Raw genomic sequence first — 56,209 nt, forward strand, 5'->3', positions numbered from 1 at the left:
ATGTGAGGCAAGGGAGGAGATTGCAGAGCCTCTGACACAAATTTTCAAATCCTCTCTGGCCACAGGAGAGGTACCAGAGGATTGGAGGACAGCGAATGTGGTACCATTATTCAAGAAGGGTAGCAAGGATAAACCAGGTAATTACAGGCCGGTGAGTCTAACATCAGTGGTCGGGAAACTATTGGAAAAAACTCAGAGACAGGATTAATCTCCACTTGGAGAGACAGGGATTAAATAGGGATAGTCAGCATGGCTTTGTCAGGGGGAAATAGCGTCTAACAAATTTGATTGAATTTTGAGAGGCAGTGACGCAACGTGTAGAACAAAGAACAATACAGCACAGGAACAGGCCATTCGGCCCTTCATGCCTGCGCCGATCTTGATGCCTGTCTAAACGTGTAGATGAGGGTAAAGCAGTTGATGTAATCTACATGGACGTCAGTAAGGCTTTTGATAACCAATCTCCCATGCAGGATCTTAAGGTGGTGAGAGCCCATGGGATCCAGGGCAATTTGGATCCAAAAATGGCTTCGGGGCAGGAGGCAGAGGGTAATGGTCGAGGGTTGTTTTTGCGAGTGGAAGCCTGTGACCAGTGGTGTACCACAGGGATCGGGGCTGGGAACCCTGCTGTCTGTAGTATACATTAATGATTTAGACGTGAATATAGGAGGAATGATCAGTAAGTTCGCAGTTGACACGAAAATTGGTGGTGTCGTAAATAGTGAAGAGGAAAGCCTTAGATTACAGGACGACATAGATGGGCTGGTAAGATGGGCAGAGCTGTGACAAATGGAATTTAATCCTGAGAAGTGTGAGGTGATGCATCTACAAGGCATGGGAATATACAATGGAAGTACAGAGGGACCTTGGTGTACTTGTCCATAGATTACTGAAAGCAGCAGCACAGGTGGATAAGGTGGTTAGGAAAGCATATGGGATACTTGCCTTTATTAGACAAGGCATAGACTACAAGAGCAGGGAGGTTATGAAGAAGCTGTATAAAATGCTAGTTAGGCCACAGCTGGAGTACTGTGTACAGTTCTGGGCACCACACAATAGGAAGGATGTGATTTCACTGGAGAGGGTGCAGAGGAGATTTTCCAGGATGTTGCCTGGGCTGGAGCATTTCAGCTATGAAGAGAGACTGAAAAGGCTAGGGTTGTTTTCCTTAGAGCAGAGAAGGCTGAGGCGAGATAAGATTGAGATATACAAAATTATGAGGTGCATTGATAGGTTAGATAGGAAGAAACTTCTTCCCTTAGCGGAGGATTCAATAAACAGAGGGCATAGATTTAAGGTAAGGTGCAGCAGGTTTAGAGGGGATTTGAGGAAAAAAAATTTCACCCAGAGGGTGGTTGGAATCTGGAACACACTGCCTGAAGAGGTGGTAGAGGCAGGAACCCACAACCTTTAAGAAGTATTTAGATGAGCACTTGAAACGCTATAGCAAACAAGGGTACGGGCCAAGTACTGGAAAATGGGATTAGAATAGTTAGGTGCTTGATGGCTGGGACAGACACGATGGGCCAAAGGGCCTGTTTCCATGCTGTATAACTCTGACTCTATAACAGGCTCATTGGTCTGACTGGTCTACTCCATAAATGTGATCCTATATTTATTTCAAGTTTGCATCGTTCTTGCGTGTAAAAAAAAAGGCATCAGACCAGTTTCGAATTACAAACAACTTTATTATAATTTTGATAAAGTACTGGTTTGGCTTTCAATAGTGAAACACAAAGGTTGCTACTTCTCAAAAAGGCATTATAGAAACCTTATTCCTGCCCCAAACTGGACACCATCACATATCCTGCACAGGGAAAAAACAAAATCATTACAACAGAAATTTTGGTCGAGTTACATTCAACATTCAAGAAGTATAGAAAATAAAAGGTCCTATGCAACATTAATTTCCTTTCAGATATTGATAAATCCTGTTGTGTATTTCCAGTATTTTCTATTTTTAATTTCCGATATCCAGCACTCATGTTTTATCTTGTTTCTATATCTAGCACTGTACATTACTACAAAACAGGTGGGAATCAATACAGCAGGTTGTCCCTTTCCAACTACAATACCATTACTGCTGAGTTCAGTGAAATGCCTTCTCAGAAGAAAAAAAAACACCAACTTCACTATTTTATATAAAGGTGGACTGCACAGCAATGTAATGTTAACCAAGGGGAAGCTTCATGTTTCTTCTCACTGTGTAAATGCATCAGAAGATACAAAATAAATTTTTAAAGCAATTTTCATAATATTTGGAAAATGTTTTTTCCTCAGTTTCTGTACAGCACCAGTGGTAAAACAAATTCTATGATGGAGATGACCACGTCCCTAACCACTCGTCTTCAAATCCCCCTTTAAAATGTGTTCTAAAACACAAACTTGGATAGGTAAATTTACTTTTATATATTGAATCCTATACAAACACCTAAGGGAGATAAGAGGAGAGTTATGATTATCCCAGAAACTCAACCACATACCTAGCAAATACATTTATACCAAAGGATTTAGTTCAATGTATACATATCCTAAATGTGCAGATATCAATAAATTTACGTGCTAATAATTACTGTGCTGTCTATTTTCCTTTCAAGTATAGATATCAGCTAATAAATTTTGCTCACAGCTCAAATGCAAATACCCAACATACTACTTTTAAATAATCCATTATTAATTGCAAGCTAGATTTTAAAAAAGCTTTGACCCACGGAACCAAAAATGTGAGGAACAGTACTTACCGATCCCCACTCTGCACACCCATGGGAATACAATAGTTGAGTTCCAGCCTGGCGATGTTTCCCAGTCGCAGGACAATCCCTGCCCCATAGGACCATCGAATACATTCTGCCAGTTTCTGGAGGTGTGCATTGGGACCCTCACCTGCAAAATTGATCCAAAGTGTTTATGGATGCACGAAACAAACAACAGCGTTTTTAATGAAGCTCCTTTTTCAAAACAACACTTTACAACATAGAAAGTGATTTTTCAATAACTTGGTACTGTTAAATGTAATTTATATGTAGGTTCAGCCTAAAGGAAGTATTAGGCCCTTGGAAGCCATTGAAGTCACAGCTGGAAATGTTGTTTTGGGGAGTGGGGGGAGCGATAAACCTGGATCACGAGCAACATGAATCAAAACAAAATACAGTATTCAGACCTAAACCCTGGAAGCAGATTTTTTAAATACAAAATCAGAATTACAGCTAATGTGTAATCTTTACCAGAAAGGGCAGGGGTCTACATCACAGTATAATGAATGTTGTAACTGCAACTTATATTTGTGATACTTGGGAGATTCCTTCCACCAGGAAACAAAGAAAAGACAAAACATTTGTCTTGTTGCTTTATGTGGCGAGCTAGAAGGAACAGGATGAACCAATTACATGGCAGCTCAGTTAATCCCGGTTATATAAATCTCCTGAACAGCTTTAAAAGGAGCAGTCACCCATGGAACATATTTATCTGCCATACCATAGTTGAGGTTACAAAGGTTGCCAGCATTCAAAAAGAAGTGTGTTCTGAAAAGGTCTCCAAATCCTCCTTGGCCTGGACGGAAAGGCAGAGGTGTGTAGAAGTGCAGCCCTCCAGCCCAGTATGCTTCACCACCAAGGTAGTCCCCTTGCACAGTGGAGAGAGAGAGGGAGAAGCAAACTTCATTACATGATGTACATTTTATACAATTCCAAACTAATGCAGCTTCTGAATTTTAAAAGCTGTTGTCACAGATATTTACATAAAACTGGAATACACTTCTTTTTGGTAAAAGCACAAGCACAATTACCAAGAATGATTAATTTTTTGCTCATGTGACAATGAAACTTTTTATTCTCTCTAACCCTTCTGGTCTCATCAGTGCTCTATCACTTAACACCTGCATTGAGACTATTTTCCCTAAAATCTTCCAACACATTTTCAACATATTACATCACTGGTAACTATTTCATTCTCAGGTCATTGTTCATATTTTACATGTTTTTTAAAATCACCATCAGCTCTTTTTATTCCCTAAATAGACTCAAAACTACTTGCTTTTATTTTGAATTCCAATAAGAACAATCACCATCTGGTCTCTGTTTCCTCAGGATAACTTTTCCAACTACAACAAAGTAGAGAGGTAATCTCTGAAACTCTTTCCAACTAATAAACTATGAAGTAAAACGATAAACTATCATTTTACTTCAGAAAATGTTTATTCTCTTTCACTTTGCTGGTGGTGGATTTGAGATGAATCAGTGACTACACCGCTAATACTATTTTTGCAGGGTATCATATAATGAATAATAAAAAGGAACACAAATTCTGTTTTAAATATCAAGTTTTTGGAATAGCATTAAGAATAATTTCATAACTGAAAATTGAAAGGTAATTTTCAAAAGACCTTTGATAAGATACCACAAGGTAGGCTCATGACAAAAGCTAGGGCATGTCAAGTCAGGGGACAAATAGCTGAATGAACAGCAAATTGGATTAAAAAAGAGAAAGCAGACAGCAGAGGTAAAGGGTAACTATTCAGATTGGAGGAAGGTAGAAAGCAGTGTTTCATATGGATTAATGCTGGGACCTCGGTTATTCATAATTTACATTAATGATTTGGACTTAGAAATAAGTAGCTAGCAAAATCTACAGATGATACCAAACTGGCAGGTGTAGCCAGTACTGAGGAAGAATGTGACATGATACAAGACAACATTAGAAAACTTGTAGACTGGGCAGTTAACTGGCAAATGAGCTTTAACATGAATTAATATAAGGTGATGCAGTTTGGTAGGAAAAAGAGAAACATCACCTACATCATAAAATAAGCTGAATGAAGTAGAAGAACAAAGGGATCTAGAGATACAAGTGAACAATCATTAAAAGCAGCATCACAGATCAGCAAAGCAATTAAAAATGCTAACAAAGAACTGGGATTTATTTCTAGGGGTATAGAGTTCAAAAGTAGTGACGTTTTGTTCAGCTTGTAAAGGATCCTAATCAGGTAGCACTTTGAGTACAGTGCACACTTCTCTGATCTCCATACTATTAAAAAAAAGAGCATTGAAGCACTGGAGAAAGTGCAAAATACATTTACAACGATGCACCAGAACTGAGAGATTACAGCTATCAGTAAAGATTAAACAGGTTGGGTCAATTTTTGTTTAGAAAAGAGACTACTTAAAGGAGAACTTAGAGTCCTTAAAAATTATGAATGGGTTAGACATGGTAGATGTGGAGAGACTGTTTCCAATTGTAGAAGAATCCAAAACTCGGGGCCAGAAAAGAAGATCGTTACTAATAAATCCAAAAGGGAAATAAGGAGACTTTGTTTTTTTTACTCAGAGTGGTTAGAATATGGAACTCACTACCATCGGAAGTGATTGAGGCAAATAGCATAGATGTTTTCACAAGGAAACTATATGAGTACATAAAAGAAAAGGAATATAAAGATAGGCTGAGATGAGGTAAATGGAATGGGAGGAGACTAGTAAGGAGTTTAAATATCAGCAGAGACTAGTTGAGAAAAATGAGCTGCCAACCACATATCTGTGCCATCAGTAAAACTGCCTATTTCCACCTCTGTATCACCTGACTCCACCATTGCCTCAGCTCATCTGTGGCTGAAACCCTCATTCATGCATTTAATACCTCTAGACTTAACTATTCCAATGCACTCCTGGCCAGACTCCCACATTCTACCCTCTGTAAACTTGAGGTCATCCAAAACTCTGCTGTTCATGTCCTTACTCGCACAAAGTCCGTTTCACACATCAACCCTGTGTTTGCCAATTGATAGCAGCCTCTGGTTAAGCAGCGCCTCAATTTTAAATTTCTCATCCTTGTTTCCAAATCCTCACCTGTCACTATCTCTGTATTCTTCGCCAGCTCCAAAACCCTCAAAGATATAGGCATTCCGCTAATTCTTGTCTCCTGAGCATCCCTGATTTTAAATTCTCCACCACAGGTGGGCATGCCTTCAGATGCCTTGGCTCGAAGCTCCAAATTCCCTCCCTAAACTTCTCTGCCTCTCTACTTCACTTACCTCCTTTTAGACGCTCCTTAAAACCTACCTCTTTGACCAGGTTTTTGGCATTCTGCCTCAACATCACCTTATGTGGCTTGGAATCAAATTTTGCTTTATAACATTATTACATTATTGGCATGGATAGAAGATTGGCTAGCTAACAGGAAACAGAGTAGGCGTAAATGGGTCATTTTCTGGTTGGCAAGATGTAACAAGCGGTGTGCCATAAGGATCTGTGCTGGGGCCTCAACTTTTTACAATTTATATAAATGACTTGGAATGAAGGGACCAAAGGTATGGTTGCTAAATTTGCTGATAATAGGTAGGGAAGTAAGTTGTGAAGAGGACATAAGGAGGCTACAAAGGGATATAGATAGGTTAAGTGAGTCGGCAAAGATCTGGCAAATGGAGTATAGTGTGGGAAAATGTGAAATTGTCCATTTTGGCAGGAAGAATAAAAAAACGCATATTATCTAAATGGCGAGAGATTGCAGAGCTGAGTTGCAGAGGAATCTGGGTATCCTAGTGCATGAATCGCACAGCGAGTAATTAGGAAAGCTAACAGAATGTTACCGTTTGTTGCAAGGGGAATTGAATACAAAAGTAGGGAGGTTATGCTTCAGTTATACAGGGCTTTGGTGAGACCACATCTGGAGTACTGTGTACAGTACTGGTTTCCTTATTTAAGGAAGGATGTAAATACGTTGGAAGCAGTTCAGAGAAGGTTCACTAGACAAATACCTGGAATGGGCAGGGTGTCTTATGAGGAAAAATTGGACAAGTTAGGCTTGTACCCACTGGAGTTTAGAAGAGTATGAGGCGACTTGATTAAAACATATAAGATCCTGAGGGGTCTTGACAAGATGGATGTGGAAAAGATGTTTCCCCTTGTGGGAGAATCCAGAACTAGGGGTCACTGTTTAAAAATTAGGGGTCGCCCATTTAAGACAGAGAGGAGGAGAAATGTTTTCTCAGAGGGTAGTGAGTCTTTGGAATTCTTCCTTAAAAGGCGATGGAAGCAGAGTCTTTGAATATTTTTAAGGTGGAGGTGGATAGACTCTCGATAAGCAAGGGGGTGAAAGGTTATCGGGGGTAGGCAGGAATGTGGAGTTGAGGTTACAATCAGATCAGCCATGATCTTGTTGAATGGCAGAGCAAGCTTAAGCGGCCGAGTGGCCTACTCCTGCTCCTAATTGTATGTATGTACATTATAGCTGCTATATAAATACAAGACCAAAGTACGGAAAGTCCTCATCAGGGTATTCCTCTTTGCTGACGATGCTGCATTAACATCTCACACTGAAGAGTGTCTGCAGAATCTCATCGACAGGTTTGCGGCTGCCTGCAACGAATTTGGCCTAACCATCAGCCTCAAGAAAACGAACATCGTGGAACAGGACGTCAGTAATGCTCTATCCATCAATATCGGCGGCCACGCTCTGGAAGTGGTTCAGGAGTTCACCTACCGAGGCTCAACTATCACCAGTAGCCTGTCTCTCGATGCAGAAATCAATAAGCGCATGGGAAAGGCTGCCACTATATCCAGACTGGCCAAGAGAGTGTGGGAAAATGGCGCACTGACACGGAACACAAAAGCCAGTGTGTATCAAGCCTGACTCCTCAGTACCTTGCTCTACGGCAGCGAGGCCTGGACAACGTATGTCAGCCAAGAGCAACGTCTCAATTCATATTATTAGAATATTGCATGCAATTCTGGTCGCCACACTACCAGGACTTGGAGGCTTTGAAGAGGGTACAGAAGAGGTTTACCAGGATGTTGCCTGGTCTGGAGGGCATTAGCTATGAGGAGAGGTTGGATAAACTCGGATTGTTTTCACTGGAACGACGGAGGTGGAGGGGCGACATGATAGAGGTTTACAAAGTTATAAGCGGCATGGACAGAGTGGATAGTCAGAAGCTTTTTCCCAGGGTGGAAGAGTCAGTTACTAGGGGACATAGGTTTAAGGTGAGAGGGGCAAAGTTTAGAGGGGATGTGCGAGGCAAGTTCTTTACACAGAGGGTGGTGAGTGCATGGAACTTGTTGCCGGGGGAGGTGGTGGAAGCAGGTACCATAGAGACGTTTAAGAGGCATCTTGACAAATACATGAATAGGATGGGAATAGAGGGATACGGACCCCGGAAGTGCAGAAGGTTTTAGTTTAGGCAGGCATCAAGATCGGCACAGGCTTGGAGGGCCGAATAGCCTGTTCCTGTGCTGTACTGTTCTTTGGTCATTCCATCTTCGCTGACTTCGGAGAATCTTTGGTATCAGGTGGCAGGACCGTATCTCCAACACAGAAGTCCTCTAGGCGGCCAACATCCACAGCTTATACACCCTACTGAGTCAGCGGCGCTTGAGATTGCTTGGCCATGTGAGCCGCATGGAAGATGACAGGATCCCCAAGGACACATGGTACAGCGAGCTCGCCACTGGTATCAGACCCACCGGCCATCCATGTCTCCACTTTAAAGACGTCTGCAAACGCGACATGAAGTACTGTGACATTGATCACAAGTCGTGGGAGTCAGTTGCCAGCGATCGCCAGAGCTGGCCGGCAGCCATAAAGGCGGGGCTAAAGTGTGGCAAGTCGAAGAGACTTAGCAGTTGGCGGGAAAAAAGACAGAAGTGCAAGGGGAGAGCCAACTGTGAAACAGCCCTGATAACCAATTTTATCTGCAGCACCTGTGGAAGAGTCTGTCACTCTAGTATTGGCCTTTATAGCCACTCCAGGCGCTGCTCCACAAACCACTGACCACCGGCAGGCACTTACCCATTGTCTCCGGAGACAAGGAGGCCAAAGAAGATAAATACAAGCTATTGTTGTTGATGAATGGCCTGTTTCTGTGTTGTGTATTCTATGTAATTCTATGTTGGCTTTCCCCAAATTTTTAATCTCCTTTCTTGAAGCCAGTGGCATATTTTACAAGCATCTCCACTGAAAACCCTCCAGTGCTTCACTGAAGTGGCTATTCTACACAGGTATCCTGTACTTAACTGCAGGAGCATCACAGCTGAACCAGAGACTGACCAACAATGAGCAAAGAATCAGCACCTTGGATGACATTTCTCCCTCTCTCTCAAGGTAAGGATGCTGAAGCCAATTGTAGCTACTTCAGTTGAGATTAATTCATTCAACGCAGACCAGGGATTGAAGCAGCAGACTTTCCTGGTCTGTGTGGCTCAGTACGACACTAGGTGGCTCACCATCCTACTGAGCTATCAACTGAATAAAAGTTAATGCATGATTTTGTCTTCAAACTGCAATAAGGTGGAGGATTAAGACAACAAAAAAAGACATCTTAGAACGGCTAGTGTTAACAGATATTACAGTAACCTTGAACCAAACATGCAGGCACACATATACACACGCATCATACCTTCACTCTGTGGTCCAATACTATACATGCTGAAGCCACGAACAGTTGTTGGCCCCCCAAGGTAAAATCTGAATATAAAAATCAATTTGGAAATATCAATAGGTCTATTAAACTATCTCATCACAATCCATCCATTTCACTGTCTACATAATTAAAGGAAACATGTGGCAACAGACTACATCAGTCCAACATTTTTTTTATATAAAATCAGATTGAGATTTAACTTTTCCCTCCCTCATTCATTTGCAGTGACAGGAAAGCAATTCTTTCAAGTTATCTGCCAATGCAGTTCTTTTATTGACCACCTGGAGATTCATGGCAGCAGCTTGTGGCAGAAAGAAGAGTTTCCATATTTCGCTTCAAGAAGCTAACTAATCTTTATCCAGTACCCTAGAAGAAAGCCTGACTGAGGTTGGGAATTTCATGAAGAATTGTACTCCTCTGTGGTGCAGTGCATCAGCACAATGTCTTACTGCTGAACAGTTGATTTCAACAATTAAACAGAACCATCTTCTGGTTATTCTACCATTAAAGAGGCACCTTTTGCCCCACAGGTTTTCATTAGCCAATGAGCCAGAATATAAAGTTTTCGCTTGCAAGTAGTCATCACAGCTTGTGAAAGGTGATAACCACTGTTGGTAAGCCAAGTTATGATTCATGCATATTAGTACCACAAAAGGAGGACGAGCAGGAAGAAAATGAGTTGAATCCACTCTTGCTGAATCCAACTCTTCCAAATGAGGCCTTAAAATCTGAAATTTCTTAAGCGGAAGTGGGTCAGCAATGAAAACTACAATTCAGCGCATTCCAAATCCAAACGTTCCACAAAGACAACTGCAGAAACTAAAGAAAACAGTTTGCGCTAATAGTCTTCCTTCACGTTGCCAGATTAATTCCCCTCACCCAGTTTTCTTGATTGGCACATTTTGCCATTTTAGACATTACAGAAGCACAGTGAAATTTTGCTTTTGGCATGATCAAGATGAGGACTGTCTATACAGAAGAATGGAATTAGTTTTGACATCAAGCAACCAAGTACTCCCAGATGTGAATAGCAACAAAATTGAATGACGTGCATGACTTCCTTCTACTATGCCCAAAAAGGTATTTTAGTCCGAACGTCTGTAAAGTACCCATTGTTCGACATTAGAACAGTATCTGATAATCAGGGCACAACTGCACCCAATTACTTGGCTGAAACAAACACTCACCTGTCAGCAATAGAGGATGGCTTATCCCCAATTGGTACTAGAAGGCCACCCCACAGAGAAGCTGAGAGAACCTACCAGCAAAAAAAATACAGCACAACATAACCATAAAGAATTGTCTATATTGTAATATGCAAATAATAAATGTAACAAATAATTATGTTTGACACTCCCTCTTTCATTACAATAGTAATAAAGAAACAACTTTTGTTTTCAAGGGATAGGACAGGCGAGAGGAATTTTGTTTTTTAAATTACATATTATTGTCATTTTGAATTATTTTAAAATCCAGTAGAAGTTATTCATATGTGGTTACTAAACTCTGGCAAACTTAAGTCCTTAGGTTACGGTTTGGAATTAAATTATTCCCAAATGTTTTTCCTGGACATCTATTACTGAATAAATGTTTGGGAATTTGAAGCAACAATCTATTTTTTTGAAGTACAATTTTAACCAACTATGAGCACACTGATGCTGCTGACCACCATATTCCACATCTGTGAATACTGCACCAAGAACTCAAGGATTAAGAGAAGTCAAGTGTCTAAATTGCCAGTATTGAAATGAATCTCTTTCGGAAATAATTGCTGTTCTTTAAACATTCACACTCCCTGCTATTATTCAATCTCCTCACACAACAATGCCACAAATCATCGTTGCCTGCCCTTCAGCAGTGCAAACTTATTCAACACACACCTGATTTATTCAAGATTGCATTGCACAGGTTATACTCACTCCTACTACATGAAATCCTGACCTAGGGTCAACAGTTCTAGGCAAATGGGTAATGTTTTACCAGAACAAGACTACACAGATCATTAAAGTAATGAGCTCTTACGCTATCCCACAAGAGGCTGCTGTTGAACTGCAGCTCAACGTCCTCCTTCAAAAAGCTCACGTCACCTCCAGTGTAACCTGCCAGCTCCTGTTCAAACAAATGATACACAATGAAAAGAAAGTTTCTTATGGCTAAGCATAATAATTATTCTGGCTTGCAGTTCATTTATAGGGAAAAGGCACTGCTAATATCTTCATAAAGATAATAAATGGCTGTCTTCTTTAAAATCAATGACTTCATTCTGTAAATGTTACGCTCCAAGGACTTCTAAGCACCAGAGCTAAAAAAGGATATTGTTTTTCAGGAACGCACTTCAAGTGAAACAGATTTGTGACAAATCTAATTAGTTTTCCTTGTTTAAACAGTCTGTATCTGATAGATAATGCAATGCAACGAAAATTTGCTCGTTATTTCAGAGTCAAAATTCAGAAAATCTGTGAAAAAATTCTGAAAACACAGCATTAAACCAGTCACTCAGATTTGAAAAAAAATGTTTTTCACTGACAGCTGCAAACAATGTGGAATTAAAAATATATGAGAGAAATAGCTGTTTTGCTTTCTAGCTTTATGTATTGATCAGATAAATGGAAATCAAATTATGAGTCGATGATTGTTATTGAAATGCAAAATTAATTGCTGAAAAATTAATCAATTGTTTATAAAGAAGGTTGATTATAACTTTTCCTTTTTTTACTTAAACTTTTTTTTAAACTAAGAAACCAACATGACTGATTTAATATAAATTAGGTCAATGAAGAACTCTGCATCCCAGGCAATCCAGGTATCCCAACTAAAGGAGGCTACATGCTACTGACCAGCTCTAAAAGGTAGGGTGAGAGAGACAAATTGTTGGAAGTTTTTCCTAAAAGCTACATTACATACAAACTACAGATACATTCACAATTTTCAGTAGCCCTGGAAATGACTCATTTTAAATTGACAAAAGTTCGAACTGAGTTTTTTTTTCTTTATACATTCATTCTTTAGTTCACTTGAATTGCCAGCACGCTTGCTTTACCTGGTTTATTTTAAATAAAGCGCCACATTTGGGGAGGATTGCTGAATTCCGTGTGTCAACTGTCATTGTATGCTATGAAGAAAAAAAAATACAAATCAGTCTTCCCAGTAATAAAAGTACATGAATATCCAATAAAATAATATATTTCCATGAGCTTATATTACGAAAAAGCTCTGTGAACTGTATTCCGTAGGAATCAAATTAGTGAGAACTGCACCTGTATGGATTGGTCATTTAATTCATTACTGTTTGTGTGATAGTGTTTGGACAGAAAGATGTTGCATTTTATCCACGAGTCACTGCAGTTCAGAAGCAATTCTGTGTGAAGTGCTTTGAGATGTTTTGATGACAGAAGGCACCATATAGCTTTTCAAAATTAAGTCAAAAACAATGGTTGATATGATCATTGTTAGTGTCTGAAGTAAAGTTCATACCATCACGATGAGCCAATTCTGAAAAGATTGTACTATAAATAAATGGCTTAGGTGGATTTTTTTGAAAAATCTTCAGAGGCACTAGCAGCAGTCTACTTAAAGTTCTTTTTTTATTCGTTCATGGGATGTGGGCATCGCTGGCTAGGCCAGCATCCCTAATTGCCCTTGAGGTGGTGGTGAGCTGCCTTCTTGTACCGCTGCAGTCCTTCGGGTGTAGGTACACCAACAGTGCTGTTAGGAAATGAGTTCCAGAATCTTGACCCAGTGACAGTGAAGAAACAGCGATATAGTTCCAAGTCATGATGATGTGTGGCTTGGAGGGGAACTTGCAGGTAGCAGTGTTCCCATGCATCTGCTGCACTTGTCCTTCTAGGTGGTAGAGGTTGCAGGTGAAGGAGTCTTGGCGAGTGCTGCAGTGCATCTTGTAGATGGTACACACTGCTGCTACTGTGCGTTGATGGTGGGGAGTGAATGCTGAAGGTGGTGGATGGGATGCCAATCAAGCAGGCTGCTTTGACCTGGATGGTGTCAAGCTTCTTGAGCGCTGTTGGAGCTGCACACATCCAGGCAAGTGTACAGTATTCCGTCACCCTCCTGACTTGTGCTTTGTAGATGACGGACAGGTATTGGGGAAACAGGAGATGAGTTACTTGCCACAGAATTCCCAGCCTCTGACCTGCTCTTGCAGCCACAGTATTTATGTGGTTGCTCCAGTTCAGTATGTGGTCAACGGTAACCCCCAGGATGTTGATAGTGGGGATTCAGCGATGGTAATGCCATTTAACATCTTGTTTGAGATGGTCATTGCCTGGCACTTGTGTGGTGCGAATGTTACTTGTCACTTATCAGCCAAAGCCTGGATCTTGTCCAGGTCTTGCTGCATATGGACACTGGTTGCTTCAGTATCTGAGGAGTCACGAATGGTGCTGAACATCAATGAACATCCCCACTTCTGACCTTATGATGGAGGGAAGGTCATTGATGAAGCAGTTGAAGATGGTTCAGCCCAGGACACTACCCAGAGGAACTCCTGCAGTGATGTCCTGGGACTGAGATAATTGACCTCCAACTACCACAACCATCTTCCTTCGTGCTAGCTATGATTCCAACTGGTGGAGAGTTTTCCCCTTGATTTCCATTGACTCCAGTTTTGCTAGGACTCCTTGATGCCATACGCGGTCAAATGCCTTGATGCCTTTTGGTTGCAGCAGCTTTTTCAGAAGCGGAGAGTGCAGAGCAAACTATCAGCTGGGAGGTCAGTTTCAGTTTAAAGTTAAAGTTAATTCCCTTTTGTTTCGGAGGACCAGGGGACTGCTGGGTAAGTCAAAACCTATATATTTGGGCAGTGGCTGAACCCGAGACACTACACATGTAGTGTCTCCCACCCACCCTCCTCCTCCTCTAACCAAAAAAAAAAAAAGGACTCTGGTGTGTTGATAAGGTAAGCTTTTTATTTTATTTCTTCTGTATCGTGTGATTGGTAAAAAATTACTTTCTTCTTTTACTTTTTTGACTTAGCTATTAATTGGTTATTTGAAAAAGACCACAGCAGAGAAGTATCAAAGTATTTAGCTCATAAATTTATATAAATTAATAAAGTAATTAACTAAGTAGAGATGGCTGGGCAGGTGATGTGCGGTAGCTGTATGATGTGGGAGCTGACTGATCCCATTGTGAACGACAGGGACCACATCTGCAGCAAGTGTTGGTTGCTGGAAGAACTCCGGCTCAGAGTTGATGATGTGGAGTCTGAGCTTCAAACACTGCGGCACATCCAGGAGGGGGAGAGTCACCTGGACATTTTGTTTCAGGAGGCAGTCACACCTGGTAGATTAAGTAATTCAAATTCAGTTAGTGATCAGGGACAACAGGGTGTGATTGCAAGTGAGGCAGGTAGGGGGATCCTGAGTACAGGAGTGGAGGAGCCTCAGCCTTGGACCTTATCCAACAGGTACGAGATACTTGCTCCCTGTGTGGATGAGGAAAAGGGCTGCGGGGAAGATGAGCCAACTGACCATGGCACAGAAGGCTATTCAAGAGGGGGGAGCAAAAAGACAAGTGGTAGTTATAGGGGATTCTATAATTAGGGGGATAGATAGTATCCTTTGCAAGCCGGATCAGGAGTCCCGCATGGTGTGTTGCTTGCCCGGTGCAGGACATCTCTGACCGGCTTGAAAGGATATTGGAGCAGGAGGGGGAGGATCCAGTTGTTGTGGTCCACGTTGGGACTAACAACATAGGCAAGGCTAGGATGGAGGACCTGTTTGGGGATTATAAAGCACTAGGAACGAAATTAAGGAACAGGTCCTCGAGGGTCATAATCTCCGGATTACTGCCCGAGCCACGTGCAAATTGGCTTAGGGATAAGAATATTAGGGAAGTAAACACGTGGCTAAGGGAGTGGTGTGGGAAAGAGGGGTTCCATTTCATGGGGCATTGGCATCAGTTTTGGAACCGGGGGGACCTATACCGATAGGGCGGTCTCCACCTGAACCAATCTGGAACCAGTGTTCTCGCGAAACGGATAAATAGGGTGGTCTCTAGGACTTTAAACTAGTGACTCGGGGGGGAAGGGAAAGGGAAAACGACAGGGAGTATGATGGTAAATAAAATGGTAAGCAGCAGGTTAACATGTGTGCAGGAGGGTTTAAGTTCAAGGCAGACTATGAAAGAATCAGAAAGGAAGGATAACTCAGGAGTTATTAGAGGTGTTGGAAATCATGAGGGCAAGAAAGCTAGCATAAAGGCACTTTACCTGAATGCTCGTAGCATTCGTAATAAGGTTGATGAGTTAACAGCACAAATCATCGCGAATGAATATGATTTGGTAGCCATTACGGAGACATGGTTACAGGTTGGTCATGACTGGGAGTTAAATATCCAGGGGTACCAGACTATTCGGAAGGACAGACAAGAAGGTAAGGAAGGGAGGTGGTGTAGCTCTGATATTCAAGGACAACATCAGGGCGGTGCTGAGAGATGATATAGGTTCTATGGAGAATGAGGTTAAATCCATTTGGGTGGAAATTAGAAACTCTAAGAAGAAAAAGTCATTGATAGGTGTAGTCTATAGGCCACCAAATAATATCACATTGGGGCGGGCAATAAACAAAGAAATAACTAATGCCTGTAAAAATGGTACGGCAATTATCATGGGGGATTTTAATCTACATATAGATTGGTCGAACCAGCTCAGTCAGGGTAGCCTTGAGGAGGAGTTCGTTGAGTGTATCCGTGATAGTTTTCTTGAACAGTATGTAATGGAACCGATGAGGGAGCAAGCTATCCTAGATCTAGTCCTGTGTAATGAGACAGGAATAATTAATGACCTCATAGTTAGGGATCCTCTTGGAAGGAGTGATCACAGTATGGTTGAATTTAGAATACAGATGGAGAGTGTGAAGATAAAATCCAATACCAGGGTCCTGTGCTTGAACAAGGGGGACTACAATAGAATGAGGAAGGACTTGGCTAGAGTAGACTGGAAACAAAGATTTTATGGTGGGACAGTTGACGAGCAGTGGAGGACTTTCAAAGCAATTTTTCTAAGTGCTCAGCAAAAGTATATTCCAGTGAAAAGGAAGGACTGGAAGAAAAGGGGTAATCTGCCATGGGTGTCTAAGGAAATAAGGGAGACTATCAAATTGAAAGAGAAGGCATACAAAGTGGCCAAAAACAGCATGAAACTAGAAGATTGGGAAAACTTTAAAGGTCAACAGAGAGCCACAAAAAGGGCTATAAAGGAAAGTAAGATAGAACATGAGAAAAAACTAGCACAAAATATAAAGACAGATAGCAAAAGTTTCTATAAATATATAAAACAAAAAAGAGTGGCTAAAGTAAACGTTGGTCCTTTAGAGGATAAGAAGCGGAATTTAGTTATGGGATATGATGAAATGGCCGAGGCATTGAACAGGTATTTTGTATCGGTCTTCACAGTGGAGGACATTAATAACATGCCAGTAATTGACAAAGAGACGAACGTAGGTGAGGACCTGGAAACAATCAATATTACGGAAGAGGTAGTGTTGGGCAAGCTAATGGAGCTAAGGATTGATAAGTCTCCTGGCCCTGATGGAATGCATCCCAGGGTACTAAAAGAGATGGCGGGAGAAATAGCAGCTGCACTGGCGGTAATTTTCCAAAATTCACTGGACTCTGGGGTAGTCCCAGCAGATTGGAAAACAGCAGATGTGATGCCACTGTTTAAAAAGGGAGGTAGACAAAGGATGGGGAATTATAGACCAGTTAGCTTAACCTCTGTAGTGGGGAAGATGCTTGAGTCTATGATCAAGGAAGAAATAGCAGGGCATCTCGATAGAAATTGTCCCGTTGGGCAGACGCAGCATGGGTTCATGAAGGGCAGGTCATGCTTGACAAATCTTTTGGAATTCTATGATGACATTACGAGCAAGGTGGACAATGGGGACCCAGTGGATGTGGTGTACCTAGATTTCCAAAAAGCCTTCGACAAGGTGCCGCACAAGAGGCTGCTGTATAAAATAAGGATGCATGACGTTAGGGGTAAAGTATTAGCATGGATAGAGGATTGGTTGACTGAAAGGAAGCAGAGAGTGGGGATAAATGAGTGCTATTCTGGTTGGCAATCAGTCACTAGTGGTGTGCCTCAGGGATCGGTGTTGGGACCGCAATTATTTACAATTTATATAGATGATTTGGAGTTAGGGACCACTTGTAGGGTGTCAAAGTTTGCAGATGACACCAAGATGAGTGGCAGAGCAAAGTGTGCAGATGACTGTGAAACTTTGCAGAGGAACATAGATACATTGAGTGAGTGGGCAAAGGTCTAGCAGATGGAATACAATGTTAATAAATGTGAAGTCATTCATTTCGGTAGGAGTAACAGTAAAAAGGATTATTACTTGAATGGTAAAAAGTTGCAGCATGCTGCTATGCAGAGGGACCTGGGTGTCCTTGTGCATGAATCGCAGAAGGTTGGTCTGCAGGGACAGCAAGTAATTAGGAAGGCAAATGAAATTTTGTCCTTCATTGCTAAAGGGATCGAGTTTAAAAGCAGAGAGGTTATGTTGCAGCTGTGTAAGGTACTGGTGAGACCGCACCTGGAGTACTGTGTGCAGTTTTGGTCTCCTTACTTGAGAAAGGATATACTGGCACTGGAGAGGGTGCAGAGGAGGTTCACGAGGTTGATTCCGGAGTTGAGGGGGTTGGCTTATGAGGAGAGACTGAGTAGATTGGGATTATATTCATTGGAATTCAGAAGAATGAGGGGGGGGATCTTATAGAAACATAAAATCATGAAGGGAATAGATAAGATACAAGTGGAGAGTATGTTTCCACTGGCAGGTGAAGCTAGGACAAGAGGGCATAGCCTCAAGATTAGAGGGAGCAGATTTAGGACTGAATTAAGAAGGAACTTCTTCACCCAGAGGGTTGTTAATCTATGGAATTCCTTGCCCAGTGAAGTAGTTGACGCTTCTTCAGTAAACGTTTTTAAAGCTAAGGTAGATATCTTTTTGAATAATAAAGGAATTAAGGGATACAGTGAGAACGCGGGTAAGTGGATCTGAGTCCACGAAAAGATCAGCCATGATCTTATTGAATGGCGGAGCAGGCTCGAGGGGCCGGACGGCCTACTCCTGCTCCTACTTCTTATGATTATGTCAAGGGCAGTCACTCTCACCTCACTAAAAGTACTGAATTGGGGGAAGGCCGATTTCAATATGATAAAACAGGATCTGGCCAAAGTGGACTGGGAGCAGCTACTTGTAGGGAGGTCTACATCAGACCAGTGGGAGTCAGTCATTCAAAAAGGAAATAGTGAGAGTTCAGTGACAACATGCCCCAGTAAAGGTGAAGGGTGGGACCAACAAGCCAAGGGAACCCTGTATGTCAAGGAATATAGAGGATTGGATAAGGGAAAAAAAAGGAGGCTTATAGCAGATTCAGACCACTGTACACAGTGGAGATCCTAGAGGAGTATAGAAGGTGTAGGGGGGTACTTAAAAAAGTAATTAGGAGAGCAGAGGGGACATGCAAAAACACTGGCAGGCAAGGTAAAGGAAAATCCCAAGGCATTTTATAAGTATATTAAAGGCAAGAGGATAACCAACAAAAGAGTAGGGCCCATTAGGGACCAAAGTGGCAATCTGTGTGCGGAGCCGAAGGATATAGGTGAGGTTTTAAATGATTACTTTTCATCTGTGTTCTCTATGAGAAGGACGAAGTAGGGGTAGAGATCAGGGAGGGGGATTGTGATATACTTGAACAAATTAGCATTGAAAGGGAGGAAGTATTAGCTGTTTTAGTGGGCTTAAAAGTGGATAAATCCCCAGGCCCAGATGAAATGTATCCCAGGCTCTTTTGTGAGGCAAGGGAGGAGATTGCAGGGCCTCAGACACAAATTTTCAAATCCTCTCTGGCCACAGGAGAGGCACCAGAGGATTGGAGGACAGCGAATGTGGTGCCATTATTCAAGAAGGGTAGCAGGGATAAACCAAGTAATTACAGGCCGGTGAGTCTAACATCAGTGGTTGGGAAACTATTGGAAAAAATTCTGACGGACAGGATTAATCTCCACTTGGAGAGGCGGGGATAGTCAGCACGGCTTTATCAAGGGGAGATCGTGTCTAACAAACTTAATTGAATTTTTCGAGGAGGTGGCTAGGTGTGTAGATGAGGGTAATGCAGTTGATGTACTCTACATGGATTTCAGTAAGGCTTTTGATAAGATCCTGCATGGGAGATTGAACATAGAACAGTACAGCACAGTACAGGCCCTTCGGCCCACGATGTTGTGCCGAACCTTTAACCTACTCTAAGATCAAACTAACTACATACCCTTCATTCTACTATCATCCATGTACCTATCCAAGAGTTGCTTAAATGCCCCTAATGTATCTGCTTCTACCACCACCACTGGCAGCGCATTCCACACACCCACCACTCTGTGTAAAGAACCTACCTCTGACATCTCCCCGAAACCTTCCTCCAATCACCTTAAAATTATGCCCCCTGGTGAAAGCCCTTTCCACCCTGGGAAAAAGTCTCTGGCTATCCACTCTATCTATGCCTCTCATCATCTTGTACCCCTCTATCAAGTCACCTCTCATCCTTCTTTGCTCCAATGAGAAAAGCCCAAGCTCCCTCAATCTTTCTTCGTAGGACATGCCCTCCAGTCCAGGCAGCATCTTGGCAAATCTCCTCTGCACCCTCTCTAAAGCTTCCACATCCTTCCTATAATAAAGGCGACCAGAACTGAACACGATATTCCAAGTGTGGTCGAACCAGGGCCTTATAGAGCTGCAGCATAACCTCGCAGCTCTTAAACTCAATCCCCTGTTAATGAAAGCCAACACACCATACGCCTTAACAACCCTATCAACTTGGGTGGAAACTTTGAGCGATCTATGGACATGGACCCCAAGATCCCTCTGTTCCTTCACACTACCAAGAATCCTGTCTTTAAGCCTGTATTCCGCATTCAAATTCAACCTTCCAAAATGAATCACTTCACACTTTTCCAGGTTGAACTCCATCTGCCACTTCTCAGCCCAGCTCTGCATCCTGTCAATGTCCCGTTGCAACCTACAACAGCCTTCCACACTATCCACAACTCCAGCAACCTTCGTGTCATCGGCAAACTTGCTAACCCAACCTTCCACTTCCTCATCCAAGTCATTTATAAAAATCAAAGAGCAGAGGTCCCAGAACAGATCCTTGTGGAACACCACTGGTCACCGAGCTCCATGCTGAATACTTTCCATCTACTACCACCCTCTGGTTAAGAAGGTAAGAGCCCATGGGATCCAGGGCAATTTGGCAAATTGAATCCAAAATTGGCTTAGCGGCAGGAGGCAGAGGGTGATGGTCAAGGGTTGTTTTTGCGAGTGGAAGCCTGTGACCAGTGGTGTACCACAGGGATCGGGGCTGGGATCCTTGCTGTCTGCAGTATCCATTAATGATTTAAACGTGATATAGGAGATATGATCAGTAAGTTCGCAGTTGACACGAAAATTGGTGGTGTCGTAAATAGTGAGGAATAAAGCCTTAGATTACAGGACGATATAGATGGGCTGGTAAGATAGGCGGAGCCATGGCAAATGGAATTTCATCCTGAGAAGTGTGAGGTGATGCATTTTGGGAGGACTAACAAGGCAAGGGAATATACAATGGATGATAGGACCCTAGGAAGTACAGATGGCCAGAGGGATCTTGGTGTACTTGTCCATAGATCACTCAAGGCAGCAGCACAGGTAGATAAAGCAGTTAGGAAGGCATATGGGATACTTGCCTTTATTAGACTAAGCATAGACTACAAGAGCAGGGAGGTTATGAAGAAGCTGTATAAAACGCTAGTTATGCCACAGCTGGAGTACTGTGTACAGTTCAGGGCACCACACAACAGGAAGGATGTGATTGCACTGGAGAGGGTGCAGAGGAGATTCACCAGGATGTTGCCTAGGCTGGAACATTTCAGCTATGAAGAGAGACTGTAAAGGCTAGGGTTGTTTTCCTTAGAGCAGAGAAGGCTGAGGGGAGATAAGATTGAGATATACAAAATTATGAGGTGCATTGATAGGTTAGATAGGAAGAAACTTTTTCCCTTAGTGGAGTGGTCAATAACCAGGGGGCATAGATTCAAGGTAAGGTGCAGCAGGTTTAGAGGGAATTTGAGGAAAAATGTTTTCACCCAGAGGGTGGTTGGAATCTGGAACACACTGCCTGAAGGGGCGGTAGAGGCAGGAACCCTTACACATTTAAGAAGTATTTAGATGAGCACTTGAAACACCATAGCATAAAAGGCTATGGGCCAAGTGCTGGAAAATGGGATTAGAATTGATAGATGCTTAATGGCCAGCACAGATGCAATGGGCCTGTTTCTGTGCTGTATAACTCTATGACTATGACCTCTTGAGTTCAGCTCTTTTGTCCATCTTTGGACCAAGGCTGTAACGAGGTCAGGAGCCGAGTGGCCCTGGCGGAACCCAAACTGAGCATCCCTAAGCAGGTTATTGCTGAGCAAGTGCTGCTTGATAGCACTGTCAACGACCCCTTCCATCACTTTGCTGATGATCAAGAGTTGACTGAAAGGATGGTAACTGGCCGGGCTGGATTTGGCCTGCTTTTTGTGGACAGACACACCTGGTCAATTTTCCACATTGCTGGCTAAATGTCAGTGTTGCAGCTGTACTGGAACAGCTTGGCTAAGGCCATGGCTTGTTCTGGAGTTTCTGTAGAAATGAATCCTGAATAATTCACATTCAGTTTTCAATGAGTTACTCAAATTGAGATTCAGATTATTCCTTTTATGTCTGAGGATGTAAACCTTAATCAGAGTCTAAAATGGCAATTAAAGCACACCAGCTGGATTCCATGGTCTAATTTTCTGCACTGCATTCTGTGCAGGTATAAGTTTCATCACTGGCTTCAACTCTGTTAATCCATATTACTCAAGTATGCTGAAGGTAATTTCTTTTAAATATTCTTGGAGATTTTTCTGAGATAGAGGTCCTAACTTTGCAAGATGTTTCTTTCCCATATTTTATCCACGACTAACCGGAAAAAAAACCCATCATATCTCTTCCCAGTTATTTCTCAAAGCAAAAAGATGGAAACACAAAAATATTGCACTTGCCAAACAGACAACACAAACAAATGTCTGCACAACTTAGTGTTATCAGTGGGCCAAGTGAACCTGACTCAGATTGGACCTGCCACAATCAGAATTACAGTAGGAAAATAATCCCTAAAGGAGGTCTTGATTCATTTATTAATTGCCAAGAAATGCTTTGCTGTACTGGAAAAAGTCATCATGGCTAGGTATAGATTATAAACATGAATGCAAAACACTTTGTAATATAATGGGGCAGAAACACAAACATTAGAAAATGGGAACTCATCTGGCAGCCAGTTTAAAATTCAAACATCTTAAATCTGTGAATGGGCAGATTAAATTGTGCAACAGCCTCTGACCACTGTAGCGAAAAATTGGCAGAATAATATTCATAGTAATTGAAGGTTTACCGAAATTGAAGATTTGAGAGAGTGACCACTTTCTTCCCGAACAGAAAAAGATGCTGTGCGAGACAGAGAGCCCAGCTCCCTCCAAACTCCCTCCCATTTCAGAGCGTGATTGGTTTTCCATATCGGAAACTATAAGCAGAAGACAGATCTTAACATTAGTATCTCAAGAGTACTATAGAAATCTGTTCTAAAGCAGAACAATTATTCTACATTGCACTGGTTCTCAAAATTCTCTCAGCACACGTAGGTTGCCTACATTATGTTCTAAACAACCTTCTGAATCAAACATGTTTAAGATTTGAGTTAGCTGCGATTTAGTTTGGACCTAGCATACAAGAAAATGGAGAAACAGCCGATAAGTCTCAGTCTCCTGGTACAGTATACAGAAATTGGACTCAGTACTTCATTTCACAACAGTTCAGAAAAATAATCCTGTTATGGTAAATAAATAGCACCAGCTTCCTGTCAAGTATGGGAACACAGGTTGCCCTTCACTCCACTTCAAAGCACAGACTTGCAGTTATGATCAAATTTGCAGTAAATAGTCTCAATAGTTCCCACATCAGGATCTTCATAATATTTAAATATAATACTGTGGTATCTCTAATCTCAGAAAAACTGCAGCTGATTCAATCTCTTCACCACTTTCTTTAATATCACTAAACATGCTTGCACATAACCACACTGATGCACATAAAAGTCTATCTACTGACTACTAGCAATAATACATTGTGCTTACTTACAAATAAACAAAAGGACATGACTCTTCTGAAGTTAACCATTACTAAGATTATCAATTAAAACAGTTAAATAAAGAAGTGCTTCTTCCTTACATTATATTCAGTTGAGACCCCTCTATCAGTCTCACGAAGCGAACTCCAGGGAAACTGTCCAGTTACCTTATACAAGTTAACGGAAAAACTGAAGAGAAAGATATATGCATATTTCAATTGATGACCGAATGTTTCACTATGTGCTTTGTTTGAACAGACAACTGAAGTTTCGTTAACATCTTCAAGTATTCCTTTACTTTCCACTAAGCAACAGCCATAAAACTGATATTTTTTCCAACGTGAATTATAGTTTCACCCCAGAGGGAAAGTAGGAAAGGTACTTTATTCATATTAAATGTTTGAGAACATTAACCAACAGCAAACCCACTATAGCCTTGAGCACCATTCCCACCTTGCACAAAGCACTGTTACCATGAATTTAGTTACTTAACAGGTCTAAACAGATGTGTGCCTATGTGTTTTATACATGATCTTTTAACACCACCAAATAAGTAACACTGCAGGCCTACTTATATTAAAAGCAAATTGGACAAGATAAATTGGACAAGATAACTAAAGATTATAATGACAAGTACAAACAATTACTCCTTTCCAAGCCAATGGTTGCTGTGTTCGTCTACATAGAAATAGTCACTGCATTATATATTTTTTCTTTCATTAAAATAAAAGCACCAAATTTCAAACAGATGTACAATCAGAACACAAAAGGCTAATGTCTTATATTTAGGGAAGTAAATTATAAATTGACTAGATTTGCCTTTCTTCACCATAATTAAAATGGGAGTATTTTTCAAACTATTTTCTTCAGATATATCAGCTGATATAAAAGATATATATAAAAAGTCTTGCGTTAGCATTCAGCATCGTACAAACATCACACTGAGGCAAAGCAATATTAAAAAGAAAAAGATACTCATTGAAACAGAGCCAAAAATTTCCAGAACAGTTGCAGCTATCTTCTGACTGATCTCAACAACTTATCAGCAGCTACATTTATCAGACGTTGTCTATTTAGCACCATGAGCTTCAAGGCACAGCCCAATTTAGCAGCTAAACATCACAATCAAGGCTGCACAAGAGCAACAGGAAGGAGACCCACTGAACTTACAAATATTTTAAGCCTGAACAGCATTTTCTTTCCTTTACACTTGCAATGCCCAAGGGATGCAACTTGTGTGCGTGTGAAAGACAAAACAAAACCCTAAAAAATGTACATGGTTTCTTTGGCCAATTTACTAACAAAGATACAAAGAAGAACCATGAAAATAAAAACTTATACAATGCCTAGATATTTATTCTTTAGAGCTAAACTGACTTTAAACAATCAGATGACAGAGACACACAATGAACTGATTACTGCAGGTATTTTGTTTGATTTTCTTCCTATTCAGGAAAAGGAAGCGCTCTGATTATTCGGTGAGTACCTCAACCATGCAAGCCAAGATGATAAAAGCAAAATACTGCAGATGCTGGAACTCAAACAAAAACAAGAAATGCTGGTAATACTCAGGTCTGGCAACATCTGTGGAGAGAGAAGCAGAGTTAACGTTTCAGGTCAGTTCTGAAGAAGGGTCACTGACCTGAAGCGTTAACTCTGCTTCTCTCCCCACAGATGCTGCCAGATATGCTGAGTATTTCCAGCATTTCCAGTTTTTATTTAAGCCAAGATGATCCCAGCTTCCATCTCCAGTCCGTGCTGAGTTAGTTTCATAAACCAGCAGAAGGTGCATAGGCACCGGCTTTAAAGGGCCGGGAGGCGTGGGTGGGGGGAGTTGCGGGGATGAAAAGAAAAATTGGCTAGGGTCCTTGTTCCTCATCCAGCAACTTCTGTTGGAACCATACCTGTACCCACATTTGATGAACACAACATTAGGCTTGGTTGTAATATGGTGCCTATCCCACACTGCCTGGTCAAATAATCAGCTGGCATTCACCATCAAGGCTCACACGATTGGCACTCATTGAAAGGGACCACATTAAGGAGCCCAAGCTTTTAGAAATGGTGGGGGGAGGGAGAGAAAGAGAATATTGACAAGCAGCAAGAAAAAAAAAGGGAAAATGAGAAAGCAAATAATGGCCCAAAAATTCCCCTGGTCAACAAATGGCACCGGGTATTAGTTAGACTTGCCCATGCCCATTTAATGTACATGATATTTTGTACAAAGAGACTCCTGACAATGCAGAGCATGCACACAGCGATCGTGGGCATCATCGGTGCGTGCGAACATTTGACAGCTTGCCAGTATGAAAGTACGCATGTGCATGCTGACGTCACCATGCAATGACGACCTCACCTCTCAACAGCCGCGATCGCATGCTCCATTCCCCCGAACCGTACCCCCCTCCATCCCCGCTTCAATCACTGCTTTCAATTTCCTGCTCTATCCCACCTCGCTGCTGCATTCCTTCAGCCACTTGCTCATGTCGCTTCCACCCTCGGCCGCTTGCTTCCCGTGTTGCCGCTCCTCCCCCCCTCCCCCCACCCCAGCCACTCGTTCCCGCCCTCGCCGCTTCCCAGCCTCCCGTCCGCTCGCTGCAGACCTCGGCGCTTCCTCCCCTTGGCCACTCGCTCCCGCTCTCGCCCTTCCACCCCCTCGCTCCCGGCTTCGTCTCTTCTCCCTTCAGCCGATCACTCCCCATCGCGCCACCCAAAGAAGCAGCTGGTGGCGGCCGGGGGGGGTGGAAAACGGGTTGCTGAAACAGTAAGATGGGGAGTGAGCAGCTAAGGGGTGACGGGGCAACGTGGGAGCCAATGGCCAAAAGGAAAGAGGTGAGGCCTGGAGCAAGCGGCCGAGGGGGGGGAGAAGCAGTGAAGCAGGGAGCAAGTGGCAAGCAGACGGGCGCGGTGAAGAAAAGCACGATCAGAGCCACTGTGGGGATTTGGGTTTAAGGCTGCGTTTATTATTTGTGATAAATTAAGCAGCGCCATCTTTATTACTGGCAGCTGCCTGAGATATCACAGACAGTGGCATTTCAGTGGATGAGGTTGCATTTGCGCATGTGCCAATACTGCGCCACCTAGTGGTTGCTTTATCAGCAAACGCAGCCTATTTTGTACTGAAAGTTGCTTGAAGTGCAAGATGGAAAGAGTGCAGCACCCTCTACAGGGCATCTGGGATCTGAGTGAACAGGACATACAACTGTGCATCTCCTTAACCAACCCAAATGAAGGATTGTGAAATCTACAGCGCGTGGTCTATACAAGGAAATATAATTTAAAATGGTGCAGAAGAAATCGAAAGGGAAAGATTGGATTAAAAGAGGGAAGAGACAGATACATAAAAAAAAATTAAATCTCCAACCTGAAGCATGAGACTCCACACTTGTAATAGTTAATGTCCAGTGCCAGAGAGACTGACTGGCAGTAATGAACACTTATCACAACATTAACAAGATACTTGGACTTGATCTAACTTTCTGTGCGAGTTACTTCATATATACAGTATAAGTACATGAATTTCACGCTGCTCAATACATTTGAATGAGGAACCAGACCACGAGATGATATTTTTGCAAAGCTAATGGCGCAGCTGTGCATCTCTGACAGCAACCTCTTGATTACCTGTTCGATTGCGCATCTGCTGTAGCATTTGCACTTAAATAAGGGTGAGCACCATTAGCTTCACCGATGTTCTGGCAGCAATATTTGGGCCAATGTTTGCATAGCCATGACTGTTACATTATATAGTTCCCCAATTCTTCCCAAAAATAAATGAGGTTGGGGTTGGGGAGTGGATGGAGCTTGCGTTTTCTGTGTAATGCTGACGGGAAACCTAACTATTTCTGGAAAAATACAGAAGAAAATATGCATCACCATTGGAAAGTTGGTAAATTATTGCACCTAGCTGAGTATAACATGCGTGAATTAAAAAGGCCTGAAACCTTACTTTATCAAAGACAAACCTTTTTGGAAACAGTTGACATGGCACAAACATTTTTGTGAAAGCAGCAAGACTGTAATTTTCTGCTTCTTTTCTTAAACATGGAGGAAAGGGATGAGTAACCACTTACTTTCTGTCAAAGTTGCCAGGCCTCGGTTTAAAGTACGAGAGGCCATAGGAGGTCTCCTTTGTTCCATAGGAGAACTGGAAAGTTATCTTTTCTGCTCGACCAAATAGATTGGGTAGCTTCAGACCCAGAACCTATAAACAAGAAAAAAAAACTGTTGTGAATAATTGCAGGTGCATTTGTCACAATTAATGCAACTATAAAAGGAGATCATCTTACCATACTTCCTTCATTGTTCCCAACCATAGTGTTGTAACTCCCAGTTAATCGTCTCATTTCCTTTACTTCAAAGATCACGTCCAATCCATCGACCAATGCCTCATCACCTTATTGTTAATACCAACAAAATGCATCAAGAAAACAAAAACAAGCCAACTCACAGGTTAGTGCAAAGATGCACAGAACCTTGGAATAGTTGAACAAGTTGAAGCAAGTCATTTTTAAAACACTGAACGTCTGAGCTCCAACAACCATTTTAAGAGTTATTAATACGCATTCCATTTAGCTTCAAGGAGAAGGAAGAAACACATTTCTCACAAATAATGCCAATACTCAGTACATATCAGTGGTGGTGAGGCTGGAAAAAAAGTCACTTATTTGCCCATTTGGTAAAACTAACCATAGCCGGTTACAGGAATTATTGGACCCAGCACAGAGGGCTAGGGAGTCTGAAGAATGGAATAAATGATACAGATGAAAAACTGGGTTGAGATGCCACCAGACAAATTATCATTCTGATCAGCCATGCTTTTGAGAAAAATCAGCTAAGGCTGAATGAATTAGAGAGGGGGTTGGTGAGGGAAGTAAATAAAATAATTAAGGAGGCAACCACTTTCAAGCCTGGGGTCTCAGGAATTGTGTTCGGTTGCACTGTGCTATGGTGATAACAATGTTGGATCATCACGACATGAATGAATATCAGACTAAGAACATTTTGAAAAGTTACCCTGGGCAGTATCAATGAGGACCTCCACATTTCTGAAAATTCCCAGACGGAGCAACCGTTCACGGGCTTCATGAGACTTCTTCATCACCTATTGTTTTTTCAGTAAAGATAGAAAAAAAAATTGCGTATCAACATTCTTGAAGTGACTAAAATAAAAGCCAAATACTGCGGATGCTGGAAATCTGAAACAAAAACAAGAAATGCTGGAACCACTCAGCAGGTCTGGCAGCATCTGTGGAAAGAGAAGCAGAGTTAACGTTTCGGGTCAGTGACCCTTCTTCGGAACAGTTCCGAAGAAGGGTCACTGACCCGAAACGTTAACTCTGCTTCTCTTTCCACAGATGCTGCCAGACCTGCTGAGTGATTCCAGCATTTCTTGTTTTTGTTCTTGAAGTGACTGGTCAGTCCTTTAATGAAGTTCAACTCCATAGTGCTACCTGCTAGACCTAGCCTTGCTAAGTTGTGCTTGTATTTGGAAATCACTGAATGGATTAATTTAAAAGGGAAGAAGGTTCAACTGTATTAAAAATTATTCTTTCTTTGGCCTCCTTATCTCGAGAGACAATGGGTAAAGAGAATGGCATGCATTGTACAGCTGAGACATGTAAAGACCTAAGAAAGGCAGTCTTTCCCAAGCAAAAATATTGAAACAATAAAAAGAATTATAATTTAAGGTCAATCCACAACCTACATCCAATAGGAATGGGGGAGTTTGCCAGAGGGGCAAACAAGCAGCTGCAGAGATCCGTTTCACCCATCATTTTAAGTTTAAATTGCTAGTACAGATCCTGGGCAGATTCTACTCCACTTGACCTTGAACATGAAAATCTTTGGCTAACCTATTAGGAGTGATGAAACTGTACTTTCGTATGTGTGCATGAATTACCTACACTCCTGATTCAGAACATACACAGTGACAGGGTCTGAAAAATTCCACTCAGTTATTTTTCTCAGTAAGGAAAGAAAACAATCAGCATACTTTAGGGCTAGCACTCCTAACTATCAAAATGCTACGATATTCAACCAGTGTCCCTTCAAGCATTCTTCTACTTGGCACATATCTTACGGCCATGCAGCACACTGATAATGTCTCCACTACAATTGCACTACTCCAGGTATATCAAGCCATATACTAAATAAAACTATTATTCATATCCAACTACAATCCCTGTTCAAGTGGTTCTGTTCTGGTCAGGTATCAGCTGTGGCTCCGTTGTAGCACACTCACCTGTGAGTCAGAAGGTCACTAGGTCAACCCCAACTCAACAGACACGATTGTATAATCTCGGCTGACACTTCAGTGCAGTACTGAGGGAGGGCGGCACTGTCCCAGGTGTCAGCTTTCAGATGATACATTAAGCCGAAACCCTGCCTGTTGTGTCAAGTGGACACTTCTTGAAGAGCAGGGGAGTCCTTTGAGCTTTCTGACCAATATTTATCATGTAACCAACATCACCAAAAACTGTTTCATTGCTCATTAATTTAACTGCTGTTCCTGGGATCTTACGGTACATAGATTGGCTGCTGTGCATCCAACAGTGACAACACTTCAAAAGTAGTTGACGTGTCGCACTTTGGGACATGCTAAGGTGGCAGAAGGTGCTACATAAACACAAATTCATCTCTTTTTCTTTTATGCTTAATAAATGGATTATAAAATTTTTGAAACCTTGTTCTGACCCAGATGATCTGCTGAAAACTACTTGGTATAGATGAAAATTTACCAAAATATCTAGAGTGCATGTCCCTAAACTTTCACTGATTTATGACAAGATCTTAGAAGCAAGCATCAAGTTGTAGTAGCACTAACCACAGCTGTTTTGTTCTTTTCCTGCCTGAAAATGCATCAAAAACAAAAAAAAAATGTTTAACTTGCCTTGCTGCTCATTTACTTCATTAATGTCTACTGCAGTTAGAAGGGTCAGAAAGGCAATTAAGACTCAAGGGTCTCGCCCTTTAATATCCTGTCCCTGTGGTGGTGGTGAAGGGGTACTTGTCTCTAACCATTATTTTGCACTTGCATCCAACCAGATGAGATCAATGAGATCATGATATCACTATATGAGGAAATCAAGAGGGAGCCACTCTGCAGTACAAGTCAGCATAACACGCAACACAGTACTGTAGGATTTGATTAAATAAGGAGTTGATTGCCATTAATAACAACTTCTGCCAATGAGAATGCAGCCAATCTGCAAGTGGACTGGCTATTATTAGATTGACAAAGACAGTTGCTGCTCTTCATCCGAATTAATGATATGTACGACAGTATTGAGGAAAACTGTCACGAGATACAAAAGATGAGAAAGTACTAGGGCCTTGGATAAGAAAAACAGATTACAAGCAGATCCTTAGAATGCAATGGGGAAATGGGCACGTGTCTGGCCGATGTCATTGAAAAAACATAAATGCAGTTTTATGCATGTTTCCACTAGGCAGGGTTGAGAACTTAAAAAGGTGTTGAAGCAGGAGAAAAGCCTAGGTTTTACAGTACATGAATCTCAACATTCAAAACCAATGTCACGAGGCAATAGCAAAAGCAAATAGAGATGAGGATGTATTGCTGACTTGATGGGATAGAGTGGGGAAGCAGGGGGTTTCTCAGGCTTTTTCTCTATGAATTAGCACAGGGATTTTTTTCAGTTGAACGACAAACCATGTTCTCAGAGCTTGACTAGCATGGTTATGGAGTAGGGCCTTGAAAAGTCCAGAGCCTAATACTTCGTACAAATTCACTCTTGTAATTTTTATATTAACACTTACTTCAATGAGGTTTTTAGCTTTGAATACATCGGCTATTTCATATACTAAGAGATCATCTTTCGTTCTGCTGATTCCATCAATGTGCACATGCTGAACAATCACCTAAAATAGGAAAAAGAGAATATAGCATGACCAATATTTCAACCTTGAAATTCTTCTAAATTTAAAATAAAAAAGTGTATTATTAAACTTACAAAAGCTATTTTCCTTTCCTTCATTTTGGGTTTAATTCTTTCCAGTAGAAGCCCCAAAATGACCTATACAACAACCATAAACTATTTTATGGGGCTAGGAGAGAAAAAAAAATAAGGACTGAGAATTCTTAATCAAGGAGTCTAATCAAATGCCCTTGACCAATTTCAGGAATTCAACAATGCACTGAAGGAGTCAAAGTGCAAACAATGAAGTTCCTTCCTTTTGAGGTTTAACATACATTGAATATAGTATTTATACATGTACCCATAAAAATATCCAATACGGGAACAAATTAAATTATGCTAGCAGATAACCCAACTGGACAGTTTGGATCCGTTCTGTACAATACAGTTGAACATTGTCTACTCCTGCTCCCAAGCCCTATCAGCCCTTCAAGGCTGCTCCGCCATTCGATAAGTTCATAGCTGATCGGGTTGTGGTCTCAACTCCACTTCCCTGTATAAACCCCATAACCGTTGACTCCCTTGTCTATCAAAAATCTATCTAACTCAGCCTTAAATAAATTCACTGACCCAGCCTCCACTGCTTTCTGGGGAACAGAATTCCACAGATCAATGACCCTTTGAGAAAAAAACATTTCTCACCGCTGTCTTTAAAGGGAAACCTCTTATTCTTAAACTGTGTCCACTAGTTCTAGTCTCCCCAACAAGAGGAAACATCCTCATGGTATCCACTCTATCAAGTCCCCTCAGGATCTCATATGTTTCAATAAGATCACCTCTCATTCTTCTAAACTCCAACGGGTATAGGCCCAACCTGTTTAAACTTTCTTCATAAGATAAGCCCTTCATCCCTGGAATTAGTTGTGAACCTTCTCTGAACTGCTTCTAACGCAATTATATCTTTTTTCAAATAAGGTGACCAAAACTGTACGAAGTACTCCACATGTGGTCTCACCAAGGTCCTGTACAGCTGCAGTAAAGGTTCCCTACTTTTATACTTGATTTCCCTTGCAATAAACGCCAACATTCCATTTACCTTCCTAAACGCATGCTGTACCTGCATACTAACCTTTTGTGATTCATGTACCAGGACACCCAGATCCTTTTGTACTGAGTTCTGCAATCTCTCTCCATTTATATAGTATACAGCTTTTCTATTCTTCCTGCCAAAATGGACAAGTTCACATTTTCCCACATTATACTCCATCTGCCAAATTTTGCCCACTCACAACCTATCTATATCCCTTTATAGACTCTCTACCTCCTCTTGCCAACTTACTTTCCTACCTATCTTGCTGTCATCAGCAAATTTAGCAACCATACATTCAGTCCCTTCATCCAAGTTATTGATATTCATTGTAAATAGTTGAGGCCCTAGCACTGATCCCTGTAGCACGCCACTAGTTACAGCTTGCCCAAAACTCACTGGATTCCAGTAGGGTACCAGCGGATTGGAAAACCGCTAATGTGACACCCCTATTCAAGAAAGGAGGGAGACAGAAAGCAGGAAACTATAGACCAGTTAGCTTAACATCAGTTGTTGGGAAAATGCCTGAGTTGATTATTAAGGAAGAAATAGCAGGACATTTAAAAAACATAATGCAATCAGACAGAGTCAACATGATTTTATGAAAGGGAAATTATGTTTGACAATTTGGTTAGAGTTCTTTGAGGATATAACAAGCAGAGTGGATAAAGGTAAACCAGTAGATGTAGTGTATTTGGATTTTCAGAAGGCGTTCGATGAGGTGCCACATAAAAGGTTATTGCACAAAATAGGAGCTCAGGGTATTGGGGGTAATGCGTTGGCATGGATTGAGGATTGGCTAACACACAGAAGGCAGAGTGTCGGGATCAATGGTCTTTTTCAGGTTAGAAAGCCGTAACTAGTGGGGTGCCACAAGGATCGGTCCTAGGGCCTCACCTGTTTACTATCTACATGAATGACTTAGAGGAAGGGACAGAGTGTAGTGTATCTAAATTTGCTGACGATACAAAAATAGGTGGGAAGACATGTTGTGATGAGGACACAAAGAATCTGCAAAGGATATAGATAGGTTAAGTGAGTGGGCAAAAATTTGGCAGATGGTGTTCAATGTGGGAAAGTGGAGGTAATCCACTTTGGTAGGAAGAATAAAAAGGCAGATTATTTAGATGGAGAAAGACTATAAAATACTGCAGTACAGAGGGATCTGGGTATTCTTGTGCATGAAACACAAAAGGTTAGCATGCAGGTGCAGCAAGTAATTAGGAAGGCAAATGGAATTTTGTCCTTTATTGCCAGGGGGGTTAGAGTTTAAAAATAGGGAAGTCTTGTTACAACTGTACAGGGCGTAGGTGAGGCCACACCTGGAGTACTGCGTACAGTTTTGGTCCCTGTATTTAAAGAAGGATATACTAGCATTGGAGGCAGTTCAGTAAAGGTTCACAAGGTTGATTCCTGGGATGAAGGGGCTGTCTTATCAAGAACGGCTAAACAGGTTAGGCCTTTATTCATTGGAGTTTAGAAGAATGAGAGGTGATCTTATAGAAACATAAAAGATTTTAAAGGGGGCTCGACAGGGTAGATGTTGAGATGATGTTTCCACTAGTGGGGGAATCTCGAACTAGGGGACATAATTACAGAATAAGGGGGCACACATTTAAAACTGAGATGCAAAGGAATTTCTTCTCTCAGAGGGTGGTGAATCTCTGGAATTCTCTACCTCAGAGAGTTGTGGAGGCTAGGTCACTAATTACATTCAAGGAGGAGGTAGATAGATTTTTGAAATCTTGGGGAGACGAGGGTTAGGCAGAGCAGGTCTGAAAGAGAAGTTGAGGACTGGGACAGATTAGCCATGATTTTATTGAATGGCAGGGCAGGCTTGAGGGGCTGAATGGCCTACTCCTGCTCCTATTTCTTATGTTCTTATGCCAACCTGAAAAAGACCCATTTATCCCTACTCTCTGCTTCCTGTTAGCTAACCAGTCCTTTATCCATGCTAATATGTTACACCCTACACCATGTGCTCTTATCTTGTTTAGTCGCCTTTCATGTGGTACCTTATCAAATGCCTTTTAAAAATCTAAGTACACCACATCTATAGGTTCCCCTTTATCCACCTTGCTTGTTACTTCCTCGAAGAACTCTAATAAATTAAACACGATTTCCCTTTCACAAAACCATGTTGACTCTGTCTGATCCCATAATGATTTTTTAAGTATCCTGTTATAACTTCCTTAATAATGGATTCGAGTAATTTCTCTGACAGATGTTAGGCTAACTGGCCTATAGTTTCCTGCTTTGTCTCCCTCTTTTCTTGAATAAAGATTGATCAACTGGGTAGATCTAACAGCAGTGGTGTGGGGGATAGCCTGCTGACCAAACAGACACCTCCCCATTGCTCTGCAGAAACAAAGGAAATTCAGCTTCACATTTAGATGTTAAAATACATAGCTTCGTGAAGTACGGGGAAGATGACAGATTATGAAGAAGGTCCTAATGCAGATAACTAAAAGAATAAGTCCAAGAGTGATTACAAGGCAGTAGGGCAATCAAGAGTTACAGATAAAGTTTTAAAACACAAGAGTGAAACCAAGGCAATCTCCTCCATTTTAAGCCCATTCTTAGGTTTTCAAAACAGAACCAATACTGTATTATTGCTGAGAAAGTCTATATCCAACCGTGTGTTACATTTTGTTAAACTTCATCCACCTGCATGCATCCTGGGAAACAGCAACAGTAGTGACTACAGACTGGCAGTAACAAAACCTCATAAAAGTTTGAGTTAAAAATCTCATGCTAAGGAAATACACTTTGAAGAAAGCATCGGACTATGCATTTAAAACTTACACCAAGTGTCAATTCTCAGTTTTTACTTCAATTTTAATTTCCATTAATAAGTTAAAATGCATGATTTATAGAGGTGTATGGTTCCACATACTTTAAACACTACAATTACTAACAATTGCAGTATATGCAAATGCAAAAGTTGTGGCGGTTATACTCAACAGTCAAGTACACTGAGAAGTGATCAGAATGAGAAGGGAGCTATTCCAAAAGGAGATTTTGAATACTAAGGAAAATCTGCAAAACTGGAAATCTGAAACAAACAGAAAAGACTGGAAGTACATAGCAGGCAATCAGCATCTGGAAAGAAAAAAAAAGTTATGACATTCCAAGTGTACAGCCCATCACCAGAAACACATTAGAAAATCTGGTGAGGTCATGGGCAACAATAGAGAAAGAAATCTCTTAAAAATCAAAAGGCTAAAAATAATTCCTATGCTGTGTTATTGCCTTGATCCTGAGTAAAGTCCAGAAAGCACTGAACAAGCATCAACTTGAATCAGCTATGAAAACAGAATCTCCAACACATTCAAGATACAGCTGTTAACATAAGGATTAATAAATTATCTTGAATAGTCTCTGTTATTTTAGGATTGAACTAGCAAAACCAAGCTGATGTCATTTAACAAAGATAAATGCAGTTTTATGCACGTGGCACAGAACACTGAGCATGCGCCCACCATGCAGGGTAGAGAACATAAAGTTGTTGAGCAGGAGAAAAACCTAGCTTTTACAGTACATGAATCTCTCAAGATTCACTAGTGCCACGAGGCTATAGCAAATGCAAATTAAGGAGGACGTAGTGGCAGCCTCAGGAAGGGCAGGGATTTTCTCAGACTTTTTTCTCCATGAATTAGCCCAGGGTTTTTGCAATGGTTTGCAGACCAAGACTCTCAGTTTACACACTAGGCTAATTTCACAATTCGCGTATTATGATTTGTGGGATTTGTTCACCACCTCATCCCTCATCAGTTCACCGCACAGCTGATATCACAAGGTGAAGGAAATCACAGACAAAATTTCACATTCTATCATCGCAACAGATGCCTTTTCTTATAAAAAATAAGAAAATGATTTAAGTAAATAAATAGTTTCTCACCCCTTTATTTTCTAGAACCTCCTGTTTGGTTTCAGGTTCCACCTCAACTGTTTCTGTCTCATCCACTGAAGGCAATAAATTCGGCCCACTCACTGGAAGGGGTTCCAAGCTCTGAAAGAATTAATGTGGTTTTCTTTTAATCTGTAATGTTCTCGTTACACAGGCACATATTTATTGGATAAAATAACAGTATAAAATGACAAACTCAAATGTTTGAGAAACAGTAACAAGATATTGCCTCAAACTGATCTACTTATCTTTTCTATCCCTACCTTGCATGTTTATATCATGTGTGCATGTTAACATGAGGGCATCATATATCTGCAGGCATGAACCATATTAGAATTAAGGTTACGGTTTAATAAATTTCATCTTTCTGCTTTAAACCAAAGAAAGCCTGTTTGTGCTCAATTATTTGCCTGATAATTGGAAACAGTGAACACGGATTCACAAAAAGGGGACCTCAAAACACTGCGTTTAAAATTAAACCCTGGTTGTTAGTTTTCTTTAAATTTTAGTTTGTTCCTTTTTTTTAACTATGTGCCTGCCCACTTTTTTTCATGTTTGTGCTTTGGGCCAGGGCTGTTCATTTTTCTGTCAATTGACACCCTCGCTGCACTAACGCTTTGTCTTACAGCACACCATAACCATACCATTTACCTCCTCTCTCCTCACTATCCCAGGCCCCAAACACTCCTTTCAGGTGAAGCAGCGATTTACTTGTACTTCTTTCAATGTAGTATACTGTATTTGCTGCTCACAGTGTGGTCTCCTCTACATTGGGAAGACCAAGCGCAGACTGGGTGACTGCTTTGCGGAACATCTCCGCTCAGTCCGCAAGCAGGACCCTGAGCTTCCGGTTGCTTGCCATTTCAACTCTCTCATGCTCACATCTCTGTCCTGGGATTGCTGCTGTGTTCCAGTGAACATCAACGCAAGCTCGAGGAACAGCATCTCATCTACCGATTAGGCACACTACAGCCTGCCGGACTGAACATTGAGTTCAATAATTTCAGAGCATGACAGCCCCCCATTTTACTTTCATTTTTAGTTATTTTTTCTTTTTTTTTACATTTATTTCATTTCATCTCAGTTTGCTTACCCACTGTTTTTTTTTTCATGTTTGCACTTGCTGCTGTTCAATAAGCAATTAGGTGCATTAACACCTAATCTGTACTAATGCTTTGCCTTTCAACACAGCATTAACATATTGTTTGCCTTTGCTCCATGACCTTTTGGTCAGCTATGGGGCCTTGTCCAATCTACACCTTCCCCTTTGTTATCTCTTGCCCCACCCCCACCTCACTTGCTTATAACCTGTGACTTTTCTAATATTTGTCAGTTCCGAAGAAGGGTCACTGACCTGAAACGTTAACTCTGCTTCTCTTTTCACAGATGCTGCCAGACCTGCTGAGTGGTTCCAGCATTTCTTGTTTTTATTTCAGATTTCCAGCATCCGCAGTATTTTGCTTTTATTACCATACCATTTACCTTTGCTCCATGACCTTCTGGTCAGTTATTCTGCGACCCTGTCCTATCAACACCTTCCCTTTTGTTATCTATTGCCCCACCCCCACTTTATTTGCTTAAAACCTATTACATTTCTAACCTTTGCCAGTTCTGATGAAAGGTCATTGACCTAAAACGTTAACTCTGCTTCTCTCTCCACAGATGCTGCCAGATCCGTTGAGTATTTCCAACATTTCTTCTTTTTATTTCCGATTTCCAGCATCTGCAATATTTTGCTTTTATTTTAGTTGTTCTCAGGAACCCTGCCCTAATCGCCGCACGCCCACCACCACCACCCACACCCCCACCCCATGGCTGCAACACAGTGAGAACAGTTCAACTGAGTACAGATATGGTGGAAGCTGGTCGGTGTCTCAGTTACTCACTGGAAAACCCTCCTGGCCATTCAGTAAAAGCTTTATAAAAATATTCCAATTTAATGAGAAAACCCAGCCAAATTAACAGGCACCGCTGGGCTGAACGAACACTACACACTCCCTGTAAAGATCACCAAAAATCGTCCCCTCCAAGGCCTTGGGTCAGTCCTTACCCGCGCCTGAACGCTGCCCATGGTCCCCTCCGGCTCCTCGCCAATCTCCCGCCGCACTCAAAACTGTCGGCCGCCGAATTACAGGCCCTTTCGCCGCGCTGGCGTTTGTTATTAACCACTTCTCACTAGCGTCGGTCACAACCCCGCGAACGCAGCAAGGACGCCGCCATCACACATCACATGACCATCCGCTCCTCGCCGCTGACTGGCTGAGAGTAGGAAGGCGGATCCGTTCGAGCAGCCAATCCCAATTCCAGGCGACCTGTCAATCATTGCCGGCAGCGGCACCATGGCAAGAGGAGGTTCCGATGAAGGGTCACTGACCCGAAACGTTAACTCTGCTTCTCCTTCCACAGATGCTGCCAGACCTGCTGAGTGGTTGCAGCATTTCGTGTTTTTATATGCAAGAGGAGGCCATACGGCCCATCGTGTCAGTGCTAGCTTTTTGGAAGAGCAATCCAATCAGTCCTCCTCCTGTAGCACTGCAATTTGTTTTCCTTTTCAAGTATTTGTTCGCTTCACTTTTGAAAATTATTATTGAATCTGCTTCTACTCTATTAACACCCTTCATAATTTTGAACACTTTTTCTTAACCTTCTCTGCGCTAAGGAAGACAATACTAGATTCTCCAGTCTCTCCCCGTAATTGAATTCCCACATCCCTGGTATGCATCTGATAAATCTTCTCCCACCCTCTCCAAAACTTTGACATCCTTCCTAAAGTGTTGTGCCTGAAAATGGGTGCACTACTCATAGAAAATAGTTTTCCTAAACTATCATTAGTTTTGATTGTTTTTTTCTCTTTAATGTTCATTTGATTACTAGATGTATAACCATTGATCAGTGAATTTAACGTAACTACTCTCCGACTCTTATTGGTTCAGCCGAGCTATTTTATTTGATTTCTTGTCAATTCTGATGCACAATACATTGGTCTTTAGAATTGTTTATGCGTGTAGTGTCATATTTAATTGTGTTATCTGCCCGTTTATATTGACGTTTCCATCAACATAAATTGTACCTGTTCTTATTAGAGGTTGATCACATGCTGTATGGCGCTCCAGCTTGCTGTTATCCCTGGACAACAACCTAAAGTGAAAAGCAATAATTTCATAGAATCATAAAAAATTTAAGGCACAGAAAGAGGCCACTTGGCCCATCGTGTCTGTGTCAATCAAAAAATGATCCACCTATTCTAATCCCACCTTCCAGCATTTGGTCCGTAGCCCTGCAGGTTACGGCACTTGAGGTGTATATTCCAGACTCCTTTTGAATGAGTTGAGGGTTTCTGCCTCAACTACCCTTTCATGCAGTGAGTTTCAGACCCCCACCACCCTCTGGGTGAAAAGGCTTTTCCTCATCTCCCCTCTAATTTTTCAACCAATCGCTTTAAATCTATGCTCCCTCGTCACTGACCTCTCTGCTAAGGTAAATAGGCCCTTCACCTCCACTCTATCCAGGCCCCTCAACATTTTGTACACTTCAATCAGATCTCCCCTCAGCCTTCTCTGTTCCAAGGAGAACAACCCCAGCCTATCCAATCTTTCCTCATAGCTGCATTTTTCCAGTCCTGGCAATATCCTTGTAAATCTCCTCAGTACCCTCTCTAGTGCAATTACATCCTTTCTATATTGAGGTAATCAGAACTGCACACTGTATTCAAATTGTAGCCGCCCCAATGAGTTTCAGCATAACCTCCCTGCTCCTATATTCTATACCTCGGCTAATAAAGGAAAGGATTCCAGATACCGCTTTAACCACCTTATCGACCTTTCCTATTACATTCAGGGATCTGTGGACATTCTCTCCAAGGTCCCTTACTTCCTCTACACTTCTCAGTATTTCCCCATTAATCATGTATTCCTTTGCCTTCTTTGACCTCCCCAAATGCATCACCTCACATTTCTCCAGGTTGAATTCCATTTGCCACTTTTCTGCCTGTCTGACCAGACCATCAATATCTTCCTGCAGTCTACAGCTATCCTCTTCACTATCTACCACACGGCCAATCTTTGTGTCGTCTGCAAACTTCTTGATCATGCCCCCTACATTTACGTCCAAACCGTTAATATATACCACAAAAAGAAGGGGACACAGTATTGAACCCTGCGGAACGTCACTGGAAACAGCCCTTCTGTTGCAAAAACATCCGTCAACAATTACTCTTTGTTTCCTACCACTGAGCCAATTTTGTATCCACCTTGCTGCATTTCCCTGGATTCGATGGGATTTTATTTTTTTTAAATCATGTGGGACCTTGTCAAAAGCCTTGCTAAAATCCATGTAGACCCCATCAACTGCACTACCCTCATCTATCTTCCTTGCTACTTGTTCAAAAAATTCGATCAAGTTGGTCAGACAAGATCTTCCCTTAACAAATCCATGCTGACTATCCTTGATTAACCTGTGCCTTTCTAAATGACAGTTTCTCAGAATAGATTAGACTGACTGGCCTGTAATTATTCGGTCTATCCCTCACTCCCTTTTTAAACAGAGGTACAACGTTAGCTATTCTCCAATCCTCCAGCACCACACTGTATCCAATGAGGACTAGAAAATGATGCTCAGACCTTCTGCTATTTCCTCTCTTGCTTCTTTTAACAGCCTAGGGTACATTTTATCCTCCATTTGAGGAGGGGATAAAGCTCAGGTGAAAAGAAAATGGGCTCCTGTTACATTATTGAGAATTCTTCCATCCTTATTTGATCATTTATTTTTATATGGAGTTACACATTTTCAAATTATAAATAATATGAAATATTATTATTAATATTATTATACAAATTGTCACTGAAATGCCTTCAGTAAGCATCAAACATTTTGCTCACAGTATTAGAGCTGCTCTCTATATGCCCAATTAGCCTTCACACATCTACCGTGCATATTTGTTTTTCATTCAGGGGATGTGGGTGTTGCTGGCCAGGACAGCATTTATTGCCCAACTCTTGAGAAAGTGGTGAATCATAGAAAGTTAACGGCTCAGAAAGAGGCCACTTGGCCCATTGTGTCTGTGCCAGCCGAAAAACATTCCACCCATTCTAATCCCACCCTCCAGCATTTGGTCTATAGCCCTGTACTTGAGGTGCATATCCAGACTCCTATTGAATGAGTTGAGGGTTTCTGCCTTAGGCAGTGAGTTCCAGACCCCCACCACCATCTGGGTGAAAAAACTTTTCCTCATCTCCCCTCTAATCGTTCTACCAATCACTTTAAATGTATGCACCCTTGTCACTGACCTCTCTACTAATGCAAATAGGCCCTTCACCTCCACTCTATCCAGGCCGCTCAAAATTTTGTACTCTTCAATCAGATCTCCGCTCAGTCTTCTCTGTTTCAATGAGAACAAACCCAGCCTATCCAATCTTTCCTCATAGCTGCATTTTACCAGTCCTGGCAACATCCTCGAAAATCTCCTCTGTACCCTCTCTAGTGCAATTACATCCTTTCTGTAATGAGGTTACCAGAACTGCACACACTACTCAAGTTGTGGCCTAACCAATGAGTTATACAGTTCCAGCATAACCTCCCTGCTTTTATATCATAGACCTCGGCTAATAAAGGAAAGGATTTCATATGTTGCCTTAAACACTTTATTGACCTGTCCTACTACCTTCAGGGATCTGTGGACATTCAGTCCAAGATCCCTCACTTCCTCTACACCTCCCAGTATTTTCCCATTAATTGTGTATTCCTTTGCCTTGTTTGACCTCCCCAAATGCATCACCTCAGACTTCTCCAAGTTGAATTTCATTTGCCACTTTTCCCATCTGACCAGACCATCAGTATCTTCCTGCAGCCTACAGCTATCCGCCTTGCTATCTACCTTCCTCTTCCTCTCTTCTTCTTTGGCCTCCTTGTCTCGAGAGACAATGGGTAAGTGCCTGCAGGTGGCCAGTGGTTTCTGGAGTAGCACCTGGAGTGGCTATAAAGGCCAATTCTAGAGTGACAGACTCTTCCACAGGTGCTGCAGATAAAATTGGTTGTCAGGGCTGTTTCGCAGTTGGCTCTCCCCTTGCGCTTTTGTCTTTTTTCCTGCCGACTGCTAAGTCTCTTCGACTCGCCACACTTTCGCCCCGCCTTTATGGCTGCCCGCCTGCTCTGGCGATCGCTGGCAACTGACTTGCACAACTTGTGATCAATGTCACAGGACTTCATGTCGCGTTTGCAGACGTCTTTAAAGTGGAGACATGGACGGCCGGTGGGTCTGATACCAGTGGCGAGCTCGCTGTACAATGTGTCTTTGGGGATCCTGCCATCTTCCATGCGGCTCACATGGCCAAGCCATCTCAAGCGCCGCTGACTCAGTAGGGTGTATAAGCTGGGGATGTTGGCCGCCTCGAGGATTTCTGTGTTGGAGATACGGTCCTGCCACCTGATGCCAAGGATTCTCCGGAGGCAGCGAAGATGGAATGAATTGAGACCTCGTTCTTGGCTGACATATGTTGTCCAGGCCTCGCTGCCGTAAAGCAAGGTATTGAGGACACAGGCTTGATACACTCGAACTTTTGTGTTCCGTGTCAGTGCGCATTTTCCCACACCCTCTTGGCCAGTCTGGACATAGCAGTGGAAGCCTTTCCCATGCGCTTGTTGATTTCTGCATCCAGGGACAGGTTACTGGTGATAGTTGAGCCTAGGTAGGTGAACACTTGAACCACTTCCAGAGTGTGGTCACCGATATTGATGGATGGAGCATTTCTGACGTCCTGTCCCATGATGTTCATTATCTTGAGGCTGATGGTTAGGCCAAATTCGGTGCAGGCAGCCGCAAACCTGTTGATGAGATTCTGCAGACACTCTTCAGTGTGAGATGTTAATACAGCATCGTCAGCAAAGAGGAGTTCCCTGATGAGGACTTTCCGTACTTTGGCCTTCGCTCTTAGACGGGCAAAGTTGAACAACCTGCCATCTGATCTTGCGTGGAGGAAAATTCCTTCTTCTGAAGACTTGAACGCATGTGAGAGCAGCAGGGAGAAGAAAATCCCAAACAGTGTAGGTGCAAGAACACAGCCCTGTTTCACGCCACTCAGGATAGGAAAGGGGTCTGATGAGGCGCCGCTATGCTGAATTGTGCCTTTCATATTGTCATGGAATGAGGTGATGATACTTAGTAGCTTTGGTGGACATCCGATCTTTTCTAGTAGTCTGAAGAGACCACATCTGCTGACGAGGTCAAAGGCTTTGGTGAGATCAACGAAAGCAACGTAGAGGGTCATCTGTTGTTCGCGGCATTTCTCCTGTAGCTGACGAAGGGAGAACAGCATGTCAATGGTTGATCTCTCTGCTCGAAAGCCACACTGTGCCTCAGGGTAGACACGCTTGGCAAGCTTCTGGAGCCTGTTTAAAGCGACTCGAGCGAAGACTTTCCCCACTATGCTGAGCAGGGAGATTCCACGGTAGTTGTTGCAGTCACCGCGGTCACCCTTGTTTTTATAGAGGGTGATGATATTGGCATCGCGCATGTCCTGTGGTACTGCTCCCTCATCCCAGCACAGGCAAAGCAGTTCATGGAGTGCTGAGAGTATAGCAGGCTTGGCACTCTTGATTACTTCAGGGGTAATGCCGTCCTTCCCAGGGGCTTTTCCGCTGGCTAGAGAATCAATGGCATTACTGAGTTCCGATTTTGTTGGCTGTACATCCAGCTCATCCATGACTGGCAGAGGCTGGGCTGCATTGAGGGTGGTCTCAGTGACAACATTCTCCCTGGAGTACAGTTCTAGGTAGTGCTCAACCCAGCGGTCCATTTGCTTGCGTTGGTCAGTGATTGTGTCCCCTGATTTAGATTTGAGGGGGGCGATCTTCTTGATGTTTGGCCCAAAAGCTCTCTTAATGCCATCATACATTCCTCTGATGTTTCCAGTGTCTGAGGCCAGCTGAATATGACTGCATAGGTGTTGCCAGTAGTTATTTGCGCAGCGCCTGGCTGTTCTTTATGCAGTGCTTCTGGCTGTTTTAAGCGCTACGGATGTTAATTCGCTGGGGGCTTTCTTGTAGTTCAGCAGTGCAGTGCGCTTAGCGGCTATGACAGGTTCCAGTTCTTCAAAGTGAGATTGAAACCAATCTGCATTCCGCTTCATGCGTTTGCCATAGGTGATCATAGCTGACTCATAGTTGGGCTCTCTGATGTGGGCCCACTTGGTCTCTGCATCCCCTGTGGGAGTGTTTTGAAGGGCTTTTTCAAGTGAATTTGGAAATTTTTGTAACTGCTGTGGATAAGAAATTCTGCTCGTGTTGATGCGCGGGTGGCCCTTCTGCATGGAGTGATACAGCTTCTTTGGTTTGAGTCTAACCTTGTTGCACACCAGGGAGTGGTCGGTGTCGCAGTCCGCACTGTGGAAGCTGCGTGTGATTTGAACGCTGTTTAAAGAGTGTTGGGGAAATATCCAGATTATGCCCAATTATTCAACAAATTCTCCGGACACAGACTTTGAGAATAAACACTTTATTCATGATATCATGGGGTGCACACCTTACCTAAAAGCGGTCCAGTGCTACTCCACAGAACAAAGGAAATCCACAACAGATATACAGTTACTCAGCCCATCCCGGCTGGACACAATCCAATCAGAACGGTTATTGATTACATACATTACACATATTACCAATTAGACTACTCATTAGGCATCATGTCGCTACGTGATCAGCTCATGCAAGCCCCCGATCACCAATTGATGATCTCAGGCCCCATCAATTATTCCAATTGTCACTTTTAATTGGGCCTACATTCCTGAGTGCTTCGTGCAGTCTGCAGTTACACTGATAAGAGGGGGCCCTCGTTGTCTGTGCCATGCTGTACCAAGCTCCAACTGTGAACTAACTAATCTGTCCCACAGTGCCTCGGTCGAAAACTCCATTTTGTATCAATATGTGGCTATACTTTCAACTCATATATGAAAGAATATATGTATACATATCCACTAGGATTATATTAATCTACTTACTAAAATAATAGTTATAGAAGCAAAATCTCAGCAAAACTGCTCCCACAAAGAGGCTCTCCTTGTGACGATGATGCCAACGACGTGATCTTGGGTGCCTCCAAGAAACCTGGTGATAGGGTTTAGTGTGAAAGAACGAGTTGGTGATGCAGAGGTTATGATAGGTACACAACTCTGTCCATTCTCATTCATCCTTCCAATGCCATAGCGCCCAAGGCAGGAGGGCCATGAGTCATGGTCGGCCCCAACCCTGGCATTAAAGTCCCCCAGCAGGAACAGATGTTCGGTATTGGGGATGCTACTAATGATATTATGGAGTTCCTTCGCCATCAGAAACTCTTTGCTCAGCATGTTAGAGCCACCTTCAAATGGCTCAGAACGCATACAGTCCATCCGACTGCTCACCGCCTCTGGTCCAGTATACCTACTCAGCATCTATGCTCCAACACTCTGCCCCCCACCTGAAGCTATCTACCACATATCATATTAACGTCCAATACTTTAATATTTTCCAATATTTTGGTGGTGAGCTGCCTTCTTGAACCGCTGCAGTCCATGTGGTGTAGGTACACCCACAGTGCTGTTCAGAAGGGAGTTCCAGGATCTTGACCCAGCGACAGTGAAGGAATGGCGATATTGTTCCAAGTCAGAAAGGTATGTGGCATGGAGGGGAACTTGCAGGTGGTGGGGTTCCCTTGTATTTGCTGCCCTTGTCCTTCTAGGTGATAGAGTTCATGGGTTTGGAAGGTGCTGTCTAAGGAGCCTTGGTGAACTGCTGTAATGCATCTTGTAGATGGTACACACTACTGCCACTGGAAGCAGTGGTGGAGGGAGTGAATGTTTGTGGATGTGGTGCCAATCAAGCGGGCTGCTTTGTCCTGGAAGATGTCGAGCTTCTTGAGTATTGCTGGAGCTGCACCCATCCAGACAAGTGGAGGGAATTCCATCACACTCCTGACTTATGCCTTGTAGGTGGTGGACAGGCTTTAGTGAGTTACTTGCCGCAGGATTCCCAGCCTTTGACCTGCTCTTGTAGCCACAGTATTTATATGGCTACTCCAGTTCAGTTTCTGGTCATTGGTAACTCCCAGGATGTTGATAGTGGGGGGTTCAGTGATCGTAATGCCATTGAATGTCAAGGAGAGATGGTTAGATTCTCTCTTGTTGGAGATGGTCATTGCCTGGCACTTATGTGGCGCAAATGTTACTTGCCACTTATCAGCCCAAGCCTGCATATTGCCCAGGTATTGCTGCATTTCTACACGGATTGCTTCAGTATCTGAGGCGTTGCGAATGGTGCTGAACATTGTGCAATCATCAGCGAACATCCCCATTTCTGACCTTATGATTGAAGGAAGGTCATTGATGAAGCAGCTGAAGATGGTTGGGTCTATGACACTACCCTAAGGAACTCCTGCAGTGATGTCCTGGAGCTGAGATGATTGACCTCCAACAACCCCAACCATCTTCCTTTGCGCTAGGTAAGACTCCAACTAGCGGAGAGATTTCTCCCGATTCCCACTGACTTCAGTTTTGCTAGGGCTCCTTGATGCCATATGGTCAAATGCTGCCTTGATGTCAAGGGCAGTCACTCTCACCTCACCTCTGGAGTTCAGCTCTTTTGTCCATGTTTGAACCAAGGCTGTAATGAGGTCAGGAGCTGAGTGGCCCTGACAGAACCCAAACTGAGCATCACTAAGCAGGCTATTGCTAAGCAAGTACTGCTTGATAGCACCTCCAACGACACCTTCCATCACATTACTGATGATTGAAAGTAGACTGATGGAGCGATAATTAGCCAGGTTGGACTTGTCCTGCTTTTTGTGTACAGGACATACCTGGGCAATGTTCCACATTGCCGGGTAGATGCCAGTGTTGTAGCTGTACTGGAATAGCTTGGCTAGGGGCACAGCTAGTTCCGGGGTACAGGTCTTCAATACTATTTCCGGAATGTTGTCAGGTCCCATAGACTTCGCAGTATCCAGTGCCTTCAGTCATTTCTTGATATCATGCAGAGTGAATCGAATTGGCTGAAGACTGGCATCTATGATGCTGGAGACTTCAGGAGGAGGCCAAGATGGCTCATCCACTTGGATCTTCTGGCTAAAGGATGTTGCAAAGGCTTCAGCATTATCTTTTGCATTGATGTGCTTGGCTGTCCCATCATTGAGGATAGGGATATTTGTGGAGCCATCTCTTCCAGTTAGTTGTTTAATTGTCCTCCACCATTCGCAACTGGATGTGTCAGGACTGCAGAGCTTAGATCTGATCCATTGGTTATGAGATGGCTTAGCTCTATCTATTGCATGCTGCTTATGTTTGGCATGCACGTAGTCTTGTGTTGTAGCTTCACCAGGTTGACACCACTTTTTGAGGGAAGCCTGGTGCTGCTCCTGGCATGTCCTCCTGCATTGAACCAGGGCTGGTACCCCGGCTTGATGGTAATGATAGAGTGGTGAATATGCCGGGCTATGAGGCTACAGATTATGGTTGTGTACAATTCTGCTACTGCTGATGGCCCACAGCGCCTCATGGATGCCCAGTTTTGCATTCCTAGATCTGTTCAAAATCTATCCCATTTAGCATGGTAGTGCCACAGAACACAGTGGATGGTATCCTCAATGTGAAGATGCGACTTTATCTCCACCAGGACTGTGCAGTGGTCACTCCTACCTATACTGTCATGGACAGATGCATCTGTGGCAGGCAGATTGGTGAGGACGAGGTCAAGTATATTTATTCCTCTTGTTGGTTCCCTCATCACCTGCCACAGACCTAGTCAACTGCTATGCCCTTTAGGACTTGGCCTGTTCGGCCAGTAGTGGTGCTGTGGAGCCATTCTTGGTGATGGACATTGAAGTCCCCCACCCAGAGAATATTCTGTGCCCTTGCCACCCTCAATACTTCCTCCAAGTGCTGTTCAACATGGAGGAGTACCAAATCATCTTGAACTTAGATTATTGAACTTTACTTTATTATTTTATACAGTGTATAGAAGTATCGTGTCAGCTTGGCTCAGTTTGTCACACTCTGACCTGAATTAGAAGGTCACAGGTTCACGTCCCCTTCTATGATTGAGCACATAATGTAGGTCAATACGGCAGTGCAGTACTGAGGGCATGCTGAAGAAGGTGCTGTCTTTCAGATAAGCTGATGAGGCCAGCAATTGAAAAATTCTCCCTTAATTAGGAAAATTCAAAGTTTGACACCTGGTCTGTGCCAAATTTGCTTCTCTCAGGACTTCTACCATTACCTTATTGCTCAGAGATTTGGAGCAAAATCATTTAGCTCTGTCATTCGTGTTCCTTCCAATGGTCTCTGCTGCAAGCTCACAAGCACGCCTAACAAATTAAGTCAGGATCAGGCTGTTCTGTGATGCCAGTTAATAATTAGTGGCAAGGCTCAAATATAAATAATGGCCACTTAAGTAAGTTACTAGAGTGCAACCACTGCTTGTTGAATTTTACCCCAGCAAGAAGTACGGGGAGGAGGGAGGGAACCAATTGTCCAGAAGAGGTAGGAAAAAAAAGTAACTGACATTAACCCAGTTCTGACTTCTACCAGTGAGAAAAGAATTCCTTGGAGGTGCCAAAACCTGAATAAATAAGTGGACAAAACACAAATTCATTTCAGCTAATAATTCCTGGACTGCAATTTGAAGCAGGGAAGCTTCAAGAAATAAGGGCTTTCTGCATCTCTACACTCTTAAAATTCCCCTTTTTGTGATCCAAAGTTGAAGGGAGTCTATGACTACAGCACACTACATTAGTCATTTCCTACATTACAACAGTGGCTACACTTCAAAACTACCTCAATGGCTCAATGCTTTGGGACGTTCTGGAGTTGTGAAAGGCACTATATAAATGCACGTCTTACTCTTTCATGCCAGCTCCAGTCAAACCTCACTCTACCAAGACCCAGCAAGTCCCTTGACATGCCCTCTCTGCATAATTTAAACATCTTCCAAAATGGTAGGATTAAACATTCTGGGCAAAAGACTTCTTCACAGCCACCACGAATGCCAGTCCATCATCAGGAAGTGCAATAAGAGTGAAGCTGACTCTAAGATTATTGTCTCCACATTCCCAAGTAGCACCAAGTTGCTACTACATAACATTTGGGAATAGAAACAAGTGGTTTCTGTAATAGGTAGCATAAAGACTTGGTTGGGTCAAATTTCACTGTGAACTGAGGTCATTTCATGAAATTAACCCCATAATAACCAAGTAGAGGTGCTACAACACCACAAATGGCATGAAGGTGTAATTATTGCATGACAACTTTGCATGGGCAGATACCATTACAAATGTACACACAAGAAATTTATACACAGAGTATATAACACAGAAACAGGCTATTCAGCCGAACTAATCTGCGCTGATGTTACTCCACGTTTCTATCTGCCTTATCTCAGCCTTTCAGCATATATTTCTATTCCTGTTTCTTTCTCATGTACTTGTCTAGTTTCCTTTTGGAAATGTCTTAAACTATTTGCTTTAACCATTTCCCCGCTCCTGGTAAAAAAGCAGCGTGAGCAGGTAGGCGACGGGAACTGCAACCCTCGTTCAACCTTATGGCCCCCCATCCTTTGCCCATTCCCAGGAGGGTTTAAAATTCCAGCCAATGGCTTGATGTTTGGCAGTGGGGTCACGGTCCACGGAAGGTAGAGGAAATGTCATATTTGGCGTTCAGCCTCTGCTGGGTAGAAGTCAGTCCACCAGACAACAACAACAACATCACCCCCCCCACCTTGTCAGCAGGTTTGACGACAATGAGTTGGACCCAAGAGATCAGAATGCCGCAAGTTCAGAGGGAGATAGGTTAGAGAGAGAGCTAGGGGAGAAGAGAAATTGAGACGGCTGATGTCACACCTTTCTGGTGAAAGGTCATAGAGCTGAAACATTAACTCTGTTTCTTGCTCCACAGTTGCTGCCAGACCTGCTGAGTATGGTCCAGCATTTTCTGGGAGAGTCATCGCCTGCTTCAACTTTAAAAAAAAACTTAGCTCATGACTCTCTGGAATGAAATTAGTAGCACCAGCAAAGCTCTTGTCATCCACAAAGGTGGGGGAAATCCTGCTTCAGCTATTTGGAGCCCCTCCACTCTGGCACAATTCTACGATGCCTGGCCAATTAACAGCCTGGTGCTGGGAATCCCCGTCCCTTTAAAGACAGGGATCCTGCCTCTCAGAGCTGCTGGCCAATCACAGGGCTGGCAGCGTCACTGGGAGCAGTGGCCACTGCCGGTACTGCATCAGGCTTTGGACTCAGGCCCAACCTTGGAGATCCAGACATGAGGTAAGTGAGGCAGGGCAGTCTGACAGGCCCCAGTGATTTGGGGCGGGCAGGGTTGGTGGAGAAAGTGAAAAAGAGGGGGTGCGCGGGAGAAGGGTAGGTGTTGAGTACTGGGGGAGTGGGTGTCCTGGGAAGTGCTGGCAGGGGACCTCCGTCGACCATAGATTGCCCAGAGTAGGCCCCAGCCTCCACCCAAGCCAACTGAGAGGTTTTAACTGGTTGACTAACCCACATGGCTGAGGCCCGCAACCCCTGGCTTAATGCCAGCAGTGGCAGCAAGAGGCCCTTAAGCAAATAAGAGAAGCAAAGTGAGACCATGAAAGAGACTGGCAGCCAGCATTAAAGGAAATCCCAAAGTTTTGTATAGGCATATAAATAGTAAAAAGGTGGTAAAAGGAGTGGGGCAAATTAGGGACCAGAAAAGGGATTTACACATGGAGGCAGAGGGCTTGACTGAGGGAGGTGTTAAATGAATACTTTGCATCTGTCTTTACCAAGTAAGAAGATGCAACCCAGGCAATGTTGAAAGAGGAGGCAAGTCAGACACTAGAGGGGTTTAAATTGATAAAGATGAAGTGTTAGACAGGCTGCCTGTACTTAAAGTGGATAAAGCATCAGGGCTAGACAAGATGCTTCCAAGGATACTAAGGGAAGTGAGGGTGGAAATCGCAGAGGCATTGGCCATAATTTTTCTGTCTTCTCTTGACAGGGCTGATGCCAGAGGACTGGAAAATTGCAAACGTCACACGCTTGTTCAAAAAAGGGTGTAAAGATAAGCGCAGCAACTATAGGCCAGTCAGTTTCACTTCAGTGGTAGGAAAACCTCTAAAAAAAAAATTATTCGGGACAAAATTGATAGTCACATGGACAAATGCAAGTTAAATAAGGAAAGCCAGCATGGATTTCTTAAGGGAAAATCAGGTTTAACTAACTTGCCAGAGTTTTTGAGGAGGCAACAGAGAGGGTTGATGAGGGTAATGCTGTTGATGTGGTGTACATGGACTTTCTAAAGGCATTTGATACAATGACACACAACAGACCGGTGAGCAAACTTGTAGCTCATGGAATAAAAGGGATGGTGACAACATGGATTTGAAATTGGCTGAGCGACAGGAAACAAAGTAGTGGTTAATGGATGTTTTTCGGGCTGGAGGAAAGTTTGTAGTGAAGTTCCCCAGGGATCAGTGTTGCGACCCCTGCTTTTCCCGACATATATTAATGACCTAGACCTTGGTGTACAGGGCATAATTTCAAAGTTTGCAGATGATACGAAACTTGGAAGCATTGTGAACTGTGAGGAGGATAGTGTAGAACTTCAAAAGGACGGAGACAGGTTGGTGGAATGGGCAAATGGGTGGCAGATAGTGGGAGGCGGTGGCGTAGTGGTATTGTCACTGGACTAGTAACCCAGAGACCCAGGGTATTGCTCTGGGGACATGGGTTCAAATCCCACCACAGCAGAAGGTGGAATTTGAATCAATAAAAATCTGGAATTAAAAAGCTAGTCTAATGATGGCCAGGAAACCACTGTCGATTGTTGTACAAACCCACCTGGTTCACTAATGTCCTTGAGGGAAGGAAATCTGCTGTCCTTACCTGGTCTGGCCGACATGTGACTCCAAATGCACAGCAATGTGGTTAACTCTTACATGCCCTCTGAAATGGCCTAGCAAGCCACTCAGTTGTATCTAACCGCTACGAAGTCAATAAAAAGGAATGAAACTGGACGGACCACCTGGCATCGACCTAGGCACCGGAAACGACAACGGCAAACCCAGCCCTGTCGACACTGCAAAGTCCTCCTTACTAACATCTGGGGGCTTGTGCCAAAGTTGGGAGAGCTGTTCCACAGACTAGTCAAGCAACAGCCTGACACAGTCATACTCATAGAATCATACCTGACAGACAATGTCCAGACACTGCCATCACCATCCCCAGGTATGTCCTGTCCTTCGGCAGGACAGGCCCAGCAGAGGTGGCGGCATAGTGGTTTACAGTCGGGAGGGAGTTGCCCTGGGAGTCCTCAATATCGACTCTGGACCCCATGAAGTCTCATGGCATCAGATCAAACATGGACAAAGAAATCTCCTGCTGATGACCACATACCGCCCTCCCTCAGCTGATGAGTCAGTATTCCTCCATGTTGAACAGCACTTGGAGGAAGCACCGAGGGTGGCAAGAGCACAGAATGTACTCTAGGTGGGGGACTTCAATGTCCATCACCAAGAGTGGCTCGGTAGCACCACTACTGACTGAGCTGGCAGAGTCCTAAGGGACATAGCTGCTAGACTGGGTAAGCAGCAGATGGTGAAGGAACCAGCAAGAGGGGAAAACATACTTGACCTGGTCCTCACCAAACTGCCTCCTGCAGATGCAACTGTCCATGACAGTATTGGTAGAAGTGACCACCGCACAGTCCTTGTGGAGACGAAGTCCCGCCTTCACAACCTCCGTGTTGTGTGGCACTACCACCGTGCTAAATGGGATAGATTTCGAACAGATCTAGCAATGCAAAACTGGGCATCCATGAGGCGCTGTGGGCAATCAGTAGCAGCAGAATTGTACTCAACCACAATCTGTAACCTCATGGCCCGGCATATCCCCCACTCTACCATTACCATCAAGCCAGGACACCAACCCTGGTTCAATGAAGAGTGCAGGAGAGCATACCAGGAACAGCACCAGGCATACCTCAAAATGAGGTGTCAACCTGGTGAAGCTACAACACAGGACTATCTGCATGCCAAACTGTGGAAGCAGCATACGATAGACATAGCTAAGCGATCCCATAACCAACGGATCAGATCTAAGCTCTGCAGTCCTGCCACATCCAGCCATGAATGGTGGTGGACAATTAAACAACTAACTGGAGGAGGTGGCTCCACAAATATCCCATCCTCAATGATGGGGGAGCCCAGCACATCAGTGCAAAAGATAAGGCTGAAGCATTTGCAACAATCTTCAGCCAGAACTGCTGAGTTGATGATCCATCTCAGCCTCCTCCTATAGTCCCCAGCATCACAGATGCCAGACTTTAGCCAATTCGATTCACTCCGCGTGATATCAAGAAATGACTAAAGTCACTGGATATTGCAAAGGCTATGGGCCCTGACAATATTCCGGCAATAGTCTTGAAGACTTCAGCTCCAGAACTTGTTGCGCCCCTAGCCAAGCTGTTCCAGTATAGCTACAACACTGGCATCTACCCAGTAATGTGGAAAATTGCCCAGGTGTGTCCTGTCCACAAAAAGCAGGGCAAGTCAAACCCGGCCAATTACTGCCCCATCAGTCTACTCTCGATCATCAGTAAAATGATGGAAGGCGTCATCAACAATGCCATCAAGCAGCACTTGCTTAGCAATAACCTGCTCAGTGACGCTCAGTTTGGGTTCCGCCAGGGCTGCTCAGCTCCTGACCTCATTACAGCCTTGGTTCAAACATGGACAAAAGAGCTGAACTCCAGAGGTGATGTGAGAGTGACTGCCCTTGACATCAAGGCAGCATTTGACCGAGTATGGCATCAAGAAGCCCTAGCAAAACTGAAGTCAATGGGAATCAGGGGGAAAACCCTCCGCTGGCTGGAGTCATACCTAGCGCAAAGGAAGATGGTTGTGGTTGTTGGAGGTCAATCATCTGAGCTCCAGGACATCACTGCAGGAGTTCCTTAGGGTAGTGTCCTAGGTCCAACCATCTTCAGCTGCTTCATCAATGACCTTCCTTCAATCATAAGGCCAGAAGGGGGGGGATGTTTGCTGATGATTGCACAATGTTCAGCACCATTCGTGACTCCTCAGATACTGAAGCAGTCGTGTAGAAATGCAGCAAGACCTGGGCAATATGCAGGCTTGGGCTGATAAGTGGCAAGTAACATTCGCGCCACACAAGTGACAGGCAATGACCATCTCCAACAAAAAAGAGAATCTAACCATCTCCCCTTGACTTTCAATGGCATTACCATCGCTGAATCCCCCACTATCAACATCCTAGGCGCTACCATTGACCAGAAACTGAACTGGAGTAGCTATATAAATATGGTGGCTACAAGAGCAGGTCAGAGGTGGGGAATCCTGCGGCGACTACCTCACCTCCTGACTCCCCAAAGCCTGTCCACCATCTGCAAGGCACAAGTCAGGAGTGTGATGGAATACTCTCCACTTGCCTGGATGGGTGCAGCTCCAACAACACTCAAGAAGCTCGACACCATCCAGGACAAAGCAGCCACTTGATTGGCACCCCATCTACAAACATTAACTCCCTCCACCACCGCACACAGTGGCAGCAGTGTGTATCATCTACAAAATGCACTGCAGCAATGCACCAAGGCTCCTTAGACAGCACCTTCCAAACCCACGACCTCTCCCAACTAGAAGGACAAGGGCAGCAAATGCATGAGAACACCACCACCTGCAAGTTCCCCTCCAAGTCACACATCATCCTGACTTGGAACTATAATCGCCATTCCTGCACTGTCACTGGGTCAAAATCCTGGAACTCCCTTCCGAACAGCACTGTGGGTGTACCTACCCCACATCGACTGCAGCAGTTCAAGAAGGCAGCTCAGCAGCACCTTCTCAAGGGCAATTAGGGATGGGCAATAAATGCTGGCCTGGTCAGCGACACCCACATCCCATGAATGAATTAAAAAAAATGAAGTTCAATGCAGAAAATGTGAAGTGATTCATTTTGGTAGGAAGAACATGGAGAGACAATATAGAATAAAGGGTACAATTCTAAAGGGGGCGCAGGAGCAGGGGGACCTGGGTGTATCTGTGCATAAGTCATTGAAGGTGGCAGGACAGGTTGAGAGAGTGGTTAATAAAGCATACAGTATTAGGCTTTATTAATAGGCGCATAGAGTACAGGAGCAAGGAATCACATGTTGAACTTGTATAATACACAAGTTCGGCCTCAGCCGGAGTATTGTGTACAATTCTTGGTGCGCACTTTAGGAAAGGCGCAAGGGCATTGGAGAGAGTACAGAAAAGATTCACAAGAATGGTTCCAGGGATGAGGAATTTCAGTCATGAAGATAGATTGAAGAAGTTAGGACTGTTTTCCTTGGAGAAGGCAGAGAGGTGATTTGATAAGAGGTATTCAAAATCATGAGGGGTCTTAACAGAGTAGATGAACTGTTCCCACTCATGAAAGGATCGAGAACGAGAGGGCACAGATATAAAGTATTTGGTAAAAGAAGCAAAAAAGTGATATGGGGAAAAAATATTTTCACCCAGCGAGTGGTTAAGGTTTGGAATGCACTGCCCGAGAATGTGGTGGAGGCAGGTTCAACTGAAGCATTCAAGAGGGAATTAGACAGTTATATGAAAAGGTAGAATGTGCAGTGTTACAGGGAGATGGGATGGAACTGAGGGATTTGCTCTTTCAGAGAGCCAGTGTGGACATGATGGGCTGAATGGCCTCCTTCTGCACTGTAACAATGTGA

The 56,209-nt window shown here is 43.1% G+C and overlaps 1 protein-coding gene across 1 annotated transcript; it reads right to left on the reverse strand.

Annotated features, from left to right (window-relative positions):
* Positions 1-1,667: 1,667 nt before the first annotated feature.
* On the reverse strand, positions 1,668-38,737 carry samm50l (sorting and assembly machinery component 50 homolog, like). Its single transcript, XM_068050864.1, has 15 exons — positions 38,542-38,737; positions 36,483-36,593; positions 31,397-31,498; positions 28,634-28,721; positions 27,907-28,013; positions 27,691-27,821; positions 23,719-23,806; positions 22,886-23,014; positions 12,447-12,518; positions 11,429-11,515; positions 10,594-10,664; positions 9,383-9,450; positions 3,475-3,621; positions 2,742-2,883; positions 1,668-1,807 (listed from the first exon to the last, which is right to left on the reverse strand). Exons 1-15 carry the CDS (start codon positions 38,560-38,562, stop codon positions 1,762-1,764), a joined length of 1,410 nt encoding a protein of 469 aa, XP_067906965.1. The 5' UTR covers positions 38,563-38,737; the 3' UTR covers positions 1,668-1,761.
* Positions 38,738-56,209: the final 17,472 nt, after the last annotated feature.

This window comes from Heterodontus francisci, chromosome 18, assembly GCF_036365525.1.
Source record: "Heterodontus francisci isolate sHetFra1 chromosome 18, sHetFra1.hap1, whole genome shotgun sequence".
NCBI lineage: Eukaryota > Metazoa > Chordata > Chondrichthyes > Heterodontiformes > Heterodontidae > Heterodontus > Heterodontus francisci.

Coding starts and splice junctions, on each gene's coding strand:
- samm50l (XM_068050864.1), bottom strand. CDS start 38,562: ATGGGCAGCGTTCAGGCGCGG. Junction 23,015..23,718: donor GGGTCTCAACTGAATATAAT/GTAAGGAAGAAG, acceptor TTCTGCTTATAG/TTTCCGATATGGAAAACCAA. Junction 1,808..2,741: donor GGTGTGCAGAGTGGGGATCG/GTAAGTACTGTT, acceptor TTCCCTGTGCAG/GATATGTGATGGTGTCCAGT.